This window comes from Scomber japonicus, chromosome 10, assembly GCF_027409825.1.
Source record: "Scomber japonicus isolate fScoJap1 chromosome 10, fScoJap1.pri, whole genome shotgun sequence".
Classification (NCBI taxonomy): Eukaryota; Metazoa; Chordata; class Actinopteri; order Scombriformes; family Scombridae; genus Scomber; species Scomber japonicus.
In genome coordinates, this window is record NC_070587.1 from 35,550,919 (window position 1) to 35,623,007 (window position 72,089).

Genomic DNA, 72,089 nt, shown 5'->3' on the forward strand with positions numbered 1-72,089 from the left:
TGTGGTGTCGTCAGAAGCAGAAGAGGCTCACGGTCGTAAACATCTAGTCACGTGTACTCTGGATTGGACGTGCAGGTCAGGAAATGACGTAAACGGACCGTATATGGTTTGTTATTTGTGTTATTACGTTACGTGTTGGACTAAATACATGTTGACATATTGAGGAAAGTATTTCGGTTTTATGGAAACGGATTTCATATTTCACAAGAATGGATACTTGGCGAGCTGTACAGAAAGTCCTGAGTCATAAGATGAACGTTGTGGATAAAGGGAAGACTTTGAAGGTATGTAGCATTATAGCTTTTCTTACTTAGCTCAGGGGCTAGCCGAGCTAATCGCTAATACTATTACGGCTGTGAGCAACCATATAAGCCGTGAGTGGTCTTGAATGAATCAGGACAATCTAAGCTTTCCAACGATGTACGGCATGAATATATATGTTTAAGGGTTGGTGTTTAAAACATTCAGAAGAACTTGTGGCTACCTCCTAACATCCGTCCCGTCCCGTGGACGGAACAGCGTGCGTTAAGTGGTTAATCCAGCTTTTATTAAACTTCTATTTTACTTATCTTTTGTCTTTATAATCTAATACAACCTAATTTTTTTAATCTAATAAACATTTTCTTTTATTCTCTCTTATTTTACTTATTTATTTCATGATTTTTATCTAATTAATTTGTTCCCCCACATATTTTATTGACATTTTTATAGCGTTTTTATTTTCTTTTGTGCATTGGTCTCCAGTTTTCTCTTTAAATTGTTCTTTGTTTTGTTCCTTTTTAAAATGATTACTAGCCTATTAGTATTTTTCTCTTTTTTTTAAATGTGTCATTTGTTCTGTCTCATTATCAGCTTGTCAATCAAATAAGTGTAAAGACATATAGCCTACTACGCTAGTCTGTATGAAAGCTGCTGTATAAATAAAGTTTGATTGATTGATACTAACAGACTAGCAACGGCCCGGCAACAGGGGTCGCGCGAGCACACTTTTTTCTGCCCTACCTGTCTCTGATTGGCCAGTAGTTGTTGTCGCAAGGTATGAGATTCTGAATCCTGCCCAGCAACAGGGGGCGCTGTTTCCCTGGTTACGTACCTTCCCGCCAGAGAAGAAGTCAAGGCTGTTGGGCTGATGCTACTACTGTCTAACGTGTAGGTAAGTGTTCATTACTATTTGATTTATTTGCTTTAATGAAATGAAATATGTAAACGTTTGAGAAGCATGTGGAATTTGGTGTTTATCTAGTAAATGTGAGGATTTTTGAGTTAGTTACTTGAGCAAGTAATTAAACGTTTCCAGTTATCCACGGTTATCATAAGAGTCAATATTAATAATATTAATATTATAATTCAAAATGAAAATCGCTGAAAAGGATTTGTAGCCACAGAATGTAACAGGTAACTGATAATAAATGATAATTACTGATATCTGACAATAAGTAATAATAACGGTCCAATGACACATCATGCAGCAGACTGGCTGCCTCCATGAGCAGCAGACACAGATAGTGGTGGAGAGTTATGAACAAGTGAGGTGAGTAATTGACAGTCTCAGTGGTGAACCCATAGACTGAACCAGTGGCGCAAAAAGTGGGTATGCACTATATGCAGCGCATAGGGGCGCTACAATTGAGGGGGCGCCAAAGCGATGGGGGTAAAATTATTTCGAGTCCGCATTTTCTGTATTGTTTGTGCATGTGTAGTAAATGATATGATCAATAACAGACGCACGTCACTGATTAGGCGCCCCTCCGCCTCCCTCCCCTGCCCCTCCGATAATCGCCTCTCCTCCGGGGAGAGAGGTGAAAGCACCGGAGCACCTCTCCACACCATAGGCGCGCCAGTGCGCGCCCCCTCGAGCACGCGCTAGAGCAGGAGTGTTTTCATTTGAATCGTGTTGTCATTTGATGACAGGGACCTCATGACATGGAGAGACAGAAAATAAAGCTCTCGGGGGCACAAAACAGAAAACGGAAGAGGGAGAAAGAGAAAGATTTTGCAGGGATGAAAAAAAGCTTTTCAAAGTGGTTGAAAGACAGTAGGTAAGTTATGTCAGTGTATCAAGAGGAGACTTGTAAACATTCAGGTTAGCTAAAGCTACTACTAGTCAAACAACAGGTTAGCTAAAGCTACTACTAGTCAAACAACAGGTTACAGTTGTCTGATCAGTATTTATAATATAACAGATCATGACAAGAAAAATAAAGGAACTGGTTTGTGGTTATTTTGTTGTTCAGACAGTTATCTTTTTTTTTTTAACTAGATGGTGAATCATAAAACAGATCAATTATAGAACTTGGGATACACTTGAGTTTAATGTCTTCACTCTGATATAACACTACAGTGCTGTTGTGATGTATCTGATAAGTCAGATCAGATGCAGCGTCCAATCAGTAACTGATATCCAATAAGGATATCATTTACAATTAAAATGTCATGTTTTTTATATGTGGTTTGACTGCTTGCTGTATTTTTGAAACCTCCTTAACACAAAGTTCATGTCATTCAGGTGTGAGGATGGAGAGAAAGAATCAGGACACACATCTGAGCTTGCGACGCTCACTAGGGGCACTATCGTAAATCTCATGACTGTCTTAAAACTGTCATAATGTGATGTCGTCTTAACCCTTAAAGGGGCATTTCACTCAAATCATACAAATAATACAAACACAAATAATACTAATACAATAACATAAAGTGACTGAAATTACAGCTGGGTTACATAACCATTAAAAAAAAATTCAGGCGGGGGTGCCGGGTGCGGGGGGAGCCTGCAATGTATCTGCATACCCCTCAGAAAGTAGGTAGTTGCGCCCCTGGACTGAACCATGCTGCCATGGAGACACTGATCTGATTGTTTCTCTCATCTTATTTATTTATAAAGTCACAGAGAGACGCTGCAGAGGGCCTGAAGGTTGCTGACTCTCCATCTCACAGGACCAATCCTCAGTCTGATGTTCAAAAGTTAAATAATTACTGCTGATGTTTCTTCCTGTTTCCTTTCACAATAAAACAGCAGCTTCTCAGTGTGGAGAGTTATAAAGAATAAAGTGTGAAGTGTAAAATAACATTGAAATGTGAGGATGTGAAATGATGAATTATGAGCAGAGAGCTGACAGTCTGTGACGCTTTATTGTGAAGGACAGACAGAAGAACCAGCTGAGTAAACTGTGCTGATGAAGACCATGTGAGACAGTCAAAAGCTCCACAGTCCATTGAGTCTGTTCACAACCATTCCTATTGGACGCCGGGGATGGCTGTGATGTCACGGTGATGTCATCATGTCTACATCACAGAGCAGAACCGAGACCTCCAGCTGGACGCAGGGGGCGGGACCTCTGCATCCTGGGCCAATGAGACGCCACTGTAAGAAAACCACAACCAATCAGATTGAGGAGCTCTTAACGTTAATATTCCTCCTGTTCATAATATTACTATAGTTTATTAACCTGTGTGTGTGTGTGTGTGTGTGTGTGTTACCTGTGTGTGTGTGTGTGTGTGTGTGTGTGTTACCTGTGTGTGTCCTCGCCTCCTTCAGTGACCCCGCCTCCTGCTGGCCCACAATGCTCTGCTGCTTCCTGTCCTGTTCACACACTGGCTGTTAGCGTTACCATGGCAACACAGCAGCTGGTTGTTGCGTATCTGAGATCAGTCTGTCACTCACCTGGCCCCTCCCCCTTCCTCCCATTTGGTTGCTGATTGGATGGACTCCCTGGCCTCTGTGTGATGTCAGACTTCCTGTTTGTAGACATGAACGAGCTGAATATCAATTAATCATCACCATCATCACATCATCATCATCACCATCATCACCACCGTCATCACCATCATCACCATCATCATCATCACCATCATCACCACCGTCATCACCATCATCACCATCATCATCACCACCATCATCACCATCACTATCACCATCATCACCATCACCACCACCATCATCACCATCATCATCACCACCACCATCATCATCCTCCGGTCTGACGGTCCTCCTGAGCCTGAACTGGACCAGTCCCTGCTGAGCTGGTCCTGCTGTCCAGACTGACACTAACCATCTGTCCTTGTTGCTGAAATATTGGATCATTTGAACATTTATTGAAATGAAAGCATGTGAGAAGTTTAGAGGGAAAAATCAGTATTTGGTGGAGCTGTTAACAACTCATAGACATCTGAAATGTGAGCCGACTACACACTGCTGTTTGTGGAGGTTTATGACCTGGACTGTAATTCAGGGGATGGTTCACTAGGGTTGTAGTTCATTTACCCCTGGGCGTCGGTCAGGACACAATGATGAGAGTTTAGAGGGAAACTCTACTGATGGTGCAGGACGGTCACAGTACAGAGTATACAGTATTGTTATAGGAGTTAGTTTGTATGTGTGGTTTCTGCAATAAATACAAACAGATTGGTGTTAATATTACACTGCACTATTACTAGTAGAATAAATACAGTATACAAACATTCCCACCAGTACATTAACTTTCCCCTACACATTACTACAATATACAATTTTCCTCTAAACTGCACAATATATCTATAATTAATACCACTAATAATAATCTATGCAGTCATATACAACGCTCAACGAGCTTCATTAAACATCAAAGGCAGACCGCAAAATACAGCTGCACCCATGAACACTACATATGACCAAACTGACCAGAGATCTGCCGTTATTGACTAATATTTTACATGGAAATAATAACATGAACATTATCTATCAGAATAACATGTATACCTTAAGGCACGTTATGAATGATGCTGACATTACAAAGTTTAACAACTTATAGTGCAATTAGTGGCAATAAACACCAAATTAGCAGCTAAGCTAACAGCCCTCATATCAAAAACATTGCAAATGAATAAACAGCATGAATAATACACTCACCCTTGTCAAAGACTCACATGAACAAACACTGCATCATAAAAAACTACAACTTCTCCAACAACGTGAGCAGTGTCCACTTTGATGATAACACGAAGAAGAATGATGTGTCAGTCACCGTTCACAGTAGTACAACAGCGCCCCCAGGTGGTCACAGAGCATAGAAACCAATATGAAAATAACAAACGTGAAGTATATTTGGAGCCTTTCTAACACTGCTTTTTGGTTTCATCTTTAACTATGTGTTGTATTTTAAAAGCTTGTTATATTATCCATTGTGTCAGTAAAGTGAGGATGCTTTCAACAATAATGTCATGAATAGTTTTTATTGATGATGATCAGATCAAATACATGTGAGAAGCACAAAAACACTGTGGGCTTCCACAGCTGGACAGATGTTATTAGATTGAAACATGAATAGAGCTGCATGCTGCTCATTGGATCCTGACAGTAACAACAGCAGAGTCAACTGACACTAATCAATGAATCATGTAGAAGGAAAAATAACTGAGTGTTTGAGTCTGAGACAGATCTGCTTCACAGTGCAGAGTGTGTTTGATGTTTGATTTCAGCAGCTGATCTTCAGTCAGCAGAGTTTCTGTCCACAGGAGAGACTCTCCCTCCTACAGAGGAACCAGAGAGACTCTCCCTCCTACAGAGGAACCAGAGAGACTCTCCCTCCTACAGAGGAACCAGAGAGACTCTCCCTCCTACAGAGAAACCAGAGAGACTCTCCCTCCTACAGAGGAACCAGAGATGCTGAGGAACCAGGCCAGTAGACCGCAAACCCAGCATACAGAGGTTCAGTGAATGTGGTGTTGAAGGTGTGGAGGTGGATCAGTGTGTCAGAGGAGACTCTGTAGAAGGACAGAGTGCCAGCAGGACAGTCCACATACACTGCTACTCTGTTAGAGACAGAGGAAGAGGAGGAGGAGGAGGAGTAGGAGGGTGTTCCTCTCTTATTGTGCCAGACAGAGTAACCATCCTCAGAGCACTTCAGACTCCAGGACTGATCATTCCCTCCTAACCAACAGTCAGAATTGCCTCCTTTCCTGCTGATTCTTCTGTAACTCACTGATATATCAATGCTCCCTCTCCACTCGACCTCCCAGTAACAGCGACCAGTTAGATCATTTCTACACAGCAGCTGAGGACAGGAGTCAAATCTGTCTGGATGATCAGGATATGACTGAACCTCCATCACACATGTCACCTTCCTGTTGTTGTCAGACAGTTTGAGGAATCTGTTCATTGAGTTTGGATCCAGTTCCAGTTCACAGGCATCTGATGGAGAGAACGAGACACAATACAGCTGCAGTTTATCATCTGTTGATTTATTAACTACTTTACTGAAACCATTCAAACTTAAACCATCTCCATGACAACTGAGACACTCCATCACTGAGGAAGACCATGAGATGTGACTGAAAGCTTTGGACATACAGAGTAAGTGAACCTTTAACAGTTCAGTTAGAACATGAACAGTCAACATGACAGTGATATTCAGTAATATTCATGTTTGTTCATCAGGTTTGGTGTAAAGTGAAGGTCTTTGCACATCAAGTCTGTTATTTTCATCTCAAACTGTCGTCTGTTACAAACACATTTTAGTCCAAATGCTCCAAACAGCTGAAGTCAGTATGAATGAATGAACTTTATCTGCAGGAGAGACATGACGGACATTTTGGAGCAGGTACCGCCACCATGTGGACATTTATAAAACATTCCTCTTTTAACTCCTGAATTGTGACCAACAGAAGGAAATTTCTGTTTCATGGATTCATTGGTTCAAGATAAATGTCAGTTTAGGCCACGCCTATTTCTGACAAAACACTTTTTCCATCATTTTGAACTTTTTTCACATATTTCATCCAGTTTTTCTTACTCACACTTCCTCAGACCAGGTTTCAGTCTCTCCGGTCCACCATGGTCCATCCTGGAGGAAGAGACAAAGACACAATCAGCTTCATACACCTTCACTCATATCCACCATTAAACATGAACCACAGTCCCTCAGTTAGTGTCTGTCCATCTGTCCATACCTGAGAGTGTCCACCTGTCTGTCCATACCTGAGAGTGTCCATCTGTCTGTCCATACCTGAGAGTGTCCACCTGTCCATACCTGAGAATGTCCATCTGTCTGTCCATACCTGAGAGTGTCCATCTGTCTGTCCATACTTGAGAGTGTCCATCTGTCTGTCCATACCTGAGAGTGTCCACCTGTCTGTCCATACCTGAGAGTGTCCAGTCTCCAGTGTGGATCCTTCAGTCCAGCAGACAGAAGTTTCTCTCCTGAGTCTCCTGGATGATTGTAGCTCAGGTCCAGCTCTCTCAGATGGGAGGGGTTGGCACTCAGAGCTGAGGCCAGAGAAGCACAGCCTTCCTCTGTGATCAGACATCCTGACAGACTGAACACACACAACAGTTCATCTAATGAGCTTAAAAACATTCTCAACTCAGTAAACAGGATTTTGTCCTTCAGGCCTTTATGTTCACACTCAGCGCCCCCTGCTGTATGTTGGTGTCATGCAGATACATTTTAAGTTAGAAGGAGAGAAAGCACATGTTGCTGCTGGAGGCTGCATTCTGATTTATGTTGGCAGAAGAAATGTCTTTAAAGTTAAATATTGTTCAACAGAATATCTAAAGAAGATTTCATAGAAATATACTGATGTTTTAACTTAGTTCTTATTTTTCATTCCAACAATGTTCACTGTGTGATCACAATCATTTAATTAGGAAACTTAGTGTCTTCCATCATATTTATAATTTCATCTCATCTGTGTTGAAACATTTAATTTGTATTGTCCACAAAAAGTTAAATGTAAAGAAAATCATGATCAACATTTCCAGGAGATCTGCTTTTTATGTTTACCTGCATGTAGAAAACATGACAGTAAAGAGTTGTCCACCCTGAGAACAATAACTATAAATGTATAGTTTTAAAAGTGGTTCTACCTGCAGTGGATGGAGGAGTCCACACCACAACTATAATGATAGAGGAGAAAGATATCGTTGGATCACTTTCAGAGCGATTTGATGAACGATAAAAACACTGACTGTCAATCACAACCCTTATTTATTTATATTTATTTATTTATTTATTTATTTATTATAATGCAGCCTTGCTCCTCTCTCAGCACGGACTGACGCTGTAAACTGGAGCAGGATGACAGAGGTGATTTCTTTATTATTATCTATCTATAAATGACAGGAACGTCTGTCTGTCTGTTATTCGCATATCACTCGGACCGTTCATCCGATTGATTTTAAATGTGACAGGTGTTTTGCTACAGGCACGAGTAAGTGCAGGCCAATCCCTCTTTCACACAGCACACTGAGCACATTGCAGGACCAGAGTTAGAGAGACTATAAGGACCAGAGTTAGAGAGACTATAAGGACCAGAGTTAGAGAGACTATAAGGACCAGAGTTAGAGGCTATAAGAACCAGAGTTAGATTATAAGGACCAGAGTTATAGAGACTATAAGGACCAGCGTTAGAGGCTATAAGGACCAGAGTTAGACTATAAGGACCAGAGTTATAGAGACTATAAGGACCAGAGTTAGAGAGAATATAAGGACAAGAGTTAGAGGCTATAAGGACCAGAGTTAGACTATAAGGACCAGAGTTATAGAGACTATAAGGACCAGATTTAGGGAGACTATAAGGACCAGAGTTAGAGAGAATATAAGGACCAGAGTTAGAGGCTATAAGGACCAGAGTTAGAAGCTATAAGGACCAGATTTAGAGAGACTATAAGGACCAGAGTTAGACTATAAGGGCCAGCGTTAGACTATAAGGACCAGCGTTAGACTATAAGGACCAGCGTTAGACTATAAGGACCAGAGTTAGAGAGGCTATAAGGACCAGTGTTAGAGAGACTATAAGGACCAGAGTTAGAGAGACTATAAGGACCAGAGTTAGACTATAAGGACCAGAGTTAGAGAGACTATAAGGACCAGAGTTAGAGAGACTATAAGGACCAGATTTAGACTATAAGGACCAGAGTTAGACTATAAGGACCAGCGTTAGACTATAAGGACCAGAGTTAGACTATAAGGACCAGAGTTAGAGAGACTATAAGGACCAGAGTTAGACTATAAGGACCAGAGTTAGAGAGGCTATAAGGACCAGAGTTAGACTATAAGGACCAGAGTTAGACTATAAGGACCAGCGTTAGACTATAAGGACCAGAGTTAGACTATAAGGACCAGAGTTAGAGAGGCTATAAGGGCCAGAGTTAGAGAGGCTATAAGGACCAGAGTTAGAGAGACTATAAGGACCAGAGTTAGAGGCTATAAGAACCAGAGTTAGAGAGACTATAAGGACCAGAGTTAGACTATAAGGACCAGAGTTAGAGAGACTATAAGGACCAGAGTTAGGGAGACTATAAGGACCAGAGTTAGAGGCTATAAGGACCAGAGTTAGAAGCTATAAGGACCAGATTTAGAGAGACTATAAGGACCAGAGTTAGGGAGACTATAAGGACCAGAGTTAGAGGCTATAAGGACCAGAGTTAGAAGCTATAAGGACCAGATTTAGAGAGACTATAAGGACCAGAGTTAGAGAGACTATAAGGCAGCAGAGCTTTGGCTGCTAACGTGAAACTGAAAACACTTGGAATAGCCCAGGCTACTTTGGACTGTCTTTAGACTTTGAATAAACAAACAACAATTCCGACTGCAAGGTCTCAAATTGAAAAACAAGCGATCGGCCTAATAGTCCCAAATTTAAGGATGTTTCAGAATCCCACACATGCAAAGCACAACCAGCTACAAACACCAAGTGGCAGACAGAACGTAAACTTTTGTTGTGTAATTGTAACAATGAGCATTCAAACACATCAAACCAACAATATAGTAAAAACACACGCAAAAGCACAGGCTGCTCTAGTTACAAAGATGCTGGAACTTTGTTCTCTATTATAATGTAAAAACAACAACGTTAGTGGATGTTTGGAAGCAGATCTGTGCTCATACTGTGTGTCACTGCTGCAGTTTGCACTTTTACACACCGCGCTTCAACATGTGCTGCAGCTCAGTTTGGTCTGTGAATACTGAAACATCACAGCAACTAGTGTCTGAAATACTTCTGATCAACACATTGAATCAACACACACCTCTGAACCCTGCTGCTTTGCTTTTTATTTCTCCGTACAACATACAGCAGTAACAGCTTATCAGTAATTAGCTGCAAGCACCACTGGGGCACAGGACAGATACCGCTGTTTACAGGATGTTATCATTCTCAGTGTGGACGGCCTTTAATTCTGTGTTATATATTTTTATATTTTCTATTCAATCCACCATATTAGACTTCTCATGACAGAAACATATATCCTGACTCACATGTTGGTGTGGAAGGAGTTTTACTTACTGTATACTTGATGTTACATCACTGCAGCTCAGACAGTACACTAAATATTTTTGGTATCATGAACTCTTCATGTAAACTAAAAACTGGTGAGAAGCCATAAATATTACATGTTATATACACAGTAATAAAACTGACCTGAGAGTTTCCAGTCCGCAGTGTGGACTCTCCAGTCCAGCAGAAAGCTGCTTCACTCCTGAATCCTGCAGGTCGTTGTTACTCAGGTCCAGATCTCTCAGACTAGAGGACTGGGAGCTGAGAACTGAGGACAGAGCTGCACAGCTTCTCTTTGAAAGGTTACAGCCACTCAACCTGGAGAAGAATTTTAATAAGTTAATTCACAGATCCAAAATATAAAAGACAGTAAAACTTGATGGGTAAACTTTTACAGACAGTTGAATTCTGACCTGAAGGTTTCCAGTCCACAGTGTGGACTCTCCAGTCCAGCAGAAAGCTGCTTCACTGCTGAATCCTTCAAGTTGTTGTGACTCAGGTCCAGATGTCTCAGACTAGAGGACTGGGAGCTGAGAACTGAGGACAGAGCTGCACAGCTTCTCTCTGAGAGGTTACAAATACTCAACCTGTAGAAGAATTTTAAGAAGTTATTTCACAGATCCAAAATATAAAGACAATAAAAGCTTGGTGAATAAATTTTTGCAGACAGTTGAATCCTGACCTGAGAGTTTCCAGTCCACACTGTGAACTCTCCAGTCCAGCAGAAAGCTGCTTCACTCCTGAATCCTGCAGGTTGTTGTTACTCAGGTCCAGATCTCTCAGACTAGAGGACTGGGAGCTGAGAACTGAGGACAGAGCTGCACAGATTCTCTTACAGAGGTAACAGTTGCTCAACCTGCAGAAGAATCAGCAGAACAAAAGAATTGCAAACATTACTTTTCTTCATTGAGCAAAGATTAAACTACATTAATCTGGATAGTTCTGTGTGCACCTACAGAGCTTTGTTGGAGGCTTTGACCACTGGCAGCAGCCTCAGAAGAGACTCCTCTGAAGCAGAGTATTTCTTCAGGTCAAACACATCCAAATATTTTTCTGATGACAGTAAGATGAAGACCAGAGCTGACCACTGAGCAGGAGACAGTTTATCTGTGGAGAGTCTTCCTGATCTCAGGGACTGTTGGATCTGCTCCACTAGAGAATGATCATTCAGTTCATTCAGACAGTGGAACAGATTGATGCTTCTCTCTGCAGACACATTCTCACTGATCTTCTTCTTGATGTACTCAACTGTTTCCTGATTGGTCTGTGAGCTACTTCCTGTCTGTGTCAACAGACCTCGTAGGAGAGTCTGATTGGTCTGCAGTGAAAGACCCAGGAGGAAGCGGAGGAACAAGTCCAGGTGTCCATTTGGACTCTTTAAGGCCTCGTCCACAGCACTCTGGTAGAAACGTGTCTGGGATGTTGTGTGCTCTTCTTCCAGCAGATTGACTCCAGACTTGATGAATATCAGATGGACATGAAGAGCAGCCAGAAACTCCTGAACACTCAGATGGACGAAGCAGAACACCTTGTCCTGGTACAGCCCTCTCTCCTCTTTAAAGATCTGTGTGAACACTCCTGAGCACACTGAGGCTGCTCTGATATCGATGCCACACTCTGTCAGGTCTGATTCATAGAAGATCAGGTTGCCTTTCTGCAGCTGCTCAAAAGCCAGTTTTCCCAGAGACTCAATCATCTTCCTGCTCTCTGGACTCCAGTGTGGATCTGTCTCAGCTCCTCCATCATACTTGATATTCTTCAGTTTGGACTGAACCACCAGGAAGTGGATGTACATCTCAGTCAGGGTCTTGGGCAGCTCTCCTCTCTTTCTTCTTTTCAACACATCCTCCAGAACTGTAGCAGTGATCCAGCAGAAGACTGGGATGTGGCACATGATGTGGAGGCTTCGTGATGTCTTGATGTGGGAGATGATGGTGCTGGCCTGCTTCTCATCTCTGAATCTCTTCCTGAAGTACTCCTCCTTTTGTGGGTCAGCGAACCCTCTGACCTCTGTCACCATGCTGACACACTCAGGAGGGATCTGATTGGCTGCTGCAGGTCGTGTGGTTATCCAGAGGTGAGCAGAGGGAAGCAGTTTCCCTCTGATGAGGTTTGTCAGCAGCACATCCACTGAGGTGGACTCTGTAACATCAGTCAGGATCTCAGTGTTGTGGAAGTCCAGAGGAAGTCGACACTCATCCAGACCGTCAAAGATGAACACAACCTGGAACTCTTCAAACCTGCAGATTCCTGCTTCTTTGGTTTCAGTAAAGAAGTGATGAACAAGTTCCACCAAGCTGTACTTTTTCTCTTTCAGCACATTCAGCTCTCTGAAAGTGAATGGAAATGTGAAGTCTATGTCCTGGTTGGCTTTGTCTTCAGCCCAGTCCAGAGTGAACTTCTGTGTTAAGACTGTTTTCCCAATGCCAGCCACTCCCTTTGTCATCACTGTTCTGATTGGTTCATCTCTTCCAGGTAAGGCTTTAAAGATGTCTTCATGTCTGATTGTTGTTTCTGGTCTGACTGGTTTCCTGGATGCTGTTTCAATCTGTCTGATCTCATGTTCATCATTGACCTCTGCAGTCCCTCCCTCTGTGATGTAGAGCGGTGTGTAGATCTGATTCAGAAGGGTTGGGTTTCCTGCTTTAGCGATCCCCTCAAACACACACTGGAACTTCTTCTGCAGGTTAGACTTGAGTTTACGTTGACAGTCTGCAGCACGAGCTCCTGAATGAACAAACAACAAATGAAATCAGTGAGTGGATCCTACAGAAAGTCTAGAAATCTGAACATGTAAGTGTCTGTGTTGTTTTTCCTCCTCCATCAGTTTTATTCAGCTCATCAGTGGAGGACAAACAGCCTCTGATCTGATGCAGATGTGTGCAGCATATTTACAGCAGAGTTTGAAATATAAACCTCTCCCATGTTGCCTCCATTTCTTCTCCATCATGTTAAATCTGTTAAAATCCTCTTACTGCTCTGCAGACGCTCAGCCAGCTCCTCCTGCTTCATTCTCCTCAGGAAGTGCAGTGTGATCTTCAGAAATGCCTCTCTGCTGCTCCTCCTCTGCTCTTCCTCCTCACCGTCCAACACCTCCTCATCCTCACTCTGACTCTCTAAGCATTCTGGGTCATCTGGACTCAGACTCCTCTGGACTCTCTTCAGCTCGTTCTTCACAAAAGTGAGGATGTTCTCCTCCAGCAGCTGGAACAGAAAGATAAAGTGAACATTTCATTTAAACTGGTAGAACACAACATGTGATTCATGTGTCAGTCTGAAGGCCTGCTGGTCTAAACAGAGCAGCTTGGACACTGTTAGGACCTGAATGCTACTTTACTATTCCATCTGTGGTTGATGGAGTTAATAGTAAAAGGTGTGTTTGTACATGTACACACCATAAATATGGAGTCCAGCTGTGTTTGATGCTGCTGTGTAGACTGATCACTGGGAACCTCTGAGCTCTGCTGCTGAACTCTGTGGAGAAAACATCACGTTTAAGGACATTTAAAGACTCAAATCTGCACTTAGCTTATTAAAGATGTTCTGTCATGATGACTTAATGAACTCCTGTAAATGCTGCTCTGATTACTGGATGTTAAATTCTTACCTTCCATTAGCAGGTTGTCCATCTTTAAACACAATACCACGAGGCATAGACCAGTCACTCTTCATGGACACACAGCTGGGTTCAGGAGAGTCTGCTCTCTGCTGCTGCATCCTGATATGAATAAAGAAGTGAAACAAGTATGTAGTTAACACCAAAGAACTGCTGTCCAACTTTACTGAGTCTCTGCTGTCAACCTTATTTGAACTGCTTTCCCTTTATGGTCTGTAAGCCTGTCTGTTGGTTTCTGAGCATTAAAGCTGTTTCCATTTAACCTGTCTGTGGTGTTTGTGCCTGGTTCACCTGCTCCGCCCCACATAACACAGGAGGTTTATTATTTCAATTCTTACCTTCCATCAGCAGGTTGTCCATCTTTAAAGTTAATACCACGAGGCATAGACGCGTCACTCTTCATGGACACACAGCTGGGTTCAGGAGAGTCTGCACTCTGCTGCTGCATCCTGATACAAACAAACAACAAATCGAAGTTTAAAAAGATGAATTTTGAGCAGACTATCAGCAGCTGAAGTTTTTGGAGCAGAATGAAAATCAGTAAGAAGACAGTGGATGAGAAACGTTTTCCTGTTCATCAAAATGTCATCTGATGAAAGATGCTGTCTCATCTTAGTTGATTAGTTGACTAATCAGTGGTTGAGCTCTTTGTTAACTCACAAAGTTAGTAGTTCATTCTGAGTTATTGTGACTTATTATTCAGTAGTTGAGTGTCAGATGTGACAGTGAGTGTGAATAATGATGGTGGAGTGATGTGAGTGGAGAACAGTGATGGACAGTTAGAGATCCTCATCTCACCTCTGAGCTTTGGTCTGGCTGTCATGTTCCCCACACAGAGAGCTTTTAGAGGGAGGGACTCCCTCCTCTCTGTCCTCACACTGATCCATAGCAGAGAAACACCTTCACACAAACACAACAACATGCTCATTCATTACAACCAGCTGCACATCACACAGGTCTGCACTGCTGTCTAACATCCTGTCATTATTCATTCCACCACCAGATGGAGCCACAGTAACAAACTATTTAAAGACTTTCACTCAGCTTTAATGTTTAATAACTTAGTTTCTGAATGTTCCACTGACTTTTCATTTGCCTGATTAAATAACTGAATATCATGAATGAAAAGATGTTTTCAACAGTATTTCTGTCACCTTCTTTTAACACATTTCATAGTATATTATTATATGGCTTTTATTACCTGTTAATCACTAACCGTCCCACCTGTGAAACAAACTCTTTCTGTTGTAACTGTGGATTAGTTATTATAATAACTGTCATAATGTTTGTCAGGTTCAAGATGACTGAATGAGGTGACCTTTGATACGACCAATGAAATGAATCAAACACACAATTACTGACTTCAAGACAGTTTTACAAAAACAATAGTCAATCACTTTAGCCTATTTATCTTAAGTTTACAATGAATGTCATCGTACCCAAACCCTTTAACAGCCAGGTTCAGTTGTTGGGCAGGGTGCTGTACCATTTGAAAATGACACAAAAGATGAGTCTAATCTTTATATTATATGGAGTAATATTCACATTGTTATTAGTAATAGTGTGACAGAGTTCACACATGCCCAGCTAACTGCTCAGTAACACTTTAAAAACATGTAGCTGAAATACACAGGAAGGAATGGAGGCTCCTAATAAAGGTTTGGACCCAAAACTAGAGAAAAGAAAACAGCAGTACACTCTCAGAAGATCACACGTCATCAGCAAGTATCCACTGAAATACAGGCAACCAGTGTTATACTAGAAACACACTAAAAGGACATCTCTGAATTTATATGCAGCTCATAACTCCTGGATGATTTAGATAGAGCTCAAGAACTGCACCAAGCCCGCTTTAAATAATGATAAGAAAAGACAAAGAAAGTGAAAGTAAAGAAAAAGGATTAGAAACAAAGGTACTCTAACCAAACTGTGACAAACTATACTCCACTTGGTCCTATAATAAATATAAAATGAGGCTATAATCAGTAAGTTGAATAAAATGATGAAAGCTTTACTTCATATAACTAGCAGCCAAACCAGCCGTGTACTTAATGTCGTCATGACGTCATTATATCTGCGATCAGTTCTGTGGAAACCTTCATTACAGTGATACGGAGAGATGTCTCTGCTTTCTACAGGGTTAAATACATTTCTCACTTTACATCATATTCATCATAGTTATATTAATACACTGCCTACCTCGTCCTCGCGCTGCGTCCGCTTCACTTCCGTGTTTACAGACAGGTAAATGAACTCACCTGGATGCGCGTGATCTGCGTGCACGTTGCTGTCAGCCTGATGACGTCAGTGTTGAAGCTCTTGTGTTGTGGAAATGTTTCAGGTATTGCAACTTCTTAATGGTTCAATATGAACCTTTTATACAGTCTATGATATTAACACAGACACAAAGTGAACATTAGTTGGCTCATCCTATAAACAGTGTGTTTCTTGGAGAAGTTACATAACCAAGAACAAATATATTAGAATAATGTTCAAGTTACAACACTAAACCCAGGAAGATTGTTTTATCTATTTATGGAGAAATTAACTGGTTTAAACCTTTTTAATAATTGGAGAGTTGTGTCTTAATAATAAAGTTAAAGAAGTTTCCTGTCAAACCTGGCATCGTATATATCCAGTAAAAAAGACATTAGAGAGATATTATTATAGATGTTGACTCTGCTGACTTCTGTGGTGTAGAAGAAGAAACAATATCATTTATGTTTTCACTGTGTAAACAAACATTTTTGTTATAATGAGAAAAACTAATAAGACATTTAATCTCAGAGATAGAAATGTTCTTTTACACTTTGCTATTTACATTAGAAGAAATGGACTGACTCTAAGCTGAACTTTGGACACAGTTAAGGACATTAAAAACAAAAAGGCAATGAAAACAAATTGTATTTTTGAAATATACCTCATGATTGTTTCCCTGGTAGAAACAGATTTGTTTGTATATATTGTTTGTGTTTATTATTAAATGATTAATAATGATTAAAGGCTTAAAGAATAAATGTTTCAGGTTAAATACACTGCACTCTGAGAAAGTAAGTGTTAAAAAATGACACTAAAAATGTGTTGTTACATATTTGATTTCAACCCAATTGTGTAAAAATATCTACAAAAGCTAAACATACTTTTTTATTATTATCATTCTATAGTTTTATCTCCTTATTGGTCTATTTCTTGTCTTTAAGTCTCTTTCTTGACCTAGTTTTAATCCAGCTTTTATTAAACTTCTATTTTACTTATCTTTTGTCTTTATAATCTAATACAGCCTATTTTTTTTATCTAATAAACATTTTCTTTTATTCTCTCTTATTTTACTTATTTATTTCATGATTTTTATCTAATTAATTTGTTCCCCCACATATTTTATTGACATTTTTATAGCGTTTTTTATTTTCTTTTGTGCATTGGTCTCCAGTTTTCTCTTTAAATTGTTCTTTGTTTTGTTCCTTTTTAAAATCATTACTAGCCTATTAGTATTTTTCTCTTTTTTTTAAATGTGTCATTTGTTCTGTCTCATTATCAGCTTGTCAATCAAATAAGTGTAAAGACATAAAGTCTACTACACTACTCTGTATGAAAGCTGCTGTATAAATAAAGTTTGATTGATTGATTGATACTAACAGCCTAGCAACAGCCTAGCAACAGGGGTCCCGCAGGCACACTTTTTCTGCCCTACCTGTCTCTGATTGGCCAGTACTTGTTGTCGTGAGGTATGAGATTCTGAATCCTGCCCAGCAACAGGGGGCGCTGTTTCCCTGGTTACGTACCTTCCCGCCAGAGAAGAAGTCAAGGCTGTTGGGCTGATGCTACTACTGTCTAACGTGTAGGTAAGTGTTCATTACTATTTGATTTATTTGCTTTAATGAAATGAAATATGTAAACGTTTGGGAAGCATGTGGAATTTGGTGTTTATCTAGTAAATGTGAGGATTTTTGAGTTAGTTACTTGAGCAAGTAAGTAAACGTTTCCAGTTATAAACAGTTATCATAAGAGTCAATATTAATAATATTAATATTATAATTCAAAATGAAAATCGCTGAAGAGGATTTGTAGCCACAGAATGTAACAAGTAACTGATAATACCTGATAATAACTGATAATATCTGACTGACAATGACTGATAACTGACATTAAGTAATAATAACTGATAATAACGGACCAATGACACATCATGCAGCAGACTGGCTGCCTCCATGAGCAGCAGACACATATAGTGATGGAGAGTTATGAACAAGTGAGGTGAGTAATTGACAGTCTCAGTGGTGAACCCATAGACTGAACCATGCTGCCATGGAGACACTGATCTGATTGTTTCTCTCATCTTATTTATTTATAAAGTCACAGAGAGACGCTGCAGAGGGGCTGAAGGTTGCTGACCCTCCATCTCACAGGACCAATCCTCAGTCTGATGTTCAAAAGTTAAATAATTACTGCTGATGTTTCTTCCTGTTTCCTTTCACAATAAAACAGCAGCTTCTCAGTGTGGAGAGTTATAAAGAATAAAGTGTGAAGTGTAAAATAACATTGAAATGTGAGGATGTGAAATGATGAATTATGAGCAGAGAGCTGACAGTCTGTGACGCTTTATTGTGAAGGACAGACAGAAGAACCAGCTGAGTAAACTGTGCTGATGAAGACCATGTGAGACAGTCAAAAGCTCCACAGTCCATTGAGTCTGTTCACAACCATTCCTATTGGACGCCGGGGATGGCTGTGATGTCACGGTGATGTCATCTTGTCTACATCACAGAGCAGAACCGAGACCTACACCTGGACGCAGGGGGCGGGGCCTCTGCCTCCTGGGCCAATGAGACGCCACTGTAGGAAAGCAACAACCAATCAGATTGAGGAGTTCTCTTCTTAATGTTAATATTCCTCCTGTTCATAATATTACTATAGTTTATTAACCTGTGTGTGTGTGTGTGTGTGTGTTACCTGTGTGTGTCCTCGCGTCCTTCAGTGACCTCCTGCTGGCCCACAATGCTCTGCTGCTTCCTGTCCTGTTCACACACTGGCTGTTAGCGTTACCATGGCAACACAGCAGCTGGTTGTTGTGTATCTGAGATCAGTCTGTCACTCACCTGGCCCCTCCCCCTTCCTCCCATCTGGTTGCTGATTGGATGGACTCCCTGGACTCTGTGTGATGTCAGACTTCCTGTTTGCGTGAATGAGCTGAATATCAATTAATCATCATCACCATCATCATGATCATCACCATCACCATCATCATCCTCCGGTCTGACGGTCCTCCTGAGCCTGAACTGGACCAGTCCCTGCTGAGCTGGTCCTGCTGTCCAGACTGACACTAACCATCTGTCCTTGTTGCTGAAATATTGGATCATTTGAACATTTATTGAAATGAAAGCATGTGAGAAGTTTAGAGGGAAGAATCAGTATTTGGTGGAGCTGTTAACAACTCATAGACATCTGAAATGTGAGCCGACTACACACTGCTGTTTGTCGAGGTTTATGACCTGGGCTGTAATTCAGGGGATGGTTCACTAGGGTTGTACTTCATTTGCCCCTGGGTGTCAGTCAGGACACAATGATGAGAGTTTAGAGGGAAACTCTACTGATGGTGCTGGACGCTCACAGTACAGAGTATACAGTATTGTTATAGGAGTTAGTTTGTATGTGTGGTTTCTGCAATAAATACAAACAGATTGGTGTTAATATTTATTACTAGTATAATAAATACAGAATACAAACATTACCACCAGTACATTAACTTTCCCCTACACATTACTACAATATACAATTTTCCTCTAAAGTGCACAATATATCTATAATTAATACCACTAATAATAATCTATGCAGTCATATACAACGCTCAACGAGCTTCATTAAACATCAAAGGCAGACCGCAAAATACAGCTGCACCCATGAACACTACACATGACCAAACTGACCAGAGATCTGCTGTTATTGACTAATATTTTACATGGAAGTAATAACATGAACATTATCTATCAGAATAACACATGTATACCTTAAGGCACATTATGAATGATACTGACATTACAAAGTTTAACAACTTATAGTGCAATTAGTGGCAGTAAACACCAAATTAGCAGCTAAGCTAACACAATAGCAGCCGTCATATCAACAACATTGCAAATGAATAAACAGCATGAATACACTCACTCTTGTCAAAGACTCACATGAACAAACACTGCATCATAAAAAACTACAACTTCTCCAACAACGTGAGCAGTGTCCACTTTGATGATAACACGAAGAAGAATGATGTGTCAGTCACCATTCACAGTAGTACAACAGCGCCCCCAGGTGGTCACAGAGCATAGAAACCAATATGAAAATAACAAACGTGAAGTATATTTGGAGCCTTTCTAACACTGCTTTTTGGTTTCATCTTTAACAATGAGTTGTATTTTAAAAGCTTGTTATATTCTCCATTGTGTCAGTAAAGTGAGGATGCTTTCAACAATAATGTCATGAATAGTTTTTATTGATGATGATCAGATAAAATACATGTGAGAAGCACAAAAACACTGTGGGCTTCCACAGCTGGACAGATGTTATTAGAGTGAAACATGAATAGAGCTGCATGCTGCTCATTGGATCCTGACAGTAACAACAGCAGAGTCAACTGACACTAATCAATGAATCATGTAGAAGGAAAAATAACTGAGTGTTTGAGTCTGAGACAGATCTGCTTCACAGTGCAGAGTGTGTGTGATGTTTGATTCCAGCAGCTGATCTTCAGTCAGCAGAGTTTCTGTCCACAGGAGAGACTCCCCCTCCTACAGAGGAAACAGAGAGACTGAGGAACCAGACCTGGACCAGTAGACCCCAAACCCAGCATACACAGGTTCCATGAATGTGCCGTTGAAGGTGTGGAGGTGGATCAGTGTATCAGAGGAGACTCTGTAGAAGGACAGAGTGCCACCAGGACAGTCCACATACACTACTACTCTGTTGGAGACAGAGGAGGAGGAGGAGGAGGAGAAGGAGGAGATGGGCATTCTTCTGTTATTGTGACAGACAGAGTAACCATAATGATCAGAGCAGCTCAGATTCCAGGACTGATCATTCCTTCCAAACCAACAGTCATTACTGTGTCCTTTCCTGTTGATTCTTCTGTAACTCACTGACATACCAACATCTCCTCTCCACTCGACCTCCCAGTAACAGCGACCAGTCAGAACATTTCTACACAGCAGCTGAGGCCTGTAGTCAAATCTGTCTGGATGATCAGGATATGACTGATCCTCTTTCACATATGTCACCTTCCTGTTGTTATCAGACAGTTTGAGTCTTCTGTTCATTGAGTTTGGATCCAGTTCCAGTTCACAGGCATCTGATGGAGAGAACGAGACACAATACAGCTGCAGTTTATCATCTGTTGATTTATTAACTACTTTACTGAAACCATTCACACCTAAACTATCTCCATGACAACTGAGAGACTCCATCACTGAGGAAGACCATGAGATGTGTCTGAAAGCTTTGGACATACAGAGTAAATGAACCTTTAACAGTTCAGTTAGAACATGAACAGTCAACATGACAGTGATATTCAGTAATATTCATGTTTGTTCATCAGGTTTGGTGTAAAGTGAAGGTCTTTGCACATCAAGTCTGTTATTTTCATCTCAAACTGTCGTCTGTTACAAACACATTTTAGTCCAAATGCTCCAAACAGCTGAAGTCAGTATGAATGAATGAACTTTATCTGCAGGAGAGACATGAGGGACATTTTGGAGCAGGTAGTGCCACCATGTGGACATTTATAAAACATTTCTCTTTTAACTCCTGAACTGTGGCCAACAGAAGGAAATTTCTGTTTCATGGATTCATTGGTTCAAGATAAATGTCAGTTTAGGCCACGCCCATTTCTGACAAAACACATTTGCCATCATTTTGAACTTTTTGACTTCTTTTCTCTTCTTTTCTTCTTTTCTCAAAGTTCTCATGAATCAAACTAAAACACACTCACACTTCCTCAGACCAGGTTTCAGTCTCTGCAGTCCACCATGGTCCATCCTGGAGGAAGAGACAAAGACACAATCAGCTTCATACACCTTCACTGATATACACCATTAAACATGAACCAGAGTCCCTCAGTTAGTCAGTCTGTCCATCTGTCCATATCTGAGAGTGTCCACCTGTCCATACCTGAGAGTGTCCACCCGTCTGTCAATACCTGAGAGTGTCCATCTGTCTGTCCATACCTGAGAGTGTCCACCTGTTTGTTCATACCTGAGAGTGTCCATCTGTCTGTCCATACCTGAGAGTGTCCAGTCTCCAGTGTGGATCCTCCAGTCCAGCAGACAGAAGCTTCTCTCCTGAGTCTCCTGGATGATTGTAGCTCAGGTCCAGCTCTCTCAGATGGGAGGGGTTGGACATCAGAGCTGAGGCCAGCGAAGCACAGCCTTCCTCTGTGATCAGACACGCTGACAGACTGAACACACACAAAACTTCATCTAATGAGCTTCAAAACATTGTCAACTCAATAAACAGGATTTTATCCTTCAGGCCTTTATGTTGACACTCAGCGCCCCCTGCTGTATGTTGGTGTCATGCAGATACATTTTAGGTTAGTAGTAGGAGAGAAAGCACATGTTTCTGCTGGAGGCTGCATTCTGATTTATGTTGGCAGAAGAAATGTCTTTAAACTTAAATATTGTTACAAAGAATATCTGAAGAAGATTTCAGAGAAATATACTGATGTTTTAACTGTGTGATCACAATCATTAAATTAGGAAACTTAGTGTCTTCCATCATATTTCTAATTCAATTTCATTCAGTGTTTAAACATTAAAATTGAATGTAAATAAAATCATGTTCAACATTTCCTGAGCAGTAGATCTGCTTTTTATGTTCACCTGCATGTAGAGAACATGACAGTAATTCTGTGTCGTATATTTTCTGTTATTATCCATTATATTAGACTTTCATGAATTAATGCACATTGAGATTTCATGACAGAAACATATATCCTGATTCGTAGGTTGGTATGGAAGGAGTTTTATTTACTGTATACTTGATGTTACATCACTTCAGCTCAGACAGTACACTAAATGTTTTTGGTATCATAAAATTTTCATGTAAACTATAAACTGGGGAGAAGCCATAAAGATGACTTTTATACACAGTAATAAAACTGACCTGAGAGTTTCCAGTCCACAGTGTGGACTCTCCAGTCCAGCAGAAAGCTGCTTCACTCCTGAATCCTGCAGGTTGTTGTGACTCAGGTCCAGATCTCTCAGACTAGAGGACTGGGAGCTGAGAACTGAGGACAGAGCTGCACAGCTTCTCTCTGAAAGGTTACAGTCATTCAACCTGGAGAAGAATTTTAACAAGTTAATTCACAGTTCCAAAATATAAAGACAATAAAAGCTTGGTGGGTAAACTTTTACAGACAGTTGAATTCTGACCTGAAGGTTTCCAGTCCGCAGTGTGGACTCTCCAGTCCAACAGAAAGCTGCCTCACTCCTCAATCCTGCAGGTCGTTCTTACTCAGGTCCAGATCTCTCAGACTAGAGGACTGGGAGCTGAGAACTGAGGACAGAGCTGTACAACTTCTCTTTGAGAGGTTACAGTCAGTCAACCTGCAGAAGAATCAACACAACAAAAGTATTGCAAACATTACTTTTCTTCATTGAGCAAAGATGAAACTACATTAATCTGGATAGTTCTTTGTGCACCTACAGAGCTTTGTTGGAGGCTTTGACCACTGGCAGCAGCCTCAGAAGAGCCTCCTCTGAAGCAGAGTATTTCTTCAGGTCAAACACGTCCAGATCTTTTTCTGATGACAGTAAGATGAAGACCAGAGCTGACCACTGAGCAGGAGACAGTTTATCTGTGGAGAGACTTCCTGACATCAGGGACTGTTGGATCTCCTCGACTACAGAACGATCATTCAGTTCATTCAGACAGTGGAACAGATTGATGCTTCTCTCTGCAGACAGATTCTCACTGATCTTCTTCTTGATGTACTCAACTGTTTCCTGATTGGTCTGTGAGCTACTTCCTGTCTGTGTCAGCAGGCCTCGTAGGAGAGTCTGATTGGTCTGCAGTGAAAGACCCAGGAGGAAGCGGAGGAACAAGTCCAGGTGTCCATTTGGACTCTTTAAGGCCTTGTCCACAGCACTCTGGTAGAAACGTGTTGGTTCAGGTTTGTCTTTAAAGACTTTAGACCACCTGGATGTTGTTTGTTGTTCTTCCAGCAGATTGACTCCAGACTTGATGAATGTCAGATGGACATGAAGAGCAGTCAGAAACTCCTGAAGGCTCAGATGGACGAAGCAGAACACCTTGTCCTGGTACAGCCCTCTCTCCTCTTTAAAGACCTGTGTGAACACTCCTGAGTACACTGAGGCTGCTCTGATATCGATGCCACACTCTGTCAGGTCTGATTCATAGAAGATCAGGTTGCCTTTCTGCAGCTGCTCAAAAGCCAGTTTTCCCAGAGACTCAATCATCTTCCTGCTCGCTGAACTCCAGTGTGGATCTGTCTCAGCTCCTCCATCATACTTGATGTTCTTCAGTTTGGACTGAACCACCAGGAAGTGGATGTACATCTCAGTCAGGGTCTTGGGCAGCTCTCCTCCCTCTCTGCTTTTCAACACATCATCCAGAACTGTAGCAGTGATCCAGCAGAAGACTGGGATGTGGCACATGATGTGGAGGCTTCGTGATGTCTTGATGTGGGAGATGATGGTGCTGGCCTGCTTCTCATCTCTGAATCTCTTCCTGAAGTACTCCTCCTTCTGTGGGTCAGTGAACCCTCTGACCTCTGTCACCATGCCGACACACTCAGGAGGGATCTGATTGGCTGCTGCAGGTCGTGTGGTTATCCAGAGGCGAGCAGAGGGAAGCAGTTTCCCCCTGATGAGGTTTGTCAGGAGCACATCCACTGAGGTCGACTCTGCAACATCAGTCAGGATCTCAGTGTTGTGGAAGTCCAGAGGAAGTCGACACTCATCCAGACCGTCAAAGATGAACACAACCTGGAACTCTTCAAACCTGCAGACTCCTGCTTCTTTGGTTTCAGTAAAGAAGTGATGAACAAGTTCCACCAAGCTGTACTTCTTCTCTTTCAGCACATTCAGCTCTCTGAAAGTGAATGGAAATGTGAAGTGTATGTCCTGGTTGGCTTTGTCTTCAGCCCAGTCCAGAGTGAACTTCTGTGTTAAGACTGTTTTCCCAATGCCAGCCACTCCCTTTGTCATCACTGTTCTGATTGGTTCATCTCTTCCAGGTGAGGCTTTAAAGATGTCTTCATGTCTGAGTGTTGTTTCTGGTCTGTCTGGTTTCCTGGATGCTGTTTCAATCTGTCTGACCTCATGTTCATCATTGACCTCTGCAGTCCCTCCCTCTGTGATGTAGAGTGGTGTGTAGATCTGATTCAGAAGGGTTGGGTTTCCTGCTTTAGCGATCCCCTCAAACATACACTGGAACTTCTTCTGCAGGTTAGACTTGAGTTTACGTCGACACTTTGCAGCACGAGTTCCTGAATGAACAAACAACAAATGAAATCAGTGAGTGGATCCTACAGAAAGTCTAGAAATCTGAACATGTAAGTGTGTCTGTGTAGTTTTTCCTCCTCCATCAGTTTTATTCAGCTCATCAGTGGAGGACAAACAGCCTCTGATCTGATGCAGATGTGTGCAGCATATTTACAGCAGAGTGTGAAATATAAACCTCTCCCATGTTGCCTCCATTTCCTCTCCATCACGTTAAATCTGTTAAAATCCTCTTACTGCTCTGCAGACAGTCAGCCAGCTCCTCCTGCTTCATTCTCCTCAGGAAGTGCAGTGTGATCTTCAGAAATGCCTCTCTGCTGCTCCTCCTCTGCTCTTCCTCCTCACCGTCCAACACCTCCTCATCCTCACTCTGACTCTCTAAGCATTCTGGGTCATCTGGACTCAGACCCCTCTGGACTCTCTTCAGCTCGTTCTTCACAAAAGCGAGGATGTTCTCCTCCAGCAGCTGGAACAGAAAGATAAAGTGAACATTTCATTAAACTAGTAGAACACAACATGTGATTCATGTGTCAGTCTGATGGCCTGGTGGTCTAAACAGAGCAGCATGGACACTGTTAGGACCTGAATGCTACTTTACTATTTCATCTGTGGTTGATGGAGTTAATAGTAAAAGGTGTGTTTGTACATGTACACACCATAAATATGGAGTCCAGCTGTGTTTGATGCTGCTGTGCAGACTGATCACTGGGAACCTCTGAGCTCTGCTGCTGAACTCTGTGGAGAAAACATCACGTTTAAGGACATTTAAAGACTCAAATCTGCACTTAGCTTATTAAAGATGTTCTGTCATGATGACTCAATGAACTCCTGTAAATGCTGCTCTGATTACTGGATGTTAAATTCTTACCTTCCATCAGCAGGTTGTCCATCTTTAAAGAAAAGAGGAGACCCCATAGACCAGTCACTCTTCATGGACACACAGCTGGGTTCAGGAGAGTCTGCTCTCTGCTGCTGCATCCTGATATGAATAAAGAAGTGAAACAAGTATGTAGTTAACACCAAAGAACTGCTGCCCAACTTCACTGAATCTCTGCTGTCCCGCCTCACTGAGTCTCTGCTGTCCAGCTTCACTGAGTCTCTGCTGCCTCCTATCTCTTGGTCTCCTTTCTACATGGTTTTGTTGACACCTTGGTCCCCAAAGATTCTGCCCTGAGCAGCTCTTTCAGCCTCCAGAGTGGTCCTGTCCATCTGTCCTGCCTTCTTTCTCCTCTTTGTTTTCTCCCTCCTGACCAGCCTGGAGGGACATTTGGGAGCTGTCCCTTGAGGGGGTGACTGTCATGATTCCTGTTTAAGCTCTGTTTGTGTTGTCCTGTCTGTTTCTGTCCCTGCCTTCAGTTTCAAGTTTACTCTCTTCTACTGGGTTACACACATACTAAACTTCACTTTTAAATTCTTACCTTCCATCAGCAGGTTGTTCATCTTTAAACTTCAGAGGATGATCCATAGACGCGTCACTCTTCATGGACACACAGCTGGGTTCAGGAGAGTCTGCTCTCTGCTGATGCATCCTGATACAAACAAACAACAAATCAAAGAGTTTAAAAAGATGAATTTTGAGCAGACTGTCAGCAGCTGAAGTTTTAGAAGCAGAATGAAAATCAGTAAGAAGACAGTGGATGAGAAACGTTCTCCTGTTCATCAAACTCTCATCTGATGAAAGATGCTGTCTCATCTTTGTTGATTAGTTGACTAATCAGTGGTTGAGCTCTTTGTTAACTCACAAAGTTAGTAGTTCATTCTGAGTTATTGTGACTTATTATTCAGTAGTTGAGTGTCAGATGTGACAGTGAGTGTGAATAATGATGGTGGAGTGATGTGAGTGGAGAACAGTGATGGACAGTTAGAGATCCTCATCTCACCTCTGAGCTTTGGTCTGGCTGTCATGTTCCCCACACAGAGAGCTTTTAAAGGGAGGGACTCCCTCCTCTCTGTCCTCACACTGATCCATAGCAGAGAAACAGCTGCTGGGAGAGCTGCACTCACTCACTACAACATGGAAGATGTTCAGCTGCTCAGTTCACATCCAGTCACAGAGACTTTGGAGCTTCAGCTGTGGAGGAAACACAGAAAGAGAAGATGCTGCTGATTCTCCTTCATCAGTCCATCTGATGTGAGGCTGCTGTCACTTCATCATCACTTCACTGTCATCAGAGTGTTGGTCTTTTCTTTTACTGTGTGGACATTCAACATTTTACTGATGAATATTTGTTAAAACACACTGTACTGTACTCTCTGTCCCACCGTGTCAGCGTTGATCCGACTCTGAACCGGTTCCCTCTGCAGCTGGTTCTGTACCATTTATACACAACAGGGAAGCAGAGTAAGAGTGTTGGCTATTTCAGCACCAGCTCTACATTTTTCTCTTCATAGGTGCAGCCCAGTGTAAACAAATGACATAAATCAGAATAAACTGTTTTGGCCACTAGAGTATATAGGCTTCTATATTATAGCCTGTATACTCTACAGGGGAGACTGAGGATGATTGTAACAATGTCACTTTCACCAATAAGAGATGACATAAAAGTCTTGTAATCATTGTAATGTATAACCACTCACTACATGACCTTGCTTGTGAAGGTTCTTAAAATGTGATTTATGCTCATTTCAAACCACCATGTGCCTCTATCTATTTAAACAATGTCTGACAGGGTTGGGATGGTTGTAACACCTCTATGCTCAGTTTACCCAGACAGTGGGAGAGGAAAATGAACAGGCTTGTGTCTGCACTTGTACTTAAGGTTGCATCAGATAATGTAAGGCAGATAAAGTCAGTGAGGTCAATCAGCAAAGACTTTATCTACCATGTGACACTGAGCAGGTACTGCAAGAAACTGGCAAAACCTCAGAGAACAATTTGCTTGCATTTTACATCCATTATTGAATACGGTGATATAGTTGGAGAAGTTTAAAACATTTCTGTTTGCAGTAAACAAATTAAGGTCATTTTGTTAAAATTTGAGTACTTAATCACAAAAAATAATGTTCAATATAGGCGCTGAGACAAAAAGTGTTACAACTTTCCCCAGTTTCCCCTACTATAGAATATATAGACTATTATATAGTACAGAACTGAGCAGGCACATGCACACATAGGGCCCTAGGGGTGCTTGAGCCCCTGCCCTTTTTGCCTCGTATTAAAAAGTGCCCTCTGTGTGTGTGTGTGTGTGTGTGTGTGTGTGTGTGTGTGTGTGTGTGTGTGTGTTTATTTGTTTGTTTTAAATAACATTAATAAATTACCCTTGTTATATGGGGTTGTTGTGTGTGTTGAGCTGCTTCTTTATCCGTTGCGGCTCCGCTCGGTCACAGAGAGAAAGAGAGGCAGAGAGGCAGAGAGACAGAGAGAGGGAGAGAGGGAGAGAGAGAGAGGGAGAGAGAGAGAGAGACAGAGACAGAGAGAGGGAGAAAGAGGGAGAGAGAGAGAGAGGGAGAAAGAGGGAGAGAGAGAGAGAGAGGGAGGGAGAGAGGGAGAGGGAGAGAGAGAGAGAGGGAGAGAGAGAGAGAGAGAGAGAGATGCACCATGGATAATTGAGGAGACGTGGAGCAACTTCAACCTGTGAGTTATGGTCTAACTAGGCGCCGTCCACTTATTCAACATGCTTAAATATCGGTCATATTTCAGAAAAACACTCTATTTTAGTCAATGTGTGTGGACAGGAAATCGTGTACAAAATACAAAATAAAAATAAAAGAGTTAATTTTCAAAATAAAATGCACCGTGTTTATGGCGGATCATATTTCCCTCACTACAGGTCTGAAGTACAGGTCCAAGGTTTAGATATAAAGATTATTGTGACTGTGATAATGTGAATGAACTCATGTTGACAATAATTTGTTGACACAAAAGAATGAGCAAATGCATCACTTTCACCTACACAGGACACACAACTAAGTAGTTAGCTGTCTATTAGCACTCACATGCTGCCCTTTTCTGACTTTGACAAACCGTCTGAGTCTGTTCTGGATCAAAAGTTGATTCCCACTCAGTCCTGGACTAATCAGAGTCAGCTGTTAACTGAGCTGAGCTCCTCTCAACACTAACAGCAACTTCATATTTTACTTTTTACACTTTTTACTGTCAAATAGCTGAAAACTGTCACTTACCCAAGCTTCACACGGAGAACATATCTGTGACACAGTGAAAAGTAAATAAATGGGTGCGACAAACAGGAAATGAACAGAGAGAAAAATACCTGGCAGGTGCTGCGGTTTAACAGGTTAAACTAGTTCCAAGTTCCTGCAAAGGATTTAATCTGATCACAAACAAACAAGTTAAACTCTGAACTAAAAACATTCAGCAGGCTGCTTAAAGAAGAATTGCTGCTGTTAGCTTCATATTATTACTACTAACAGTACTGGAAGAAGTACTTTGATACTTTACTGCAGTAAAACTACTAATACACTCATGTACAAATACTCCACGACAAGTAAAAGTACTGCATGAAAAATCCTACTGCAGTAAACAGGGTGTATACAGGTATAAACAAGTTAAATTTAAGACTTTTTAAGACCTTTTAATACCACTTCTAAATGAAATTTAAGACCAAACGTACGATGGAAATACAGTAATATTTCCAAGTAAACACACTGACAGTATGGTAAAATGACAAATGACGGTTGAGTTTAAGAACATCGGCTAAATGTGTGTCATGCAAAAAGATCACAAAAATGTCATCACTGTCCTAAATTAAATTACTGCGGCTGTACTAAGTGGTGGTGGTGTGACTCCTCATGTATGTTAATGGAGTGGACAAAATATTAGGAACACCTTTCAATATAATGCACCCTAATCTCTCAATAATGAACATAAAGCTGAATTTTCACCTTCTTGTCAAAAAATGTATAAACTTCATAAATGTAGAATTTATAGCAGAGCTGCTGTATTGGATTAAATTAGATTGGAAGCCAGTGAGTCTATTTTATGTAGTTAACTTATTCTCTGAACTATATTTTATAGTAATTACAAGTTATCTAGTATTATACAGTTAAGTAGTTATATTCAGCTTCAGTAGCGTCATGTTCTTGTTGAATGCCTCACTCTCTCTCTTAAGGTCTGTTGAATGAGAAACCTCTGAGTGACTTAAAATTGATGTTGTGTAACATCAGCTGATAAAACGCGCAGCATCACAGCATAGTGTATAGTAACGTCACGGTTAGCCTGAAGCTTGTTGCTATAGTAAGTACACTAAACGAGGCAGGAAGTAATTTGCTAGCACATGATGGATCTGCTGCACTCTGATTGGGTTAAAACAGCTACTACTGACAGGAAGTTCAGACAACCAATTAATTAATTATAATAACTTAAATTTATATAGAAACCTACAGGATGCTTTACAGAGAAAAGTTGATTTGTGTTGATATTTAACCTGATGGAAGGAAAGGAGGGAGGAAGGAAGGAAAGGAAGCGGGGAGGAAGGAAGGAAAGGATGGAGGGAGGAAGGAAAGGAGGAAGGAAGGAAGGAAAGGAAGAGGAAAGGATGGAAGGAAAGGAAGGAGGGAGGAAGGAAGGAAGGAAGGAAGGAAAGGAAGAGGAAAGGATGGAAGGAAAGGAAGGAGGGAGGAAGGAAGGAAGGAAGGAAAGGAAGGAGGGAGGAAGGAAGGAAGGAAGGAAAAGAGGGAGGGAGGAAGGAAAGGAGGAGGGAAGGAAGGAAGGGAAGAAGAAGGAAGGAAAAGAGGGAGGGAAGGAAGGAAAGGAGGAGGGAAGGATGGAAGAAAAGGAGGGAGGAAGGGAGGAAAGAAGGGAGGAAGGAAGGAAAGGAGGGAGGAAGGAAGGAAAGGAGGGAGGAAGGAAGGAAAGGACGGAGGAAGGAAGGAAGGAAGGAAGGAAGGAAAGGAGGTAGGAAGGAAGGAAAGGAGGAAAGAATGAAGGAAGAAAAGGAGGGGGGAAGGAAGGAAATGAGGGAGGAAGGAAGGAAAGGAAGGAGGAAGGAAGGAAGGAAAGGAGGGAGGAAGGAAGGAGGAAGGAATGAAGGAAGGAAAGGAGGGAGGAAGGAAGGAAGGAAAGGAGAAGGGAAGGGAGGAAAGAAGGGAGGAAGGAAGGAAAGGAGGAGGGAATGAAGGAAAGGAGGAGGGAAGAAAGGAAGGAAAGGAGGGAGGATGGAAGGAAGGAAATGAGAAAGAAGAAGGGAGAAAGAAGGACGAAAAAGAGGAAGGAAGGAAGGAAGGAAAGGAGGAGGGAAAGAAGGAAGGAAGGAAGGAAAAGAGGAAAGGAGGAGGGAAGGAAGGAAGGAAAGGAGAAGGGAAGGGAGGAAAGGAGGGAGGAAGGAAGGAAAGGAGGGAAGAAGGGAGGAAAGGAGGAGGGAAGGAAGGATGAAAAGGAGTAAAACTCAAACTTTCGTCTCTCTTTCTCTATTTTTGCCTTTTCTCTCTCTAACTGCATATACCGGTCAAAGGCTGGAAGGGAGGAAGGAAAAGAGGGAGGAAGGAAGGAAGGAAAGGAGGGAGGAAGGAAGGAAGGAAAGGAGGGAGGAAGGAAGGAAAGGAGGGAGGGAGGAAAGGAGTGAGGAAGGAAGAAAAGGAGGAAGGAAGGAAAGAAGGAAAGGAGGAGAGAAGAAAGGAAGGAAAGGAGGGAGGAAGAAGGAAGAAGGAAGGAAAGGAGGGAGGAAGGAAGGTAAGGAGGACGGAAGGGAGGAAAGGAGTGAGGAAGGATTAAAAGGAGGGAAGAAGGAAGGAAAGGAGGGAGGTAGGAAGGAAAGCAGGGAGGAAAGAAGGAATGGAGGAGGGAAGGATGGAAGAAAAGGAGGAATGGAAGGGAGGAAGAAGGGAAGGAAGGAAGGAAAGGAGGGAGGAAGCACACAACCGCTTCTACCACTAGTCAAAGATTCCTGTGCTTTAGCCTCTTTTATCAGCTCCAATTTTAATAGCTCTACCTGCAACCCCTCCCTTTCTAAGGCGCCTCAACTCTCATCCTCTCATGCTTCAACTCTAACTTTAGTCTCTCTTTCTCTATTTCTGCCTTTTCTCTCTCTAACTGCATATACCGGTCAAAGGTAGGAAGGGAGGGAGGAAGGAAGGAAGGAAAGGAGGGAGGAAAAAAGGAAGGAAAGAAAGGAGGGAGGACGGAAGGAACGGAGGAAGGAAGTAAGGAAGGAAGGAAGGAAAGGAGGGAGGAAAGAAGGAAAGGAGGAGGGAAGGAAGGAAGGAAAGGAGGGAGGAAGGAAGGAAGAAAAGGAGGGAGGAAGGAAGGAAGGACGGAAGGAAAGGAGGGAGGAAGGAAGGAAAGGACGGAGGAAGGAAGGAAGGAAGGAAAGGAGGGAGGAAGGAAGGAAAGGAGGGAGGAATGAAGGAAGAAAAGGAGGAGGGAAGGAAGGAAATGAGGGAGGAAGGAAGGAAGGGAAGGAGGAAGGAAGGAAGGAAAGGAGGGAGGAAGGAAGGAGGAAGGAATGAAGGAAGGAAGGAAAGGAGGAAGGAAAGGAAGGAAGGAAAGGAGGGAGGAAGGAAGGAAAGAAGGGAGGAAGGAAGGAAGGAAAGGAGAAGGGAAGGGAGGAAAGGAGGGAGGAAGGAAGGAAAGGAGGAGGGAATGAAGGAAAGGAGGAGGGAAGAAAGGAAGGAAAGGAGGGAGGATGGAAGGAAGGAAATGAGGGAGGAAGAAGGGAGAAAGAAGGAAGAAAAAGAGGAAGGAAGGAAGGAAGGAAAGGAGGAGGGAAGGAAGGAAGGAAGGAAGGAAAAGAGGAAAGGAGGAGGGAAGGAAGGAAGGAAAGGAGAAGGGAAGGGAGGGAAGGAGGGAGGAAGGAAGGAAAGGAGGGAAGAAGGGAGGAAAGGAGGAGGGAAGGAAGGATGAAAAGGAGTAAAACTCAAACTTTCGTCTCTCTTTCTCTATTTTTGCCTTTTCTCTCTCTAACTGCATATACCGGTCAAAGGCTGGAAGGGAGGAAGGAAAAGAGGGAGGAAGGAAGGAAGGAAAGGAGGGAGGAAGGAAGGAAGGAAAGGAGGGAGGAAGGAAGGAAAGGAGGGAGGGAGGAAAGGAGTGAGGAAGGAAGAAAAGGAGGAAGGAAGGAAAGAAGGAAAGGAGGAGAGAAGAAAGGAAGGAAAGGAGGGAGGAAGAAGGAAGAAGGAATGAAAGGAGGGAGGAAGGAAGGTAAGGAGGACGGAAGGGAGGAAAGGAGTGAGGAAGGATTAAAAGGAGGGAAGAAGGAAGGAAAGGAGGGAGGTAGGAAGGAAAGGAGGGAGGAAAGAAGGAATGGAGGAGGGAAGGATGGAAGAAAAGGAGGAATGGAAGGGAGGAAGAAGGGAAGGAAGGAAGGAAAGGAGGGAGGAAGCACACAACCGCTTCTACCACTAGTCAAAGATTCCTGTGCTTTAGCCTCTTTTATCAGCTCCAATTTTAATAGCTCTACCTGCAACCCCTCCCTTTCTAAGGCGCCTCAACTCTCATCCTCTCATGCTTCAACTCTAACTTTAGTCTCTCTTTCTCTATTTCTGCCTTTTCTCTCTCTAACTGCATATACTGGTCAAAGGTAGGAAGGGAGGGAGGAAGGAAGGAAGGAAAGGAGGGAGGAAGAAAGGAAGGAAAGAAAGGAGGGAGGACGGAAGGAACGGAGGAAGGAAGGAAGGAAGGAAGGAAGGAAAGGAGGGAGGAAAGAAGAAAAGGAGGAGGGGAGGAAGGAAGGAAAGGAGGGAGGAAGGAAGGAAGAAAAGGAGGGCGGAAGGAAGGAAAGGAGGAGGAAAGGAAGGAAGGAAAGGAGGAGGGAAGGAAGGAAGAAAAGGAGGAAGGAAGGAAGGAAGAAAAGGAGGAAGGAAGGAAGAAAGAAAAGGAGGAAGGAAGGAAGAAAGAAAAGGAGGAAGGAAGAAAAGGAGGAAGGAAGGAAGAAAGAAAAGGAGGAAGGAAGGAAGGAAGAAAAGGAGGAATGAAGGAAGGAAGGAAAGGAGGAAGAAGGGAAGGAGGGAAGAAAAGGAGGAAGGAAGGAAGGAAAGGAGGGAGGAAGGAAGGAAAGGAGGAGGGGAGGAAGGAAAAGAGGGAAGGAAAGGCAGGAGGAAGAAAGGAAGGAAATGAGGGAGGAAGGGAGAAAGAAGGAAGAAAAAGAGGAAGGAAGGAAGGAAAGAAAGGAGGAGGGAAGGAAGGAAGGAAGGAAGGAAAGGAGAAAGTAAGGAAGGAAGGAAGGAAAGGAGGAGGGAAGGAAGGAAAGGAGGAACAATCAAAACAAGCTTTCAGAAATGTCCAAACCACCACGTTCACTTCTACCACTAGTCAAAGATTCCTGTGCTTTAGCCTCTTTTATCAGCTCCAATTTTAATAGCTCAACCTGCAACCCCTCCCTTTCTAAAGCGCCTCAACTCTCATGCTCTCATGCTTCAACTCAAACTTAAGTCTCTCTTTCTCTATTTCTGCCTTTTCTCTCTCTAACTACATATACCGGTCAGGAGGAAGGAAGGAAGGAAGGAGGAAAGAAGGAAAGGAGGGAGGAAGGAAGGAAAGGAGGAGGGAAGGAAGGAAGGACAGGGAGGAAGGAAGGAAAATAGGGAGGAGGAAGGAAAGGAGGGAGGAAGAAAGGAAGGAAGGAAGGAAGGAAAGGAGGGAGGAAGGAAGGAAGGAAAGGAGGGGGGGAGGAAGGAAGAAAAGGAGGAAGGAAGGAAGGAAGAAAGAGAGGGAGGAAGAAAGGAAGGAAGGAAGGAAGGAAAGGAGGGAGGATGGAAGGAAAGGAGGGAGGAAGGAAGGAAGGAAAGGAAGAGGAAACGATGGAAGAAAAGGAGAGAGGAAGGAAGGAAGGAAGGAAGGAAGGAAGGAAAGGAAGAGGAAAGGATGGAAGAAAAGGAGGGAGGAAGGAAGGAAGGAAAGGAAGGAAAGGAGTGAGGAAGGAAGGAAAGGAGTGAGGAAGGAAGGAAAGGAGGGAGGAAGGAAGAAAAGGAGGAGGGAAGGAAGGAAGAAAAGGAGGAAGGAAGGAAGGAAGGAAGGAAGAAAAGGAGGAAGGTAGGAAGGAAGGAAGGAAGGAAGGAAGGAAAGGAGGAGGGAAGAAAGGAAGGAAAGGAGGGAGGAAGAAGGAGAAAAAGGAGGAAGGGAAGAAAGGAAGGAAAGGAGGGGAGGAAGTAGGGAAAGTCACAGAGATTCTCATAATTGTCCAACCGAGAGGCAGAGAAAAGGAGGAAGGAAGGAAGGAAGGAAGGAAGGAAGGAAGGAAGGAACCGAGAGGCAGAGCACCAGCCAGTTAAATGGGCCAAAATATCCACAAATTCAACATGTGTTAGCTTGTTTCCTTTCTTCCAGTTCTGAAATCTCTGCCTACATGCTTCAGGAACCAGTTCATATGGAAGGAAGGAAGGAAAGGAGGGAGGAAGGAAGGAAGAAAAGGAGGGAGGAAGGAAGGAAAGGAGGAGGAAAGGAAGGAAGGAAAGGAGGAGGGAAGGAAGGAAGAAAAGGAGGAAGGAAGGAAGGAAGGAAGGAAAGGAGGAGGGAAGGAAGGAAAGGAGGAACAATCAAAACAAGCTTTCAGAAATGTCCAAACCACCACGTTCACTTCTACCACTAGTCAAAGATTCCTGTGCTTTAGCCTCTTTTATCAGCTCCAATTTTAATAGCTCTACCTGCAACCCCTCCCTTTCTAAGGCGCCTCAACTCTCATCCTCTCATGCTTCAACTCTAACTTTAGTCTCTCTTTCTCTATTTCTGCCTTTTCTCTCTCTAACTGCATATACCGGTCAGGAGGAAGGAAGGAAGGAAGGAAGAAAGGAAGGAAAGGAGGGAGGAAGGAAGGAAAGAAAGGAGGGAGGAAGGAAGGAAGGAAGCAAGGAAAGGATGGAGGAAGGAAGGAAGGAAAGGAGGGAGGACGGAAGGAAAGGCGGAAGGAAGGAAGGAAGGAAGGAAGGAAAGGAGGGAGGCAGGAAAGGAGGGAGGCAGGAAGGAAAGGAAGGAGGAAGGAAGGAAGGAAGGCAGGAAGGACAGAAAGGAGGGAGGAAGGAAGGAAGGAAAGGAAGGAAGGAAAGGAAGAGGAAAGGATGGAAGAAAAGGAGGGAGGAAGGAAGAAATTCAGAAATGTCCAAACCACCACGTTCACTTCTACCACTAGTCAAAGATTCCTGTGCTTTAGCCTCTTTTATCAGCTCCAATTTTAATAGCTCAACCTGCAACCCCTCCCTTTCTAAAGCGCCTCAACTCTCATGCTCTCATGCTTCAACTCAAACTTAAGTCTCTCTTTCTCTATTTCTGCCTTTTCTCTCTCTAACTACATATACCGGTCAGGAGGAAGGAAGGAAGGAAGGAGGAAAGAAGGAAAGGAGGGAGGAAGGAAGGAAAGGAGGAGGGAAGGAAGGAAGGACAGGGAGGAAGGAAGGAAAATAGGGAGGAGGAAGGAAAGGAGGGAGGAAGAAAGGAAGGAAGGAAGGAAGGAAAGGAGGGAGGAAGGAAGGAAGGAAAGGAGGGGGGGAGGAAGGAAGAAAAGGAGGAAGGAAGGAAGGAAGGAAGAGAGGGAGGAAGAAAGGAAGGAAGGAAGGAAGGAAAGGAGGGAGGATGGAAGGAAAGGAGGGAGGAAGGAAGGAAGGAAAGGAAGAGGAAACGATGGAAGAAAAGGAGAGAGGAAGGAAGGAAGGAAGGAAGGAAGGAAGGAAAGGAAGAGGAAAGGATGGAAGAAAAGGAGGGAGGAAGGAAGGAAGGAAAGGAAGGAAAGGAGTGAGGAAGGAAGGAAAGGAGTGAGGAAGGAAGGAAAGGAGGGAGGAAGGAAGAAAAGGAGGAGGGAAGGAAGGAAGAAAAGGAGGAAGGAAGGAAGGAAGGAAGGAAGAAAAGGAGGAAGGTAGGAAGGAAGGAAGGAAGGAAGGAAGGAAAGGAGGAGGGAAGAAAGGAAGGAAAGGAGGGAGGAAGAAGGAGAAAAAGGAGGAAGGGAAGAAAGGAAGGAAAGGAGGGGAGGAAGTAGGGAAAGTCACAGAGATTCTCATAATTGTCCAACCGAGAGGCAGAGAAAAGGAGGAAGGAAGGAAGGAAGGAAGGAAGGAAGGAAGGAAGGAACCGAGAGGCAGAGCACCAGCCAGTTAAATGGGCCAAAATATCCACAAATTCAACATGTGTTAGCTTGTTTCCTTTCTTCCAGTTCTGAAATCTCTGCCTACATGCTTCAGGAACCAGTTCATATGGAAGGAAGGAAGGAAAGGAGGGAGGAAGGAAGGAAGAAAAGGAGGGAGGAAGGAAGGAAAGGAGGAGGAAAGGAAGGAAGGAAAGGAGGAGGGAAGGAAGGAAGAAAAGGAGGAAGGAAGGAAGGAAGAAAAGGAGGAAGGAAGGAAGAAAGAAAAGGAGGAAGGAAGGAAGGAAGAAAAGGAGGAATGAAGGAAGGAAGGAAAGGAGGAAGAAGGGAAGGAGGGAAGAAAAGGAGGAAGGAAGGAAGGAAAGGAGGGAGGAAGGAAGGAAGGAAGTAAAGGAGGGAGGAAGGAAGGAAAGGAGGACGGAAGGAAGGAAAAGAGGGAAGGAAAGGCAGGAGGAAGAAAGGAAGGAAATGAGGGAGGAAGGGAGAAAGAAGGAAGAAAAAGAGGAAGGAAGGAAGGAAAGAAAGGAGGAGGGAAGGAAGGAAGGAAGGAAGGAAGGAAAGGAGAAAGTAAGGAAGGAAGGAAGGAAAGGAGGAGGGAAGGAAGGAAAGGAGGAACAATCAAAACAAGCTTTCAGAAATGTCCAAACCAGCACGTTCACCTCTACCACTAGTCAAAGATTCCTGTGCTTTAGCCTCTTTTATCAGCTCCAATTTTAATAGCTCTACCTGCAACCCCTCCCTTTCTAAGGCGCCTCAACTCTCATCCTCTCATGCTTCAACTCTAACTTTAGTCTCTCTTTCTCTACTTTTGCCTTTTCTCTCTCTAACTGCATATACCGGTCAGGAGGAAGGAAGGAAGGAAGGAAGGAAGGATGGAAGGAAGGAAGGAAGGAAGGAAGGAAGGAAGGAAGGAAGGAAGGAAGGAAGGAAGGAAGGAAAGGAGGGAGGAAGGAAGGAAGGAAAGGAGGGAGGAAGAAAGGAAGGAAAGGAGGGAGGAAGTAAGGAAGGAAAGGATGAAGGAAGGAAGGAAGGAAAGGAGGGAGGAAGGAAAGGAGGGAGGCCGGAAGGAAAGAAAGGAGGGAGGACGGAAGGAAAGGAGGAAGGAAGTAAGGAAGGAAGGAAGGAAAGGAGGAACGAAGGAAAGGAGGGAGGCAGGAAGGAAAGAAAGGAGGGAGAAAGGAAGGAAGGAAAGGAGGGAGGAAGGAAGGAAGGAAAGGAGGGAGGCAGGAAGGAAAGAAAGGAGGGAGGCAGGAAGGAAAGAAAGGAGGGAGGACGGAAGGAAAGGAGGAAGGAAGTAAGGAAGGAAGGAAGGAAAGGAGGGACGAAAGAAGGAAAGGAGGAGGGAAGGAAGGAAGGAGAGGAGGGACGAAAGAAGGAAAGGAGGAGGGAAGGAAGGAAGGAAAGGAAGGAGGGAGGAAGGAAGGAAGGAAGGAAGGAAGAAAGGAAAGGAAGGAGGAAAGAAGGAAAGGAGGGAGGAAGGAAGGAAAGGAGGAGAGAAGGAAGGAAAGGAGGGAAGGAAGGAAAGGAGGGAGGAAGGAAGGAAAGGAGGAGGGAAGGAAGGAAGGAAAGAAGGAAAGGAAGGAAAGGAGGGAGGAAGAAGGAAGGCAGGAAGGAAAGGAGGGAGGAAGAAGGAAGGCAGGAAGGAAAGGAGGGACGAAGAAGTAGAAAAAGGAGGAAACAAACATAGATTGAAGAGAAAAAGATAACTCTTTAAATAACTTCTGCCTTTCACTTTTTTTTGTTACATCATGAGAACAAAACATGTTTCACAGTTTACCACATTCACACAAACCATCTGGAAGGAAAGGAGGAAGGAAGGAAGGAAGGAAGGAAGGAAGGAAGGAAGGAAGGAAGGAAGGAAGGAACAACATCTGGATGTTTCCCAACAACTTTTAAACAACCTGCAAGACTACAACGTCCCAGTCTCAGTCTGGTTAGGACATCATCTCTAGGATCTAGGATCATCTCTTTATTTTAATCCTCCACCTTTTTTACCCATTTCTAGACCAAGTGTTTTTACTTGTAATGTGATAGATAATAAAATAGATAATAATATAAATCATTTAGATTTAAGATAACAAAGATGTTTTAAATGAATCAGAGCTCAGACTCTTTGTTCTGAACATGGAAACAAAGTTTTATCCTCTGATATAAAACACATCTCTCTACTAATCAGTATAATGTACAGATATATGTTCCACTAGTTTTATATTAGAAGAAAAACATGAATAAATGAATACATAGACAAAAGAAAATCAAACTAACTCCAACACCCGCTCTCCCTCCTACAGAGGAACCAGAGAGACTGAACCAGACCAGTTCCACCAGAACCCAAACCCAGCACACAGAGGTTGAGTGAATGTGGTGTTGAAGGTGTGGAGGTGGATCAGTGTGTCAGAGGAGACTCTGTAGAAGGACAGAGTGCCAGCAGGACAGTCCACATACACTGCTACTCTGTTAGAGTCAGAGGAGGAGGAGGAGGAGGAGGAGGAGGAGGAGGAGGAGATGGGTGTTTCTCTATTATCGTGCCAGACAGAGTAACGACCATCATCAGAGCACTCCAGACTCCAGGACTGATCATTCATTCCAAACCTACAGTCATCACTGTCTCCTTTCCTGCTGATTCCTCTGTAACTCACTGATATAGCAACTCTTCCTCTCCACTCGACCTCCCAGTAACAGCAACCAGTCAGAACATTTCTACACAGCAGCTGACACCAGTAATCAAATCTGTCTGGATGATCAGGATATGACTGATAATCCTCCACAAGTGTCACCTTCCTGTTGTTATCAGACAGTTTGAGGTATCTGTGCATTGAGTTTGGATCCAGTTCCAGTTCACAGGCATCTGATGGAGAGAACGAGACACAATACAGCTGCAGTTTATCATCTGTTGATTTATGAACTACTTTACTGACAATCAGAGGTGGAAAGTAACTCATTACATTTACTGACGTTACTGTAATTGAGTAGTTTTTTGTGTACTTGTACTTTTTAAAGTAGTTTTATAAATCTGTATTTTACTTTAACTTAAGTATGTTTTGTGGGACTTCCGGCTTTGCGACTGATGGAGTAAGACGTGCCTGTGGGAGCTCCTGCAAAACTCTTTTGAATGAACATTAGGGCTTCTTCGTGAACTTTCTATCACTACATTTCGACTCCACAAGCTTGTTGTGACTACATTACATGTCGATATGCCTCCAAAACCAAAAGGTGCGAGCAACCCGGCGGCTACACTAACAAGGCCTGCTCCCCCGGCTGTATCCCCCCTGCAGACTGCGGCTACTAAGGTGCCCCCTCCAGAGGATGATGCCGCTGTCCCAAGCATGACTTCTGCGGACTTTAAGGCTGAATTACTTGCTGCTCTTCGGGAAGAGATGGTAGGTGTTTTCAAGACTGAATTAGGGATCGCAATGACAAACAATTTGACCCAGATAAAGTCCGAGCTGCAAAGCGTGAAGACGGAGCTAAATGCTAACATGGCGGCTATCAGGTCGGAGGTGGATGTATTAAAGGTGACTGTGAATGACATGGAGGGCTCGCTGTCGACATACACTGACAATGTGGTTTCACTCAAAAGTAAAGTGGACAAACCTTCGGCCCAACTTGTTACACTTGACAGTAAGTGTGAAGATTTGGAGGCGAGGTCTCGCCGCAACAATATTCGGATAATAGGACTATCAGAGGAACACAGCGCAGTCGACGCAGCCACAGTTTCCACCCTGCTTAAAGATGCTCTCAGCTTGGAGAAAGAGCCAGTTGTGGACCGGGCACATCGATCCCTACAACCCAAGCCGAAACCCGGCGACCGTCCTCGTCCCATAATAGCACGTTTACACTATTATGCAGACTGTATTGACATCCTACGGCGTGCCAGAGCCCAACAGCGCGTCAAGGTGAGGAACTCAACAATCTCCATCTTCCCGGATCTCACTACACGGACAGCCAAAGCCCGCGCTGCCTTCAATGACATCCGACGCCAGCTCAGGGATATCCCGGACATAAGGTTTGGGCTGCTACATCCAGCACGCCTCCGGATTACTAGAGGGGATGTCACAAGGGAATTTACATCACCTGGCGAAGCTGCAGTTTTTGTGAAAACACTCATGTAGGCCTGGGTTTGTTATTGCAAAGTTATTGAAACACAGGTTTGAGTGTAGGTGCCACTGCAGTCATGTTTACTCTCTAAAACGGTGGTGCTGAAATGACTTCTATCAGCATTTTCTGCGAATAGTTTTGAATATTACATCATTGTTTTGGACATGTTTTGATCGTGTTTGATATAGATGGTACCATAACTTGGTGTCCGTCTTAATAGATGGCGGTAGACATGCTTATGATTGCGCAAGTTTCTTAGACGGTTCTGAGCTTTGTGTTCTTTAATCATTCAGCCCTTTCTTTAGTTATACTTTTACCTTCACAATGTTTGCAGGAGCTCCAGTCAAGTTGGAGTGTGGTGAAGATGGCTGTTTGGTCCAAAGCCTTGAATTTATCCTTTTGGTTTATGACTCCTTGTGGAGTTAGCACTGGTATCCTATCGTTTGGGGATGGGGTAGTGGAAGGTGCTATAGGGGGAGGTGGTGGGATCTGGGGTGAGTTAGTTAAGTTAGGTTTTTGCTGTTTTTGTTTTTTGCCCTTTCCTCTTTTTTTTCCCTTTTTTTTTGTCCTTTCCTTTTTCTCCCTTCCCCTGGAGTGTGGCGTTGGGAATCTGGTCCCTTCCTCTATCTTATCTTAATTTATATTGCACATGGTTAATGTTACAAGCCCAACAGTAAGGTTTATCAGTTGGAATATTAAAGGTCTAGGGGGTGCTATTAAACGGTGCAGGGTGTTCTCTCACTTAAAGCGTTTGAAACCTGACATTGTGTTTTTGCAGGAAACCCATATGAGGAACAAAGATCAAGTCAGACTAAAATGTCCCTGGGTTGCTGAGGTATTCCACTCTAGTTTCAACTCAAAGGCCAGGGGGGTTGCCATCTTGATCAGTAAATCTGTCCCATTTACCCTGACTAATACCATATCTGACAAAGACGGCAGATATCTGATAGTTTCAGGTACTCTATTTCGTGTGCCTGTCCTATTAGTTAATGTATATGCTCCAAACTTCGATAATCCTAGTTTTATGACTAAGTTATTTGAAAATCTGCCCTCTCTGAGTGACTTGGAGGGGACATGAACTGTGTTATTGATCCTCAATTAGACCGCTCTAAACCTGGCTCAACCAGATCGGTAATGGCTAAGGCCCTTTGCAATTTTATGTCTAGCAATGGCTATGTTGACCCCTGGAGATTTCGCAATCCGAGCAGTAGGCAATATTCTTTTTATTCACACGTGCACCAGACCTTTTCTCGTATAGATTATTTCTTTGTAGATGCTAAACTCATGCCAAAAGTGACAAACGTCTCGTATCATCCAATCGTTGTCTCAGATCATTCGCCTGTGTCCATAGATGTTCAGATTTCCCCCGGACCTCGCTATCCCACTCACTGGCGATTCAATACGTCTCTTCTATCGGATGACAAATTTCATAAATTTATTACAAATGCAATAGAGGATTTTATTGCTCTTAACCACTCTGATTCAGAACCTATCTCTAAGGCGCTGTTGTGGGAGTCCTTAAAAGCATATTTGCAAGGTCAGATAATTTCGTACTCTGCGCATATAAGAAAATTGAGGATGTCAACTACTCAAAAGCTATTATCTGATTTAGAATCAGTGGACCAACAGCTTGTGACCGCCCCATCTGACGATCTCTCAAGACGTTGCGTGGCTTACAAACTGAACTGGATCTTATCACAACTAATGAGGCGGAGCGCATGTTGCTTCACTCCCGTTCTAGATATTACGAACATGGCGACAAGTCTGGTAGGTTGTTAGCTCACCAGTTGCGTCGTCAAGCAGCCTCACGTTTAATACCACGCGTTAAGGATGGATCGGGAGCGCTGCAGGAGGACCTGGATGTTATTAATTCTGTCTTTTCATCTTTTTATGAATCCCTGTACACGTCTGAACTCTTATCAGAGCCAGCTGATATGCACACGTTCTTAGATGAACTTCAGTTTCCTTCTGTAGATCCGGAGTTGGTTACTCAATTAGATTCAGCTCTGACCATTCAAGAACTAAATTTGGCTTCACAAAGCATGCAAAATAATAAAGCACCGGGACCCAATGGGTTTCCAGTGGAATTTTTTAAAGCCTTTCAGGCCAAACTTATTCCGTTACTTCACTCTGTTTATGTAGAATCTCTATCACTTGGCTGTCTCCCCCCTACATTGAGACAAGCCTCTATTAGTGTTCTCTTAAAGAAGGACAAAGATCCGGATCTTTGTACCTCCTATAGGCCAATCTCTTTAATGAATGTAGATACAAAGATTCTGGCAAAGGCCTTGGCTTGCCGACTTGAAAGGGTCCTTCCAACTATAATTTCTAAGGAACAGACTGGCTTTATAAAGGGGCGTCAGCTCTATTATAATGTTCGTACTTTGTTAAATGTGATCTACTCGAAAGAAACAACAGTTACACCTGAAGTGGTGATATCGATTGATGCCGAAAAGGCGTTCGATCGAGTTGAATGGCACTATCTATTTGCAGTCTTAGCTAAATTTGGATTTGGTGAAAGTTTTATATCGTGGATACGCCTTCTTTACACACTCCCTTGTGCCAGTATCACCACTAATAACACTCAGTCCGGCTACTTTTCTTTAAATAGAGGTTGTAGACAGGGCTGCCCCCTATCTCCCCTATTGTTTGCACTTGCAATAGAGCCCCTGTCTATTTATTTGAGGACTTCTCCTACTTTCAATGGCATCACCAGGATTCATACAGAATTCAAACTTTCGTTATATGCCGATGATTTATTGCTCTGTCGCAAATCCAGTAAGTGACTGCCCCACCATTATTTCACTCTTTCATAGATTCGGCCGGTTCTCAGGGTATAAAGTTAACGTTGCCAAGAGTGAATGTTTTCCTGTCAATAAACTAGCAATGCAACTCTCCCAGTCTGATATTCCTTTCAAATTGAGCCCTTCAGGATTTAGATATCTTGGGGTTAACATAGCCAGGTCTTTTAAATCCCTTTATTCTGAAAATTTCTTTCCCCTCTTAGCTGCAGTTAAGGCAGATTTTCAAAAGTGGAGTTCCCTCCCTCTCTCTTTGATTGGGAGAATAAATACAGTCAAGATGAATGTTCTGCCAAAGTTTCTATTTCTGTTTCAATGTCTGCCTATATTTTTACCAAAAAGTTTTTTTAAAACAGTAGACTCAATTATCTGTTATTTTCTGTGGAATGGCAAAACACCCAGAGTCAGACAAAAAGTACTCCAGAATTGTAAGTTCTATGGTGGCCTCTCTCTGCCAAATTTTCAATTTTACTACTGGGCGGCGAACATCACTAAAATTACATTCTGGTCCTTGCCAACTAGCATACCTTGATGTCAACTGGAAGCAGAGTCGTGCTCCCCAGCCTCTCTTTCTGCTTTACTGACCGGTCCAGTTACTGCAAACCTCTCTGGCCTTACCTGCAACCCTGTGGTTACTGCTACACTTAAAATATGGTTTCAATTTAGGAAACACTTTAAATTTATGACGCCTACAGTACTAACCCCACTGTTAAAAAATCCTGTTTTCAAACCCACATTTACCGATCCCACTTTCTCCCTATGGCAGGATAAGGGACTGAAATGTTTTAAGGATTTCTATAAGGAAGAGGTCTTTTGCTCTTTCACAGACCTGGTGAATAAATTCAGTCTCCCACCCTCCCACCCTTTTAGATATTTCCAGGTGAGGAATTGCGCAAAATCTTTATTCTCCAATTTCCCTCACCTCCCACCTAAGCAACCATGGGGTGAACTTTTACAATTCAATCCTCTACAAAGGTCTTTAATCTCAAGAATTTATACTTCTATTCAGTCATATGATGGCCATTTGACTACCAACACAAGAGAGGCTTGGGAGCGTGAACTAGGATTGGTTTTTGATGAGTATTGGTGGGAATCTGCTCTGAAGGTCATTCACAAAACATCTATTTGTGCCCGTCTGACCCTGATACAGTTTAAAGTTGTATTTAGATGTCATTATTCTAAGACAAGGTTGGCACGGATTTTTCCAAATACGTTAGATGTCTGCGACAGGTGTGGAGGCTCACCCTGCAACCTTACGCACATGTTTTTCTCCTGCCCAGCCCTGAAAAATTTCTGGCAAATGTATTTCAACACCATGTCGAAGGTATTCTCAAAAACTATTGACACTTCACCACACATTTGCATTTTTGGTCTTCCAGAAGAGCATACCCAATACTCTACTAAAGAACTGGAAGTGATAGCTTTTACCTCCATGATTGCTAAACGTCACCTCCTTCTTAACTGGAAATCCACAACAGCTCCTTCCAGCACGCAGTGGATTAAGGAGGTTATGTCCTTTTTGAAAGTAGAGAAAATTAGATATTCAAGAAGGGGAAACTTAAGCAAATTCTACAATAAATGGCAATCGTTCATGGATTTTTTTGAGACGATGTAACCCCCCACACTCCACCCCCCCCTCCCTTTTTTCTTTAGTTTACTATTGTTTCTTTATTTGTTTTTGTTTTTTTTTTATTCTTATGTTTGTGCGATTGGGAACATCTTTTTATACAGACTATGTCTAAATACTTTTCTTTCCTTTTTTTTTTTTTTGTTTACCTGTACCTATTTTTGTAATCGTTGTTTAATTCTTAAAATATGTATATCTAAATCCATTGGTGTAACGGGCACGTCCAATGCTGACACCTATGTGTCCTGATATGTATGAGTGCCTTTGTTATTTTTCATGTACGCATCAATAAAAAATATGACACAAAAAAAAAAGTATGTTTTGTGTGAAGTATTGTACTTCACTACATTTTAAATCCCATCAAACGTGATGGTACAGCATCATGAACCATCATGATACAATAACTTAACATTCATAAAGTACTGCAGCCTGTGACCACCTGGCAGCTAGCTCTCATAGCCACATATCAACTCTAACACAACACAACTGGAGCTGGACATGGGGTCTGTTTTTCAGAGTATGCCCCCTACCTGTAGGCTGACTAAACCTTCTCTCATTTTAATCAGGCTGCTGTTAAATTAAGAGCTTCAAATATTCATTACCTTTAATCTTCTTTTAATATCATCATCATAAGACCTAAACCCTCCGTCTGATTCCACCATTCATCATCATCTTTCATCCATTAGAACATTTAGCATATATTCATGTGTTACTCAAAATGTGTTTTATTGATTGTTTATCACTGTTAGTTAATAAAACCCATATAATCATAAGAATTCATAACTTCAGATATTTGACTGATTCAGTAATTGATTGATTTTATCCAACTTTATTAAATTGTTATACGGTATTAATCGCGTCCAATCAATCCTGTAAGGTCTGGAAACTTTCTGGTGCTGCTCCTGATAACGACTGTTTATAGAAATTATAACTTTTAATATCCAAAAGAAATGTCCATCATCTGTCTCACTCTATCTGTCTCACTGTATAGCTGTCTCACTCTGCAGCTGTCTCACTCTGCATCTGTCTCACTCTGCAGCTGTCTCACTCTGCATCTGTCTCACTCTGCAGCTATCTCTCTCTGCATCAGTCTCACTCTGCATCAGTCTCACTCTGCATCAGTCTCACTCTATAGCTGTCTCAGTCTGCATCTGTCTCACTCTGTAGCTGTCTCACTCTATAGCTGTGTCACGCTGCATCTGTCTCACTCTACAGCTGTCTCACTCTGCATCTGTCTCACTCTGCAGCTGTCTCACTCTATAGCTGTCTCACTCTATAGCTGTCTCAGTCTGCAGCTGTCTCTCTGCATCTGTCTCACTGGGGATTTCCACTGGGTCCGTCAGCAGTGAAGAACAGCTGTGCTACGGTTTAGCTCCGTCCTCTGCCCGGCGTCAACTCACACCGGGAGCGTTACAGCAGCGGAGCTCTGGGAGAGAAATCTGCCTTTTAAAATGAAGTTGCTCTGTTAATACAGTAATTACAGCAGCCAGGTCAAATTGGAAAGAGTGCCTTTAGCCTACAGTAATTACTGTAGTAGCAGCACAACTAAACAGCCTGATTTTGTTAACTTGCTCAATTTTGGTTGATTTGGTCATTTTCTTTGATTTTTGTGCTCATGTCATGAGTCAGTAGCTACGTAGCTAGATGGAATCTTTATCTGTTTCATTCCTGTTTGTTCTGGATACTTCTATATCACTGGGAGCTTAATTTATGAAAGTATCTGAAGGCTACCACTATTATTTAACCTCTTTTACTTCGTGAGCGTGGCCTATCAGCAGCACAAGCCTGTACTATAGTGACTGGGATTGAGGAGCTCAGCTAAACTAAGCTAATTAGCAGCAAGATGCCTCCCTTTTCCATGGATGATTACCACAAACTTCTCCAGAAGATAGTGGTACTGGAGACGAAAATTCAGTGACTCGAAGTCAACGTGGAGGTAAATGGTCAATATGGGAATGAAACCCCAGTACCAAGGAGAAAACAGCCGTGGACTGTGGCAAAAACAAAAAGTAAGAGCAAACCGACCCAAGACACAGGGATTCTACTAGAGAACAGATTTGCTGCTTTACAAGACCCTGACTCCCCAAAAGAAAGGTCATCTTCCAGCACCAGAGAAGGGTATGAGGCTAAATCACAAACTAAAAGGCAGCAGAAAGAGCTAACCACTGGGCCTCAGACGCTGATAGTGGGTGACGGAGCTGTGAATAAGATAAAACACTTTTTCAACAAAAACACCAAAGTTTTTAATCAACTCAGCAATTTCTTGAACTCCAGCGACCCCAACTGTGAACATTTTTAAATCCAGGTTAAAAACACTTCTCTTCTCCTGAGCTTATGATTGAGCTCTTTTAAAGCACTTTACATTTTAATCTTTCATTTGCACTCTATGTCCTTTTAATGATTTTAAAGCTAATCATTATTTTATGCTGCAATCTTATATTTAATGCTCTATTCTAGCATTTTATTTCTCTCTTTCTATTTTTCTGTACTTTGTTTTTATTATTAGTGGGGGGGGGGTTAATTATATGTTTTAATTCGTTCAAGTTTAAAGCGTCTCCAAGACGACAAGATGTGATTTCTAAAAAAAGTGTTTTTTCTTCTTCTAAAACCTGTACTGTTAATAAAGGTTATTCAAATTCAAATAACCAGTTCACTCACACACACACACACACTATTGATCTCTAATTGATAAAGCTGATTTCTCCTGTGACTGGTTGTTGGACCTCAGGGAGGCAACACCTAATTATTCATTCATATTTTTATTGATTTTAATGATTATCTTTGAATCATCTTATTGCTGATAATCAAACCTGCTCCTACTGAGTCTTTTCTGTTTCATGGATTCATTGGTTCAAGATAAATGTCAGTTTAGGCCATGCCCATTTCTGACAAAACACATTTTCCATCATTTTGAACTTTTTTCACTTCTTTTACAGATTTCATCCAGTTTTTCTCAAAGTTCTCATGAATCAAACTGAAAACACACTCACACTTCCTCAGACCAGGTTTCAGTCTCTGCGGTCCAGCATGGTCCATCCTGGAGGAAGAGACAAAGACACAATCAGCTTCATACACCTTCACTCATATCCACCATTAAACATGAACCAGAGTCCCTCAGTTAGTCAGAGTGTCTGTCCATCTGTCCATACCTGAGAGTGTCCACCTGTCTGTCCATACCTGAGAGTGTCCATCTGTCCATACCTGAGAGTGTCTACCTGTCCATACCTGAGAGTGTCCATCTGTCCATACCTGAGAGTGTCTACCTGTCCATACCTGAGAGTGTCCATCTGTCTGTCCATACCTGAGACTGTCCATCTGTCTGTACATACCTGAGAGTGTCCAGTCTCCAGTGTGGATCCTCCAGTCCAGCAGACAGAAGCTTCTCTCCTGAGTCTCCTGGATGATTGTAGCTCAGGTCCAGCTCTCTCAGATGGGAGGGGTTGCACCTCAGAGCTGAGGCCAGAGAAGCACAGCCTTCCTCTGTGATCAGACATCCTGACAGACTGAACACACACAACACTTCATCTAATGAGCTTAAAAACATTCTCAACTCAGTAAACAGGATTTTGTCCTTCAGGCCTTTATGTTCAAACTCAGCGCCCCCTGCTGTATGTTGGTGTCATGCAGATACATTTTAGGTTAGCAGAAGCAGAGAAAGCACATGTTGCTGCTGGAGGCTGAAACTGCTGAAGCTCAGAGTTTAATCTGATGCCTTTCTGTTTTTACTTTGGCAGAAGAAATGTCTTTAAAGTTAAATATTGTTTAGAGTGGTACAGGATCTGCAGACAGCAGTGGTCAGTGACAAACTCTTCTTCCTGGAGGGAATTCAGCTGGAATAATGTAACTCCACTCTTTCATACTCCGGCACAAAAGACTAACTATTAAAATCAGACTGCCTGCTCGAGGTTCTGTGGAAAGTAAAGTCTGTATGTGAATATGTGTTTATTCATGATCACTACGCGTATACTGTCTGAGCTGCTGGGATAAATGAGGTGACAACATTTCTAACGACAGTAAGAAGTCTTAATAGAAATGAAGATCAAATGACAGAAACATATATACTGACTCACATGTTGGTGTGAAGACATATACATAATCATATAAACTAACCTGAGAGTTTTCAGTCCACAGTGTGGACTCTCCAGTCCAGCAGAAAGCTGCTTCACTCCTGAATCCTGCAGGTTGTTGTTACTTAGGTCCAGATCTCTCAGACTAGAGGACTGGGAGCTGAGAACCGAGGACAGAGCTGCACAGCTTCTCTCTGAGAGCTTACAGTCAGTAAGCCTGAAAATATAAAGACAAAAAACAAGCAATAGGTTATTTATTTAATTTTTTTAAATACTCCGGCGCAAAAGACTAACTACTGAAATCAGACTGCCTGCTCGAGGTCCTGTGGAAACGTTATTTAAAAAACAGTATGTGAATATGTGTTTATAAGTTATAACTATGCGTATACTCTCTGAGCTGCTGGGATAAATGAGGTGTGGGTACATGTATCTATGTCTCTATGTAAATCCATTTTGGAGAGATGTCCATGGGGTCCTGGAGGCTGTTTTTAAAAAGATAATGTACTTACATTTTAAAATCATGTACTTTGGTGATGTGATCAGACTAGAATATGCAAAGCAGGATAAATACCTGCTGAGAGTTTGTTAGTGGGGTGCAAAAAGGCCTGGACCAGAAAATGGCTTAAGAAAGACAAACCACCAATAAATGAGTGCATTGATATAATCTATAATATTTGTAATGGAGAGACATACTTATAAATGAAAGAACCAAGCTTATATTTTGGTGTTGGAATTACAATTTTCCCCAAGGTTACCCCAAAAAACGGGAATAATTCTCCATTGGAAATGAATGGGATTTTTTTTTTAAACCCACAAAATTTCACCTTTTATCGAAGTCACCAAGCCAGTAGTAGAAATGTGATTCAAACTTTTAAAACGGAGGAAAACTTGTGCTCTCTCCAAAACACCAAACTGTTTTTACATAACATGTAAACTTTTCAAACTATGAGCAGTCAAACGAGGAGTGGAAATCACTTTTTCTTCAACGTTAGAGTGGAAGCGGCAGTTAGCTTGAGTGAGAGAAGCAGTAAAAATAACCTTAATTTTTATTTTTAACTCGAGCTCACAGCCAAACCGTATAAAGGAGACAAATCATTATTTGTCAAAATATAGACATAGGTGTTGGGATTCATAAAATGGGACATTGACAGGCGGGGTCTGCACAAAATTTAAACGGGGGGGGGCGAGACTGGCAGCAATACCTGTCTCACTCCCCATTGACCCTGCCTCCATATAATCAATGCATTATTTACACAGTGCAGTTCGATGTTGTAGTAAGAAAAGTATTCACTGAAGTTTCCTGGCATGGCCTGATGCACTTAATGTGCCATACATCTTCAAGGTAAAATTGAACTTTGTAAAATATATGTTCTGACTCACATGTTGGACTGAAAGGAATTTTACTTACTATATACTTGATATTACAACACATCGGCTCAAAACGTGCAAAAAATATTCTTAGTATAAGAACTCTTCATGTAAACTAGAAACTGGGGGAAAAAGATATTACTTCATATACATAATCATAAAAACTGACCTGAGAGTTTCCAGTCCACAGTGTGGACTCTCCAGTCCAGCAGAAAGCTGCTTCACTCCTGAATCCCACAGGTTGTTGTTACTCAGGTCCAGATCTCTCAGACTAGAGGACTGGGAGCTGAGAACTGAGGACAGAGCTGCACAGCTTCTCTCTGAGAGGTTACAGTCAGTCAGTCTGGAGATATAAAGAAAAAAAATAAGCAATAGGTTATTTATCTAATTTTTTAAATACTCCGGCGCAAAAGACTAACTACTGAAATCAGACTGCCTGCTCGAGGTCCTGTGGAAACTTTATTTAAAAAAACAGTATGTGAATATGTGTTAATAAGTTATCACTATGTGTATATACTCTCTGAGCTGCTGGGATAAATGATGTGTGGGTACATGTTTCTATGTCTCTATGTGAATCCATTTTGGAGAGATGTCCATGGGGTCCTGGAGGCTGTTTTTAAAAAGATAATGTACTTACATTTTAAAATCATTTACCTTGGTGATGTGATCAGACTAGAATATGCAAAGCAGGATAAATACCTGCTGAGAGTTTGTTAGTGGGGTGCAAAAAGGCCTGGACCAGAAAATGGCTTAAGAAAGACAAACCACCAATAAATGAGTGCATTGATATAATCTATAATATGAGTAATGGAGAGACAGACTTTTAAATGAAAGAACCAAGCTTATTTTGTAGTGTTGAAATTACAATTATTCCCAAAAAACGGGAATAATTCTCCATTGGAAATGAATGGGAATTTTTTTTTAAACCCACAAAATTTCACCTTTTATCGGAGTCACCTAGCCAGTAGTAGAAATGTGATTCAAACTTTAAGACGGAGGAAAACTTGTGCTCTCTCCAAAACACCAAACTGTTTTTACATAACATGTAAACTTTTCAAACTATGAGCAGTCAAACGAGGAGTGGAAATCACTTTTTCTTCAAAGTTAGATTGGAGGCAGCAGTAAGCTTGACTGTGAGAAGCAGTAAGAAATAACCTTAATTTTTATTTTTAACTCGAGCTCACGGCCAAACCGTATGAAGAGGACAAATAATTTTTGGTCAAAATGTCAACATAGGTGTTGGGATTCATAAAATGTGACTTTGACAGGCGGGGTCTGCTCACAATTTAAACGGGGGGGCTGAGACCGGTGGCAATACCTGTCTCGCTCCCCATTGACCCTGCCTCCATATAATCAATGCATTATTTACACAGTGCAGTTCAATGTTGTAGTAAGAAAAGTATTCACTGAAGTTTCCTGGCATGGCCTGATGCACTTAATGTGCCATACATCTTCAAGGTAAAATTGAACTTTGTAAAACATATGTTCTGACTCACATGTTGGACTGAAAGGAATTTTACTTACTATATACTTGATATTACAACACATCGGCTCAAAACGTGCAAAAAATATTTTTAGTATAAGAACTCTTCATGTAAACTAGAAACTGGGGGAAAAAGATATTACTTCATATACATAATCATAAAAACTGACCTGAGAGTTTCCAGTTCACAGTGTGGACTCTCCAGTCCAGCAGAAAGCTGCTCCACTCCTGAATCCTGCAGGTTGTTGTTACTCAGGTCCAGATCTCTCAGACTAGAGGACTGGGAGCTGAGAACTGAGGACAGAGCTGCACAGCTTCTCTCTGAGAGGTTGCAGTAAGTCAGTCTAGAAATAGAAAGAAATAGAACAAGCAATAGGTTATATATCACATTTTTTTAAAAGAAAGATGGTAGCACATCTAAATAATAATTAAATCCAACTATCTGAGTATTTACAGAGCTTTTTTGGAGGCTTTGACCATTGGCAGCAGCCTCAGAAGAACCACCTCTGAAGCAGAGTATTTCTTCAAGTCAAACACATCCTGATCTTTTTCTGATGGCAGTAGGAGAGTTTCCAGTCCACAGTGTGGACTCTCCAGTGCAGCACACAGCTGCTTCACTCCTGAATCCGGCAGGTTGTTGTTACTCAGGTCCAGATCTCTCAAACTAGAGGACTGGGACCTGAGAACTGAGGACAGAGCTGCACAGCTTTCCTCTGAGAGGTTACAGTCCGTCAGTCTGGAGAAGAATCAGCAGAACAAAAGAAAACAATTGTAAATTTTACTTTAACAAAGATGAAACTACATTAATATGGATAGTTCTATGTGCACCTACAGAGCTTTGTTGGAGGCTTTGACCACTGGCAGCAGCCTCAGAAGAGCCTCCTCTGAAGCAGAGTATTTCTTCAGGTCAAACATATCCAGATCTTTTTCTGATGACAGTAAGATGAAGCCGAGAGCTGACCACTGAGCAGGAGACAGTTTATCTGTGGAGAGACTTCCTGATCTCAGGTACTGTTGGATCTCCTCCACTAGAGAACGATCATTCAGTTCATTCAGACAGTGGAACAGATTGATGCTTCTCTCTGCAGACACATTCTCACTGAGCTTCTTCTTGATGTACTTGACTGTTTTCTGATTGGTCTGTGAGCTACTTCCTGTCGATGTCAGCAGACCTCGTAGGAGAGTCTGATTGGTCTGCAGTGAAAGACCCAGGAGGAAGCGGAGGAACAAGTCCAGGTGTCCATTTGGACTCTTTAAGGCCTCGTCCACAGCTCTCTGGTAGAAACTTGCTGATTTATCTCTGAACACTTCAGACCACCAGGATGTTGTGTGTTTATCTTCCAGCAGATTGACTCCAGACTTGATGAATGTCAGATGGACATGAAGAGCAGCCAGAAACTCCTGAACACTCAGATGGACGAAGCAGAACACCTTGTCCTGATACAGTCCTCTCTCCTCTTTAAAGACCTGTGTGAACACTCCTGAGCACACTGAGGCTGCTCTGATATCGATGCCACACTCTGTCAGGTCTGATTCATAGAAGATCAGGTTGCCTTTCTGAAGCTGCTCAAAAGCCAATTTTCCCAGAGACTCAATCATCTTCCTGCTCTCTGGACTCCAGTGTAGATCTGTCTCAGCTCCTCCATCATACTTGACCTTCTTCAGTTTGGACTGAAGCACCAGGAAGTGGATATACATCTGGGTCAGGGTCTTGGGTAGCTCTCTCCTCTCTCTGCTTTTCAACATATCCTCCAGAACTGTAGCAGTGATCCAGCAGAAGACTGGGATGTGGCACATGATGTGGAGGCTTCGTGATGTCTTGATGTGGGAGATGATGGTGCTGGCCTGCTCATCATCGCTGAATCTCTTCCTGAAGTACTCCTCCTTCTGTGGGTCAGTGAACCCTCTGACCTCTGTCACCATGCCGACACACTCAGGAGGGATCTGATTGGCTGCTGCAGGTCGTGTGGTTATCCAGAGGCGAGCAGAAGGAAGCAGTTTCCCCCTGATGAGGTTTGTCAGCAGCACATCCACTGAGGTGGACTCTGTAACATCAGTCAGGATCTCAGTGTTGTGGAAGTCCAGAGGAAGTCGACACTCATCCAGACCGTCAAAGATGAACACAACCTGGAACTCTTCAAACCTGCAGATTCCTGCTTCTTTGGTTTCAGTAAAGAAGTGATGAACAAGTTCCACCAAGCTGTACTTTTTCTCTTTCAGCACATTCAGCTCTCTGAAAGTGAATGGAAATGTGAAGTGTATGTCCTGGTTGACTTTGTCTTCAGCCCAGTCCAGAGTGAACTTCTGTGTTAAGACTGTTTTCCCAATGCCAGCCACTCCCTTTGTCATCACTGTTCTGATTGGTTCATCTCTTCCAGGTGAGGCTTTAAAGATGTCTTCATGTCTGATTGTTGTTTCTGGTCTGTGTGGTTTCCTGGATGCTGTTTCAATCTGTCTGACTTCATGTTCATCATTGACCTCTGCAGTCCCTCCCTCTGTGATGTAGAGCGGTGTGTAGATCTGATTCAGAAGGGTTGGGTTTCCTGCTTTAGCAATCCCCTCAAACAGACACTGGAACTTCTTCTCCAGGTTAGACTTGAGTTTACGTCGACACTTTGCAGCACGAGCTCCTGAATGAACAAACAACAAATGAAATCAGTGAGTGGATCCTACAGAAAGTCTAGAAATCTGACCATGTATGTGTGTCTGTGTAGTTTTTCCTCCGCCATCAGTTTTATTCAGCTCATCAGTGGAGGACAAACAGCCTCTGATCTGATGCAGATGTGTGCAACATATTTACAGCAGAGTTTGAAATATAAACCTCTCCTATGTTGCCCCCATTTCCTCTTCATCATGTTAAATCTGTTAAAATCCTCTTACTGCGGTGCAGACAGTCAGCCAGCTCCTCCTGCTTTATTCTCCTCAGGAAGTGCACTGTGATCTTCAGAAATGCCTCTCTGCTGCTCCTCCTCTGCTCTTCCTCCTCACCGTCCAACACCTCCTCATCCTCACTCTGACTCTCTAAGCATTCTGGGTAATCTGGACTCAGACCACTCTGGACTCTCTTCAGCTCGTTCTTCACAAAAGTGACGATGTTCTCCTCCAGCAGCTGGAACAGAAAGATAAAGTAAACATTTCATTTAAACTGGTAGAACACAACATGTGATTCATGTGTCAGTCTGAAGGCCTGCTGGTCTAAACAGAGCAGCATGGACACTGTTAAGACCTGAATGCTACTTAACTATTTCATCTGTGGTTGATGGAGTTAATAGTAAAGGGTGTGTTTGTACATGTACACACCATAAATATGGAGTTCAGCTGTGTTTGATGCTGCTGTGCAGACTGATCACTGGGAACCTCTGAGCTCTGCTGCTGAACTCTGTGGAGAAAACATCACGTTTAAGGACATTTAATGACTCAAATCTGCACTCAGCTTATTAAAGATGTTCTGTCATGATGACTAAATGAACTCCTGTAAATGCTGCTCTGATTACTGGATATCAAATTCTTACCTTCCATCAGCAGGTTGTCCTTCTTTAAACTCAGGAGGATGAGGCATGGACCGGTCACTCTTCATGGACACACAGCTGGGTTCAGGAGAGTCTGCTCTCTGCTGCTGCATCCTGATACTAATAATACAGACAAAAGCATGAAGTTAAAACCAAAGAAATGAAGGATTAATCATCAGTTTAAATGTCAGATTAAATAGAAATGTTTCAGAACAGAGTGACTGATGTGTTCATATTGCTGCAGTGATGAAAAGAGGATGGCAGCGACTTGGTCATGAGTCAACAGAAGAAGAAGGAAGTGAGGATGTTCCACAGCAGTTCTATGGCTCAGTAACAATCTGTGTTAACCTCAATAACTAAAGATGGAAATATAAACATCCCAGTTCACCTTCAGATGGATGAACACAGCATCAAGCAGCTTTTACTCTGTACAGACTCTGTTAGGTGATCCAAACATCTTTTTAAAGACTGGCCCTGGTGCTTTATGTGTTTTCACAGATGTTGTGGCTTCAGCTTCCTCTTTTTGTGTAACGCTGTCATCCATCAAATGTTTAGTATCTTCTTTTAATAATCTTCTGTACATTTCCTAGCTGATCCAAACAGATCCTGATAATAACTTTCAATCATTTTCTGATGTGAATGGGATCATTGATCATATTGTTCTCCTGATCTATGAGAGAAGAAAGGAAAAGATCCCTTTTCTTGTTTGTTTGTTTGTTTTTTTAGAAGAGAGGAGGCAGAAGAAGAAAGAGAAATAAAAAGGTATGAAATGAAACTGGTATAAGCTGTGGCTGAATGAGCCGGTACATGAGGGTGAGTTACAAAGGAGTCGGGATCAGGTGGATTAATATTGTAATGATATCAATGTGTTGTCTGTTAAATTGAATCAGATGAAGTAAATAAAGTGAAAGAGAAGAAAATAAAGCCACAGAGGTGTTACATGTCAGTGTTGTCCTGCAGAGGGCAGCAAACACCTGCCAACACTGAGTCAGAAGCTCTGTGAGAGAGGAAGATGAGTCTTTCTGAGATGAAGATGTTCCTGTTACACTGAACAATAATCAGCTGTCCAATCACAGCTTGGTGGCAGAGCCGTGGGCGGAGCTTATCAACAGCAGCAGAGGTGAAGTCAAACATGACAGACAGCCCTTGACTATGAAGTTACACACATATTGATATAGTGACCACGTTGGTGTCTTATAACACTGAACTCTTTGACATGTGACTGTTGTACAGGTGAACACTGTGATGTCACTGATGAAACTAGATATTTCTCCACTTTCTATAACAGAGCAGATCTGTTTAAACATGATGGACTCCTATGAACTATGACTATCCATGAACGTTGAACTCACACTTTGCTCCTGCAAAGCATTCGCTGCTTGACGGTGAGGAAACCAAAATAGTCTCTATCCCCGACTCTCAGTCTCTGCTCCTGTCTTCAGCGTCTCTGTTCTTATCACTAATGGTCCTCATAAACAACACCAGTCTAAATCCTATAACAAGTGCAGACCAGAACATTTAAAACCTATAAAACCTCATTCCAAAACAAGTATAAAATCAAACTCTATAACTAACTCTACTTATCCCTACGATGACTCCAGCAATGACTGTTTTCAAGTCAAGACAAGGTTTGGAGCTGATGCATCTTAATATGAGAAACATATGCAACTCATTTAAATTGGATCACTTGACAATTGTCTGATCACAGACTGATCCTGATATCCTGTTTCTAACAGAAACCTGGCTTAAAGACAGAACACATGCCTCAGAAATGTCCAACATGACTTTAATCAGTTCAGAATAGACTGAGTTGGTAGAGTTGGTGTGGCTGTTTATGTTAAATCATCACTGTCACTGTCTGATAAACTGTCAGTATACCTGACTCCTTTGAATTAACTGCTCTTAAAATGAACCTATCCATAATAACTCCATTAAGGTTGTGGCAGTAAACAGACCATCCTCAGCTTTCTCTAATGCAATCAATAACTTAACAGACTTACTCACACAGTACAACATATGTTGGTCTATGGTTTTAACTGGTTCACATCTGATTCAGATTGTTTTAAAGAAATGTGTAATAATCTGAATCTGACAGATAATTAATGAGCCAACTAGACCGAACTTGAAGGAGATCAACTCAATAGACCTAAATTTGTGCAACTGGAGTAAAAATATAACAGCTTCTGGTGTTTTCAGCCTTGGTATCAGTGACCACTGTCCTTTAGCCTCAGAAACACTACCATGGAAACATCTTGCTCTAATTATCAAAGGGAATTTTAAACAATTCAACAAGGAGGCTTTTCTCTACAAGTCATATACATCACATGTGAAATATCAAATCTGGATCTGGCTCTCGACTATTTTACAAACTCCTTTCTGTCGACCATCGATAAACACGCACCCTTTAAAAAGCTTTGGGTTAAAATCAGATCAAGGCTCTGAAAGAGGGAGGGACTTGCTTCTTCCCTCCTAAAGTATAACATACTGTGTGATTTAGCAAAGAACAATTAAATAATAATTAAATAATCTCGACAGGCACATAAATCAACCAAATAACTTCAAATAAACATAGTTTGGTGAACCAGAAAGTAGTAAGAAAATAAAAGTATTTATTAATTTAAAACATTTTTAAGTTCTTACCTTCCATCAGCAGGTTGTCCTTCTTTAAACACAGGAGGAGGACACCTCATAGACCGGTCACTCTTCATGGACACATAGCTGGGTTCAGGAGAGTCTGCTCTCTGCTGCTGCATCCTGATATGAATAAAGAAGTGGAAAAAGTATGTAGTTAACACCAAAGAACTGATGTCCAGCTTCACTGAGTCTCTGCTGTCCAGCTTCACTGAGTCTCTGCTGCCTCCACAGACACCCAGCTCCCAAAACATCAGCCCCCCCGATTAGGTCCTCCTGTCTCTTGGTCTCCTTTCTATGTGGCTTTGTTGACACCTTGGTCCCCAAAGTTTCTGTCCTGAGCAGCTCTTTCAGCCTCCAGAGTTGTCCTGTCCATCTGTCCTGACTTCTTTGTCCTCTTTGTTTTCTCCCTCCTGACCAGCCTGGAGGGACATTTGGGAGCTGTCCCTTGAGGGGCGACTGTCATGATTCCTGTTTAAGCTCTGTTTGTGTTGTCCTGTCTGTTTCTGTCCTTGCCTTCAGTTTCAAACCCACCTGCTCACCTGCTGCCACTGTGTAATTCCCTCATCAGCTCCTCACTACATTTACTGCTCTCACTCATTTTCTTTCATTCTAGACACTAGATTGTGATGCTGTTCCTGTCTGTTCCTGTTCCTCTTATTACCTGTTCCTGCTGGTTTCAACCTTATTTGAACTGCTTTCCCTTTATGGTCTGTAAGCCTGTCTGTTGGCTTCTGAGCATTAAAGCTGTTTCCATTTAATCTATCTGTGGTGTTTGTGCCTGGTTCACCTGCTCCGCCCCACATAACACAGGTTTATTCAGCACAAACAGTGATTTGGCAAATAACAATTAAATAATCTTGACAGGCACATAAATCAACCAAATAACTTCAAATAAACATAGTTTGGTGAACCAGAAAGTATTTATGAATAAATCTTAAATTAAATTAAATTCTATTTAATAAAAATAAGGAACTCTGTTTCTACTGGGTTACACCCATACTAAACTTCACTTTTAAATTCTTACCTTCCATCAGAAGGTTGTCCATCTTTAAAGTCAAGCGGAGGAAGAGGCATAGACCAGTCACTCTTCATGGACACACAGCTGGGTTCAGGAGAGTCTGCTCTCTGCTGCTGCATCCTGATACAAACAAACAACAAATCAAAGAGTTTAAAAAGATGAATTTTGAGCAGACTGTCAGCAGCTGAAGTTTTAGAAGCAGAATGAAAATCAGTAAGAAGACAGTGGATGAGAAACGTTCTCCTGTTCATCAAAATGTCATCTGATGAAAGATGCTGTCTCATCTTAGTTGATTAGTTGAGTAATCAGTGGTTGAGCTCTTTGTTAACTCACAAAGTTAGTAGTTCATTCTGAGTTATTGTGACTCATTATTCAGTAGTTGAGTGTCAGATGTGACAGTGAGTGTGAATAATGATGGTGGAGTGATGTGAGTGGAGAACAGTGATGGACAGTTAGAGATCCTCATCTCACCTCTGAGCTTTGGTCTGGCTGTCATGTTCCCCACATCGAGGGCGTTTAGAGGGAGGGACTCCCTCCTCTCTGTCCTCACACTGATCCATAGCAGAGAAACACCTTCACACAAACACAACAACATGGAAGATGTTCAGCTGCTCAGTTCACATCCAGTCACAGAGACTTTGGAGCTTCAGCTGTGGAGGAAACACAGAGAGAGAAGATGCTGCCGATTCTCCTTCATCAGTCCATCTGATGTGAGGCTGCTGTCACTTCATCATCACTTCACTGTCAAAGTCTACAAACATCAAATGTGCTTCTACTGACAGCTGGAGGAGGGACCACACCACCATCATCCATTACAAACAGCCAGGAGACAAACATCTGACAGGCTGCTGCTCAACATCAGCTAAACCAATCAGCTGATAGATTTTAGGAGACTGGAGGTGGAGACACATGAGTGTGTCTACATGAAAGGAGCTGAGGTGGAACAGGTGAACAGCTTCAGGTTCCTGCATCACTGACTCTCTACTGTTCTCTCTACTGTTCTCTGATGCTCTGAACATCAGCTGTTTCTATTATCTAGTCCACCCTCATTGATAGAAATGGACTAAATATGAGAAACAGCTCTCAGTAGAACAATATCATTCAACAGCAGCACAAAGTGCAGCCTCCAAAATGAGCAAGAAGCTGAATGAACACAAAGTGAACATTAAAGCTTGATGAAGGAGGATTTACTGCAGGACTGTTGGATCACACTGCAGCAGCTGGACCTCACAAACTGACTCTAACTGCTTTATTTCACTTCTCTCATTCTAATGACATGTGTTTGTGTCTCAGCTGCATTTCACTGTACAGTCCTGGATTGTGTGATGACAGTAAAGCTGAAGCAGCAGACTGACTTTATTCAGAGTTTCCTCACAAGTGAAATGAGTCACATGACTCCCTCTCTCCTCCACCTTGTTACCCTGCTGCTGCTCTCTGACTCTGTTCATTCTCTACTAATCTAATGACATCAGAGTAATGACATCTGTACCTGTGTAACACCACACTATTTCACTGGACAGGAATCTAATCCAACATCATTTCTCACCTGTCTTTTTCTCTCTGAACAATAAATGAAGTTCAAGCTGTCCTGCTGTTCTCTCTCAAGCTTTTCTGACCACTTTATTTCCCTAACAGTGATTAATGTTCTGAGTTCTGCACATCTACACAGATCAGCTGTTACACTCAGGTTTATAGTGGGATTGTTTATAAGAAAGCAGAAGTTATAGATGAATCCTGAGCTCTGTAACTGCTGTGAAACAATCAGAAAACAAAGATTTATTGATCTGGTTCACAGGCTTTCTGACTGTCAGCACTTCCTCTCTACATTCACTCTGTAGCTCGACCACAGCAGCAGCATCAGCTCTCCGGTTCTGTACGGTTTATACAGAACAGGGAAGCAGAGTGAAGGTGATGCATTCCTGCCCCCAATGGTCCACAGTCAATTACTTACTACAGTGTTTTCTGTCTTCACTACACACATGTTGGCTATTTCAGCAACAGCTCTACCTTTTTCTCTTCATACTACACATAACATGACTATTTCAGCAAGGAGCAGTCCTCTACCTGCAGCCTGTTTAGAGAATATTGTAGAAAGACCAAACTGACTAAATGTTGGACTGAGAGAAAAAGGAACAACTACAAACCGTCTGAGTCTGTTCTGGATCAAAAGTTGATTCCCACTCAGTCCTGGACTAATCAGAGTCAGCTGTTAACTGAGCTGAGTTCCTCTCAACACTAACAGCAGCTTCACTTTTTACTTTTATCACTTTTTACTGTCAAATCACTGAAAACTGTCACTTACCCAAGCTTCACACGGAGAACATATCTGCATCACAGTGAAAAGTAGAGAAGTGAAACTGCTGCAGTAGTAAAAACACACTTCTGTCTGTGTCAGCTAGTTTCTAGATCCTAGAAATGAGTTCAGGAAACCTGCACTTCTGTTAAGCAATACTCAGTAACAGATTCTCAGTATAATTACAGTCATATGTAAGATTTTAACCTTTTTTCCATTTATTTATGTACAGTATGTATGACATGCTCATTTCGCCTGATAATGTGACGTTTCCTTACTAGTGCTTTGGTGTGAGAGACTGCTGCTGTTTCCCTGTGACCATAGAGGAGGATAGTTGCTTCCTGTTTGCTCATCCTGGGCAACAATACAAACACTGTGTATCTTTGAGTGACCCAGTTATTTTCTTTCAATAAGCACAGGTATAACTTTTGAGTCCATATGACATCACAGGTAAGTTTTCCATTCATCAAGGAAAAGAGACATCATGCTGCCACACTGTTTGCCCTCCCCTTCACACACACACACACACACACACACACACACACACACACACACACACACACACACACACACACACACACACACATTTTGCCCTCCCCTACACACACACACACACACTTTGCCCTCCCCTACACACACACACACACACAGTTTGCCCTCCCCTACACACACACACACACACACACACACACACAGTTTTTTTATCATAACAGGGGATTTTAACATTCATGTAGACAATAACATGGACAGTAACGCCAAAGAACTCTCTGCTCTACTTGACACTTTTGGCCTCTTGCAACATGTGAAAGGGCCCACACACACACACTCGAGGCCACACTCTGGATCTGGTTATCTCTAAAGGTGTTGATATTTCTTCTGTTGATGTTAAGGACTTGGCTCTTTCTGATCATTCCTGTGTGTTCTTTGACTTACAGATCATTCCAGATGTTCAGTTAACCTCTGTGTCTGTTAGGAGAAGGTGCATAAATGAGAATACCAGTGCAGAGTTTATGGAGGCTATAGCTATGTCACCAACTGTGAGTGCAGAGTCAGTTGATGAACTCCTGGATAAGAAACAAACATTCAGCAGGCTTCATATTATTACTACTAACAGTACTGGAAGAAGTACTCTGATACTTTACTGCGGTAAAATTACTAATACACTAATGTACAATTACTACATTACAAGTAAAAGTACTGCAGTATCATGAGTGATGTAGTTTTTAAATCTAGATTAAAACTCGTGAAACTGAAGTCGTGATGATGTTTTCTATCGTCTGCCTCCCGCTCAAACAATGAATAAAATGTGTCTGGGTCTTTATCATCAAACTTTGGCAGAAGACACAAGCTTTCAGAAATGTCCAAACCACCACGTTCACTTCTACCACTAGTCAAAGATTCCTGTGCTTTAGCCTCTTTTATCAGCTCCAATTTTAATAGCTCAACCTGCAACCCCTCCCTTTCTAAGGCGCCTCAACTCTCATCCTCTCATGCTTCAACTCAAACTTTAGTCTCTCTTTCTCTATTTCTGCCTTTTCTCTCTCTAACTGCATTTACCGGTCAAAGGTCAAAGTCTCACCATAAAACTGAAACTGACGGAGCCTCTGGAGCCTGAACCAAAGCTCAGCAGACACAGCGAGTCCTTCCAGTGTCCCTTAGCTCTGCTTTTCTTGGCACCTGATCAGTTTTTGGCCCAAACATGAAGCCAAATCAACTAGACCTGCCACTCTAAACTGAGCTAAAGTACTGCGAGCTGGTCTTTTTTTAAAACTCAGAGACCAATGAATTACTATGCTCGGTACATATCATATCTAACCCTGTCAGATATATTTCACAGCTAGAGTTAAAGACATTAACCCATCCAAAAAGCACACAAAGGCAGCCTGAGTCACACAGCACACAACCACAGGGATGATGAGTGATTATGGAGCGCCCCCTCCTGACTGCTGAGCCCAAACTGAGGAACTGCACCCTAGTCTTCATGTGTGTACCGGTGGTGGAAGGAAGGAAGGAAGGAGGGAAGTCTTCATGTGTGTACCGGTGGTGGGTACTTATGCACCTACAAACCGTCTGTATTGAGGAAGACAAATTGCCCCAGCCAATGCTTCGGGGTACTCCTGAGCCAAATGCTGCCAGCCGCTCAGACAACACACAAAAATAACAAACAGCCCTGAAAACAAAGCAACAGCCTCTTTGTGAGATGACTACAGCCGACCTGGGGACACAATGAAATGCTCCAGCCAGACAACAAATGGCCCAGCTGCTCATCTACAACCATCACACAGCTGTATACTGCATAACCCACACTCACCATTCACCTTGGCTACACACATTATATGCAGTTCAACATAATACTAACTAAAGGAGTCTCAAACCCTACCTAGGAAGGAAGGAAAGGAGGGAGGGAAGGAAGGAAGGAAAGAACTAAAGGAGTCTCAAACCCTACCTGCTCAACTTAAACAAAGGAAACTATCACTGTGAGCTTCTCAAACCAAATACACTGCTCAAACTCACCCAAAACTTCAACATGTCCCAGGTTCTTAACTACATGAGACCCTACTTGTAGGAAGGAAGGAGGGAAGGAAGGAGGAAGGAAAGGAGGGAGGAAGGAAGGAAGGAAAGGAGGGAGGAAGGAAGGAAAGGAGGAGGGAAGGAAGGAAGGAAAGCAGGGAGGAAGGAAGGAAAGGAGGGAGGGAGGGAGGGAGGGAGGGAGGAAAGGAGTGAGGAAGGAAGAAAAGGGGGAAGGAAGGAAGGAAGGTAGGACAGATGGAGGGAAGAAAGGAAAGGAGGAGGGAAGAAAGGAAGGAAAGCAGGGAGGGAGGGAGGAAAGGAGTGAGGAAGGAAGGAAGGAAAGAAGGAAAGGAGGAGGGAAGAAAGGAAGGAAAGGAGGGAGGAAGAAGGAAGGCAGGAAGGAAAGGAGGGAGGAAGAAGGAGAAAAAGGAGGAAGGAAAGGAGTTGGGAAGGAAGGAAAGGAGGGAGGAAAGACGGAAAGGCGGGAGGAAGGAAGGAAGGAAAGGAGTGAGGAAGGAAGGAAGGAAGGAAAGGAGGGAGGAAAGGAGGGCTTCAGAACGGCTACACAGATTATATGCAGTTCAACATAATAGAGAACTAAAGGAGTCTCAAACCCTACCTAGGAAGGAAGGAAAGGAGGGAGGGAAGGGAGGAAGGAGAGAACTAAAGGAGTCTCAAACCCTACCTGCTCAACTTAAACAAAGGAAACTATCACTGTGAGCTTCTCAAACCAAATACACTGCTCAAACTCACCCAAAACTTCAACATGTCCCAGGTTCTTAACTACATGAGCCCCTACTTGTAGGAAGGAAGGAGGGAAGGAAGGAGGAAGGAAAGGAGGGAGGAAGGAAGGAAGGAAAGGAGGGAGGAAGGAAGGAAAGGAGGAGGGAAGGAAGGAAGGAAAGCAGGGAGGAAGGAAGGAAAGGAGGGAGGGAGGGAGGGAGGGAGGGAGGAAAGGAGTGAGGAAGGAAGAAAAGGGGGAAGGAAGGAAGGAAGGTAGGACAGATGGAGGGAAGAAAGGAAAGGAGGAGGGAAGAAAGGAAGGAAAGCAGGGAGGAAGGACGGAAAGGAGGGAGGGAGGAAAGGAGTGAGGAAGGAAGGAAGGAAAGAAGGAAAGGAGGAGGGAAGAAAGGAAGGAAAGGAGGGAGGAAGAAGGAAGGCAGGAAGGAAAGGAGGGAGGAAGAAGGAGAAAAAGGAGGAAGGAAAGGAGTTGGGAAGGAAGGAAAGGAGGAGGGAAGGGAGGAAAGGAGTGAGGAAGGATTAAAAGGAGGGAGGAAGAAGGAAGGCAGGAAGGAAAGGAGGGAGGAAGAAGGAGAAAAAGGAGGAAGGAAAGGAGTTGGGAAGGAAGGAGGAAGGAAGAAAAGGAGGAAGGAAGGAAGGAAGGAAGGAAGGAAAGAAGGAAAGGAGGAGGGAAGAAAGGAAGGAAAGGAGGGCGGAAGAAGGAAGGCAGGAAGGAAAGGAGGGAGGAAGGAAAGTTGAGCAGGTAGGGTTTGAGACTCCTTTAGTTCTTTCCTTCTTTCTCCCTCCTTTCCTTCCTTTCTTCCCTCCTCCTTTCCTTCTTTCCCTCCTTCCTTCCTTCCTCCCTCCTTTTAATCCTTCCTCCCTCCTTTTAATCCTTCCTCACTCCTTTCCTCCCTTCCCTCCTCCTTTCCTTCCTTCCCAACTCCTTAAACAAAGGAAACTATCACTGTGAGCTTCTCAAACCAAATAGACTGCTCAAACTCACCCAACACTTCAACATGTCCCAGGTTCTTAACTACATGAGCCCCTACTTGTTATGCCCGGCTCCTTTAAGAGCATAAAGAAGGGAGGACCTCACAGTAATAGATCAAATTAAAGGAATCATTATTAAAGATTAATTAAATAAACTAGTTTTAAAGGAGGGTGAGAGGGAGGAAGCCATTTTCTTCTTCTAATAAAGTTGTGGCAGGCTGTATGTAAAAGAGCGTAATGCTGCCCTCTACAGGCGTAAGATAACCATCATCCTATATTTTCACATATAGTCCAGTAGAATGGAGATACTTTATAACTGCTCTCCCAACAGGTGAAAGAAAGGAGGGAGGAAAGGAAAAGAGGGAGAAAGGAAAGGAGAGTAGAATGGAGATACTTTATAACTGCTCTCCCAACACATTCAATGTTCTGCTCTGTTCCAAACATGGAGTTAATCCTCCTGTTGGCCACCACTCAAGGAAGGAAGGGAGGGAGGAAGAAGGAAGGAAGGAAAGGAGGGAGGAGGGAGGGAAGGATGGAGGAAGGAAAGGAGGGAAGAAAAGGAGGGAGGAAAGAAGAAAGGAGGGAGGAAGGAAAGAAAAAAGAAGGAAGAAAAGGAGGGAAGGAAAAGAGGGAGAAAGGAAAGGAGAGAGGAAAGAAAGAGAGAACAGGGAAATAAGGAAAGGAGGGAAGGAGGAAGGAAAGAAGGAAAGGAAGGAAGTAGAGAGGAAGGAAAGGAGGGAGGAAAGAAAGAGATGAGAATGAGAAGAGGTGAGAATGAAGGAAAGCAGGGAAGGAGGAAGGAAAGAAGGAAAGGAGCGAGGAAGGAAAGGAGGGAGGGAGGAAAGAAAGAGAGAAGGAGGGAGGAAAGGTGGGAGGAAAGAAGGAAAGGCAGAAAGAGGAAGGCTGCTGTTTTCAAAGAGTTTCAATATAAAAACTTCCTTTCCTCCCTTCTTTCTTTCCTCCCCCCTTACTATTTTCCTTTCTCCCTCGCTCGCTCCTACCTTCCTTTCTTCCTTCCTCCCTTCCTCCTTTCCTTTTCTCGCTCGCTCCTACCTTCCTTTCCTTCCTTCCTCCTTTCCTCCTTTCCTTCCCTCTTTCCTCCCTCCTTTCCTTCCTTCCTTCCTCCTCCTTTCCTTCCTCCCTCCCTTCTTTCCTTCCTTCCTCCTTTCCTTCCTTCCTTCCTTCCTCCTTTCCTTTCCTCCCTCCCTCCCTCCCTCCCCTCCTTCACTGCTGCTGCTTTCAAAGAGTTTCAACATAAAAACTGAAATAATGAAGTTTCAGGAGTTTGTTTAACACATTTCTGAGTTTACTAACAGAAAGTTTGACAGAATAGTTTTTTAACCTTTAACGGTTTGTTTTTAGTTATTTTAGAATCATGTCTCTGAGATTTTTAAGTTTTTTAAGTTAAAAGGAAAATTGTGTTTTATGAAGATTGTAAAAACATATGAAACATGTTCAGAGTTGTTGAAATGTTTGAAGGTAAAGAAAATAAAAGTGAATAAAATCTATAAAAAAAACTTTCCATGAAACATTTTTCAGTTTGTTTTATTTCTAAACGCTGCAGTGGAAGATAAAAACATTTACAGATTTACAACAGATTTTCACATTAACTTTTTTTTTTACACACAAAGACGATGTGAATAACTGTTTCCTTTAGATATAAGTATTATAGTGATGCAGTATTACAGTAAAAGTACTGCAGTATTATAGTAACTAGTAGTTTTACAGTAATTGGGTTTATGACTGATATAATAAATCAGTGCAACAGAAACATTATTAACACTGATGTGATAATATAGATTTAAGATAAAGATGTTTTAAATGTTTAAAAGTCCCTTTCAAGAGGAACTCATCCTGAAATCACCCAGTTTATAAAGGAGGGACCAGACCACCTAGGAAATCTGGAAGGAGGGAAGCAAAGGAAGGAAGTAGGAAGCAAAGGCAGGAAGTAGGAAGCAAAGGCAGGAAGTCGGAAGCAAAGGCAAGATGTTGGAAGCAAAGGCAGGAAGTCGGAAGCAAAGGTAGGAAGTTGGAAGCAAAGGCAGGATGTAGGAAATAGGAAGCAAAGGCAGGAAGTAGGAAGTAAAGGTAGGAAGTTGGAAGCAAACACATTATGATCAAACATGTGAAACTATTTAACAGGAAGAGAAAAGATGTGATGATGTCAAAATACTGATTTTAGGACATATTTGGCTCCATTAGAGATAAATAAGCAGGAAACACAGACACAGGATTCATTTTCATTTCACTGAGGCTTCACTTCCTCATTAATGTTTTTTTATTGGTTTTCTTTATTGGAAACCAGTAAAGTACAGATGACAAGTATAATGTACACATATATGTTCCAGTAGTTTTATATTGCCCCCCCCTACAATCCTCAAAAGGAGAAAAGAAAGAAAATGTACCAAACATGAATAAATGTATACATAGACAAAATAAAGTCAAACTAAATCATAAGTAAGAGCTATAACAAATATAACAGGGAGAAAATGTACAAGATGCCATCCTCAAAGGAAAAATATATGCATTAAAAATAAGTAAATAATAAATCAGAGAAATCAAATGTGGTCCAAAGAGGTAAGGGTTAGAGTTAGAGAAGGCACAAAAACACTGTGGGCTTCCACAGCTGGACAGATGTTATTAGATTGAAACATGAATAGAGCTGCATGCTGCTCATTGGATCCTGACAGTAACAACAGCAGAGTCAACTGACACTAATCAATGAATCATGTAGAAGGAAAAATAACTGAGTGTTTGAGTCTGAGACAGATCTGCTTCACAGTGCAGAGTGTGTTTGATGTTTGATTTCAGCAGCTGATCTTCAGTCAGCAGAGTTTCTGTCCACAGGAGAGACTCTCCCTCCTACAGAGGAACCATAGAGACTCTCCCTCCTACAGAGGAACCAGAGAGACTCTCCCTCCTAGAGAGGAACCAGAGAGACTCTCCCACCTACAGAGGACACAGAGAGACTCTCCCTCCTACAGAGGACAGAGAGACTCTCCCTCCTACAGAGGAACCAGAGAGACTCTCCCTCCTACAGAGGAAACAGAGAGACTCTCCCTCCTACAGAGGAACCAGAGAGACTCTCCCTCCTACAGAGGACACAGAGAGACTCTCCCTCCTACAGAGGAACCAGAGAGGCTCTCCCCCCTACAGAGGAACCAGAGAGACTCTCCCTCCTACAGAGGAACCAGAGAGACTCTCCCTCCTACAGAGGACACAGAGAGACTCTCCCTCCTACAGAGGAACCAGAGAGACTCTCCCTCCTACAGAGGACACAGAGAGACTCTCCCTCCTACAGAGGACACAGAGAGACTCTCCCTCCCACAGAGGAACCAGAGAGACTCTCCCTCCTACAGAGGACACAGAGAGACTCTCCCTCCTACAGAGGAACCAGAGAGACTCTCCCTCCTACAGAGGACACAGAGAGACTCTCCCTCCTACAGAGGACACAGAGAGACTCTCCCTCCTACAGAGGAACCAGAGACACTGAACCAAGACAGACCCAAAACCCAGCACACAGAGGTTCAGTGAATATGGTGTTGAAGGTGTGGAGGTGGATCAGTGTGTCAGAGGAGACTCTGTAGAAGGACAGAGTGCCAGCAGGACAGTCTACATACACTGCTACTCTGTTAGAAACAGAGGAGGAGGAGGAGGAGGAGGAGGAGGAGATGGGTTTTTCTTTGTTATTGTGACAGACAGTGTAACCACGAGCAGAGCAGCACAGACTCCAGGACTTATCATTATACCCAAACCAACAGTCATTATTGACTCCTTTCCTGCTGATTCTTCTGTAACTCACTGATATATAAACTCTTCCTCTCCACTCGACCTCCCAGTAACAGCGACCAGTCAGAACATTTCTACACAGCAGCTGAGAGTAGACATCAAATCTGTCTGGATGATCAGGATATGACTGAACCTCCATCACATATGTCACCTTCCTGTTGTTATCAGACAGTTTGAGGTTTCTGTTCATTGAGTTTGGATCCAGTTCCAGTTCACAGGCATCTGATGGAGAGAACGAGACACAATACAGCTGCAGTTTATCATCTGTTGATTTATTAACTACTTTACTGAATCCATTCAAACTTAAACCATCTCCATGATAACTGAGATACTCCATCACTGAGGAAGACCATGAGATGTGACTGAAAGCTTTGGACATACAGAGTAAGTGAACCTTTAACAGTTCAGTTAGAACATGAACAGTCAACATGACAGTGATATTCAGTAATATTCATGTTTGTTCATCAGGTTTGGTGTAAAGTGAAGGTCTTTGCACATCAAGTCTGTTATTTTCATCTCAAACTGTCGTCTGTTACAAACACATTTTAGTCCAAATGCTCCAAACAGCTGAAGTCAGTATGAATGAATGAACTTTATCTGCAGGAGAGACATTTTGGAGCAGGTAGCGCCACCATGTGGACATTTATAAAACATTTCTCTTTTAACTCCTGAACTGTGACCAACAGAAGGAAATTTCTGTTTCATGGATTCATTGGTTCAAGATAAATGTCAGTTTAGGCCACGCCCATTTCTGACAAAACACATTTTTCATCATTTTGAACCTTTTTTCACTTCTTTTACATATTTCAAACCGAAAACACACTCACACTTCCTCAGACCAGGTTTCAGTCTCTGCAGTCCACCATGGTCCATCCTGGAGGAAGAGACAAAGACACAATCAGCGTCACTCATATCCACTATTAAACATGAACCACAGTCCCTCAGTTACTCAGTGTCTGTCCATCTATCTATAACTTAGAGTGTCCACCTGTCTGTCCATGCCTGAGAGTGTCCACCTGTCCATACCCGAGAGTGTCCATCTGTCTGTCCATACCTGAGAGTGTCCACCTGTCCGTCCATACCTGAGAGTGTCCATCTGTCCATACCTGTCTGTCCATACCTGAGAGTGTCCACATGTCTGTCCATACCTGAGAGTGTCCACCTGTCTGTCCATACCTGAGAGTGTCCAATCTCCATTGTGGATCCTCCAGTCCAGCAGACAGCTTCTCTCCTGAGTCTCCTGGATGATTGTAGCTCAGGTCCAGCTCTCTCAAATGGGAGGGGTTGGACCTCAGAGCTGAGACCAGAGAAGCACAGCCTTCCTCTGTGATCAGACATGCTGACAGACTGAACACACACACAACACTTCATCTAATGAGCCTAAAAACATTCTCAACTCAATGAACAAGATTTTATCCTTCAGGCCTTTATGTTGACACTCAGCGCCCCCTGCTGTATGTTGGTGTCATGCAGATACATTTTAGGCTAGTAGTAGAAAAGAAAGCACATGTTTCTGCTGGAGGATGCATTCTGATTTATGTTGGCAGAAGAAATGCCTTTAACGTTAAATATTGTTCCACAGAATATCTAAAGAAGATTTCAGAGAAATATACTGATGTTTTAACTTAGTTCTTATTTTTCATTCCATAATATCATCATATTTCTAATTTAATTTCATTCAGTGTTTAAACATTAAAATTGAAATTAAAGAAAATCATGTTCAACATTTCATGAGCAGTAGTAGTAACAGCTTTTTATGTTCACCTGCATGTAGAGAACATGACAGTAATTCTGTGTTGTATATTTTCTGTTATTATTCATTATATTAGACTTTCATTAAT

General features: G+C 42.5%; 2 pseudogenes; both read right to left on the reverse strand.

The window, feature by feature from the left end:
* Positions 1-5,194: 5,194 nt before the first annotated feature.
* Positions 5,195-27,693, reverse strand: LOC128366981 (NACHT, LRR and PYD domains-containing protein 3-like; annotated as a pseudogene).
* An 11,825-nt stretch (positions 27,694-39,518) lies between these two features.
* Positions 39,519-56,300, reverse strand: LOC128366982 (NACHT, LRR and PYD domains-containing protein 12-like; annotated as a pseudogene).
* Positions 56,301-72,089: the final 15,789 nt, after the last annotated feature.